At 54.6% G+C, this 53527-nt stretch overlaps 2 protein-coding genes and 1 pseudogene across 7 annotated transcripts; 1 reads left to right on the forward strand and 2 right to left on the reverse strand.

The window, feature by feature from the left end:
• Window positions 1–1065: 1065 nt before the first annotated feature.
• On the forward strand, window positions 1066–11807 carry LOC309345075 (ankyrin repeat domain-containing protein SOWAHC-like). 4 transcript variants are annotated; one of them, XR_014157992.1, is made up of 9 exons: window positions 1066–1486; window positions 2799–2972; window positions 4264–4332; window positions 4564–4665; window positions 5480–5497; window positions 8636–8722; window positions 9447–9821; window positions 9942–10031; window positions 11120–11170. XR_014157992.1 is itself a non-coding variant. In XM_081868120.1 (9 exons), the coding sequence occupies exons 2-9, from the start codon at window positions 2925–2927 to the stop codon at window positions 11320–11322; spliced, it is 690 nt and encodes a 229-aa protein (XP_081724246.1). In that variant the 5' UTR covers window positions 1078–1486; window positions 2799–2924; the 3' UTR covers window positions 11323–11807. The 4 variants fall into 4 exon arrangements, 2 of the variants coding, with proteins under 2 accessions (XP_081724246.1, XP_081724245.1); XR_014157993.1 differs by having other exon boundaries at window positions 11108–11158; XM_081868120.1 differs by having other exon boundaries at window positions 1078–1486; window positions 9749–9821; window positions 11120–11807.
• An 11259-nt stretch (window positions 11808–23066) lies between these two features.
• On the reverse strand, window positions 23067–28211 carry LOC309344526 (E3 ubiquitin-protein ligase RNF182 pseudogene; annotated as a pseudogene). Of its 2 annotated transcripts, none has more exons than XR_014161681.1 (2): window positions 28092–28211; window positions 23067–25584 (listed from the first exon to the last, which is right to left on the reverse strand). The product of XR_014161681.1 is annotated as an E3 ubiquitin-protein ligase RNF182 pseudogene (transcript). The 2 variants fall into 2 exon arrangements; XR_014161682.1 differs by lacking the exon at window positions 28092–28211 and adding an exon at window positions 27266–27592.
• Window positions 28212–33748: 5537 nt separating this feature from the next.
• PCIF1 (phosphorylated CTD interacting factor 1) lies at window positions 33749–45484 on the reverse strand. Its single transcript, XM_081865322.1, has 16 exons — window positions 45350–45484; window positions 42664–42802; window positions 41297–41421; window positions 40930–41136; window positions 39882–40009; window positions 39594–39748; window positions 39343–39490; window positions 38838–38921; window positions 38342–38441; window positions 38069–38231; window positions 37537–37709; window positions 37332–37418; window positions 36909–37093; window positions 36593–36686; window positions 36228–36403; window positions 33749–34829 (listed from the first exon to the last, which is right to left on the reverse strand). The coding sequence occupies exons 2-16, from the start codon at window positions 42785–42787 to the stop codon at window positions 34589–34591; spliced, it is 2190 nt and encodes a 729-aa protein (XP_081721448.1). The 5' UTR covers window positions 42788–42802; window positions 45350–45484; the 3' UTR covers window positions 33749–34588.
• Between the last annotated feature and the right edge of the window lie 8043 nt (window positions 45485–53527).

Here is a 53527-nt window from a genome sequence, read left to right on the forward strand (position 1 = left end):
CCAGAAGCAGTTTAGTCATACTGGCCACATGACCTGGAAAGCTGTCTGTGGACAAACGCCGGCTCCCTTGGCGTGACAGTGAGATGAGCACTGCAACCCCATAGTTGCCTTTGACTGGACTTAACTGCCTGGGGGTCCTTTACCTTTACCTTAAGTAGCTCATGTAGCCCAGCCTGCTGTTGTCACAATGGCCAACCAGATGCAAGCAGGATCCGATCACAAGCCCCTCCCCTCGCATGGTTTCCAGCAGCTGGCCTTCAGAAGCATGGCTGCCTGTGATTGTGGAGGCAGAGCAGAGCCATCTTGCTCTCATCCTCTTTTAAAGCTCTCTGCCTCCTGCAGCAGGGAGTTCCTCAGTTTATGGACTGCAGGAAGGGCTTCTTTTCATCCGCCCCAAATCTTCCACCCTTCAGCTTCACTGGACACTCAGGAGTTCTAGTGTTAGGAGAGAGGCAAGAAAACTTCTCGATCCTGCCTTGCATAATTTTACAAACTTCTGAGCCTGCAGATCTTGGTGGACTACAGCTCCCATCCATAGCTGCCAGCCTTCCCTTTTTTGCGGAAATCCCCTTATTCCAGCGCTGCTTCCCGCTGCTATCCCGGATTGTTAGATATCCCTTAGACTGTCCCCGGGACAGGTGAGGCTGCTGATCCCTTATTTTCAAATCTGAAAGTTGACAGCTATGCTCCCATCATTCCTGGCTCATGCCCCCCCACCTCCCCCCTAGACTAAACGGCACTTAATAGGCCAGCACTTTAAACTGGGCATTTGGGCAGTTTCCTTTTCTCTTGACTTGTGGCATTCCTCCCCTCGCCCAGTGATGCCCGCCTCTGTGTAACCCCAGGGCGTGTAGGACTCTGCTTTCATGTCCTCGTCCACCCAAGGCACATGCAACCGGGTAGGGGGGGAGCTTTCCTCCCCCCCCCCCGCGTGCGCTTTAGAAGCCCTTCAGGCGCGTTGGCTTTCCTGCGCCGTCCTTCTACTGGGATCTCCTCGGGGCAGCGACACCGGCACTTTCGTAGCCGGACGGTGCCCGGGAATGCGCTGGGTTCAAGCGGACACTTTCTCCTCGTCCCGCCCTTCGCGGGTGGGGTGTGCTGGGGTGTCCCCTCTAGCCCCGTCCCAACCTCTCCAGGCCGGGGAGCCTTTGCGCCCGTCCGAGCGGACGGAAAGGAGACCGGGAACGGAAAGGCCTCTCGCGCGCGCTCTCGTCTCGCCCTGGAGGCCGTCGGGGGTGGATTCGGGATTTCGCAACCGGCGGCACCGGGAGGAGGAGGAGGAGGAGGCTCCCGGGAGTTTGGAAGCGCCGCCTGCTGGGTCCTGGGGCGGATGCGCCGCTCCGGAGTGACGCTCCTCCGGGAAGCGCCCCGACGGGCGGGGAAAAGGGCCGGGAAGTCGCCGCCGCCGCCGCCGCCGCCACTGCCACCCCGCCATCCTCTTGGTGCCCCTCGACGGAGGGACCTTCTCGGGAGCCGTCTTAAGCGGGTGCGTTACTCTTCTTAATATCCGGAGAGAAGGCAAATGGATCCGGCAGGGAGCCAAGCGGCGCGCCCCAGGCTCGACGGCGCAGCTGCGGACCCGCTCCTCCTCCGGCGGCGAACAGCTGCCTGCTGAGCCTGCCGACGGGAGAGCAGCGCGGCGAGGGGGGCTTGGCACGCGGAGATGGACGGGGCGAGCGCCCTGCCTGGCTGGCTGGCTGGCTGCGTCTTGTGCGCTCCGGAGCTGCGCCTCTTGCTGCGCTCAGCCCCAGAGCGGCATTAGGGGCGGTGAACGGGGTCCGGGAGCTGCCGGCCTGGGCTGGAGCACGTGGGGTGGTGGGGAAGGGGCTCGCTCCCTCACCTCCCCCCCCCCCCAGTGCAGGGAAAGGAAACTGGCTGGCTGGTGCCAAGTCCAGAGGGCAGCCCCCACCTCTCCAGAGGGGCTTCTACCCCAGCCCTGCCTGGAAATGACTGAAACTCCTGCGTGCAAAGCATTGGATCTACCCCTGAACTATGACTCATTCCCCCAAAAGCAAGCAAAGATTCTAGTCCTCATTATTCTGAGTAAAGGGGCGAAGCAACGGGAACATAAAACGCTGCCTTGTAGCAAGTCAGTCCTTTGTCTAATGACTGGCGGTGGGGGGTGGCAGTGGGGGGTCTCCCCCCGCCCTCCCTGGAGATGCCGCCATTGGGGGTTGAGTCCCAGGCTGCCTGCAAGCAGAGATGGATGCTTTGCAACTGAGCTGTGATGGCCAATGGCCCCTGCCCTCCTCATCCGCTGCTGACAAAAACAGGATGCTGCACTGAAGGAGGCGACTTCCTTCTCCCCCCCCCCCCTTCTGATTATCCCATCCATGGTGCTTAATCCATGGCACCTGATTCACACGTGCACTGGTGAGCCCTCTCAGCCTTATTTCTATATATATTTTTAGCCTGTAAAGTCTGTACAATACTCAGTTGGAAAAGAAAAGCTCAAAGCAGTTCACAAGAAAATGTTCAAATTATCAATTAGGAAAAAAACAAAAAACAATAATTTGAAACTTTTAGAAAGTTAAAGCAGCCATAGACTAAAAACAGATGAATACCTGCATCAATGGTCTAAGGACCTTAAGTTCCCAGATGCCACATTCTGGCACAGTTTGTTTGTTTTGTTTTGTATAACACCCTGATTAGACAGAAATCCCCATAATCCACAAATGAAACATTGAAATAAATGTTTGTCAATACAGGGAAGAGAGCTGGGGGTCTTAACTGCTTCGCAAATTTGTGCCAGGGGACAGCTAGGAGGGTCTTGCTAGAAAAGCTGTTTTGTTTTGCAGGAGAAGCGTCTTACTGTGGCGACTGCTCCAAAGTGGGAGGGGGCACAGAAGACCAGCCCCCAGCGGGACATCTGTCCAGCCGTCCAGTCGCTGTGGGACTCCTGAGAGTCTCCGTGCCGGCGAGACATGTCAGCCCCTCAGATCCTGGTCACGGTCTGCGATGATGGGGCAGCGGTAGGTTTCCTGGGGCCTCTGGTGCTGCTAGGGCTCAGGAACTGAAAGCGGGTAGCTGGGGGGGGGGAGCTGCGGTGGGCTTGCCTCATAACTGTGGGGTGAGTTATGGCTTGCTCTGCCAAGACACTAAATCAGAGGTTGCATGTTGCCAAAGGCCCCAAACTATAGAATGGTAGAGTTGGAAGGGACCCCCCAGGGTCATCTAGTCAAGGAAAGCCTAATCCAAGGAAAAGCCTAATCCCATCACTGGACTTGCCAAGGGGCCCGACATGCAAAGGAAGTTCTCTTGCACTTTGGGTGGTGGGACTTCAGAGGTGTTTGCCTAGGCTAATCTTATACCTGGGTCTTGCCCTTATGCTAATCTTGTACCAAGGACTTGTCTGGACATGTTTGCCAAGGTTAAACTGGTGTAACCCCTGTCTACCCCTCCCCTTTTGTGACATGTCAGGGATGTAGCAATGATGTAGCATGAACTGCATTCTGGGATATGGTGGGAAAGTTGTAAAAGTCCTTGTCACCCCATCCTCTTTGAACCTGTTGTGCAATAAACTCTGGTCTGCAGCTCTTTGCTCCGGTTGGTGGCTGGACTCCTTCCTTTATTCCGCAGGGACCCCCGGGCTCTGCCCGACCAGCTGGGGGATTGAGCAGCCTCACACCTAGATTTTTCCGTAACAAACTCCAAGGAAGGAGATTCCGCCACCTTCCAAGGGAGTGTTCCACTGTCAAACAGCTCTTGCCATCTTCCTAATGCTTAACCTGAATCTCCTTTCATGCCATTTGAATTGGTCGGTTCGAGTCCTGCCCTCTGGAGCAGGAGAAAACAAACCGGCTCCATCTTCCATGGGACAAATTCTCATGGAAACTCCAGGAGGGGAGAGGGCTGCTCTTTGGCAGGTGACCCTTTGGGTTGGCCACTGTAGGAGAACGGAAGGGCCAAGGTCCCGCTGAGCGGGTGCTGGGCTGCCCCCCTGCCCGGGGTCCCAGCCTGGAGAGAGGGAAAGCACCTGGCAGGCAGGCAGGATGGTGCTCAGGACCACGGCTGAGCACCCCCTGGCCTTCAGCCTGCCTCTTTCCAGCTCAGCCCCTCTCATAAGCTCCTTAGCCACTGGCGGCAATCACTTTCTCGTGTTAATAGGATCATGGCGGATCAGGGAGTCTGCCTCCATGCAGGGAGCGGGCGCAGGGCACCCACGTCTGGGGCAGCACCTCTGGGCAGGGGAGCTCTCTTTGGGGTGGGGAGGTGGCAACTCAGCATCTGTGCCCCATTCCCTCCTCTCTTTCCCCATTGCAGCCCCAGTCGGACCGAGACGCTGCAGGCGATGGGGGTGGCAGTGGCCCGGGGGTCTCCAGCTCAGTGGCGGTGAGTGATGGGGGCTGGTGACTGATGGGGCCAGAAAGGGGTCAGGTGCTTCTGGGGAGAAGACAGGGGACTCTGCGTGGGGCTGGTGGAGATCCTGCAAGAAGGGGGGACTATTGGGTTAAGACAGCGGCTCACAACACAAATCCAGAAAGGCAACACAGTCAAAACATACAGAAAACTTCAGAAATGAGCCTCAGTGGGGAGCCTGAGAGAGGGTCCTTCTCCTTGCAGCTGGAGCCCCTGGAGAAGGAGTGGCTGCAGGCAGCAGCCGGGGGCCACGTGGCCGCTCTCAGCCACCTGCTCCAGCAGGACCCCACCCTCGCCTCCAAGAAGGTAAGATCGCCCGGCGGCTGGACCCCTCAGAGTCAGTGCCCGACTTGGCCAGCCCAGGCTGGTTCCAAGGGAGGGAGAGCCCAGCGAGAGAGCAAGACTTGAGGCCGGCTGGCTCTCCCTGCCTGGACGTCCGGCTTCAGAGAGTCCAGAGGCCTGCAAGGAAGGGGTGGGTCTGGCCCAGGCATCCAGCGTCCCCTCCCTCTGCCAAGGAGGGCCTGCTGCTAGATTGAGGGGGGGGGAATGGGGGTGCCAGAGGTGGATTTAGGGCAGCGCGACCAGTTCCCCTGCTCAGTGGCGGAGCTTCATGCTCTGGCACCAGGGGGCTGAGAGCAGGCAGGGGCAGGGCTGGTGCGCATCCTGGGTGCGTGGTGTGCGTCCTGGGGGCACGGCGCACCGCCCATAAGGGTGTGGCATGCATCTTGGGGGTGTGGTTTCCCCCCATAGGGGCATGGCACCCAGCGTGGGCAGGGAAGCAGCCGCAACGGCACCCCGCCAGGATCGTGCTGCCGGGGGCGGTGCACTCCCTCCGCACGCCTCTTCCTCTGCGAGTGCCCCTGCTCTGGGTGCTGCGCCTGGGGGGCGTTGCAGGGCATTGCAACTCTGCCGTAACGAATTGAGCAGAAGGGAAGAGGCAGGGGTCAGGGGTCAAGGAGTTTGGGCCTTGCACAGGGCACTGCTGAAATTGGAAAGACCCCAGTCTGCCTCTAGGGTCGCCCTTCATCTGAAGGGACTCCCTCGCGCTTGCCACCCTCCCCATGCTGACTTGAGCCCCTCTTTTCTCTCCCTCCCGTGACGCTCCGGCTGCTGCTTCCAGGATTTCACCTCGGTGAGTGTGAACGCTGTCCTTGATCTTGCACTCTGGGGCTCAGACCCACAAGGGGCGCCTGGCTGGCTGTCTTGCCCAATGCAAGGCAGTTCTTTTAAAATGAGATTCAGACAAACACAAGTGAGTGAGAAGATTAAAGATTTTGTTCTAAACAGCAAGCATTACATACATTACCAAGCAAGCACTTCGATCTGCCACTGGGAAGCCCTCAAGAAGTGGCGAAGGGACTCCCCCAGGTAGCCTCAGTTTTCACGGCCCTGCGATCGATCAGTCCGTGCCGGAGCTTCTAATAACTCTACCCAAACCTTCCGATTTATAGATAGCTAGCCTGTTAGCCCGCATGAATTGCCCGACTGCCTACATGCTACCAGCTATGTACAGATTATTCATTAGCCACCTCTCTCAATGCCTTACTTTCTTCAAACCATGTCTAACATCAAGAGGAGGTAGCCAGCAATATCACTTCCTTCCCTTCTTACAGATTAGGGCGCTAAGAGGCTGTTCTTCAGCCATCAAAGAGCAGAACAAGAGATAGAGAGGGGAAGCAAACAGAGGCAGGAAGGGTACCACGTTAGAGCGCTATCTCTTCCAAATGCAATTATCTTCTGGGTAGATTGCCCTGTGAGAAGAGGATGCTGCACCAGGTGGGCCACTGGCCTGATCCTGCAGCCTCTTCTCATGTTCTTCTTTGGGAGCCCAAGACTTCTCGGGGGGCTGAGCCCACGCAAACGGCACTTCAGAGAGAAGCAGCCGCAGTCCTGGATCAAACAAACCCCCGTGTTGCAAAGAGAACGTCAGCAATGTTATGGTTTGAAGGAATTCTATTAAATATTGTTTATTGCATATGTACATGGTAATCGTGTTGCCTAGACACTGCTGCCGGTCCTGGATCCGTCAGTCAGCCCTCCCTCACCTGGAGAGTGCAGAATCGGGTCAGCTGCCCCCCAGCCACCTGGTCAGGAAGGGGCTGAGGCCGTGGGCCTTCTGCTCTGCAAAGGGTTCAGCACCAGATTAACTGCTAGAAAGACCCATGGGGGGTGAGCCTGGGGGGGCGCTTTGTGCTTTAATTCTAAGCCGTGTGGCTCCTGGCAGGGTCATGTTGGACCCCCATATCTTCCTCCTCTTGGGGTCTTTGTGGGAGGGGGGGCCCAAGTCCCCTTGCAATGTTTCTGCCCCCCGCCCTCCTGGTGCCACCTCCCAGCCATCTGGGGGGGGGATCCCTACTGCAGCCCCGGGTGCGTGAGTGCCGGCTGTGGGTGTGACACTCTGCACATGTTCAGAGGGCTTCAGGATGCACCGCGTGGCTCTAATGCTCCCTTCTCTCTGTTCCCCTCCCCCATTGCCAAATCTGCCGCCTGGCCCTTCTCTTCCCGCTCTGCTCAGGGGGTAAGTCTAGACCCAAGTGGGTCAGGTCGCCTTGGCGTAGCTCTGGGGGGGGGGTCCCCTCTGCCTCAGCATGTCTGTCCTCCTGATGGGCACTGTCTCTGAGACCCAGAGCCAATGCCCCCCACCTGCCTGGCACACTGCCCCTCTTTCTGTTTGGGGTGCTCTCTGCTTGTGCCCCACCCCACCCCACAGCCTCCCACCGTCTGTTTTTTTGGGGGGGGGAGGTTCTCCCTGACAAGTGGTCTCTCTCCTGGGTGGGGATTTTAATGACTCTTCTTCTTTCCCACGGTTGCTGCTGCTGCTGCTGCCTGACACAGTTTGTAAGTATTTGGTCCCAACTACTGTTTTCCTCCCCTTACCCCTAAATGCCCCCTTCTCCTCCTTTTCTTCCCCAGAATCCTTCATCTCACATTGCAGAGTTAAACTATAGAACTCCCTCCCACTAGATTAAGTGTAGGCCGCCCCCCGATATGGCACAAAGTGACATGCATGCATCATTTTACTTGCACGCCACCTTTCCATAGTTAGAACTGTGCTCAAGACGGCTTACAGGGGTGGGGTGGGGGGAATACAAACATGGCAGAAGTAGTCATGAACAAAAAATAAAATATCAAAAAGTGCACAACCAAATTAAACAATCTTCACATAAATCGTAACATCTAAAATAAAGATACAAAACAGCAACTGTCCCCCAGCAGAAAAATCCCAAGCCCAGCCCAGCCCAGCTTTTGCAGTTGGAGTCAGTCCAGGCCCCTGAACAGGCCTGCAAGGCAGGGAGCTGCTCTTCCGGGTCTCCCAGCCAAAATCCACAGAGGACCAGAGGGTTTTCAATGGCTCCTAGCGAGGAGGGCTCTGCAGGAGAGAGCCCTGCTTGTGGGGTTCCCCGGACGGGCCCCTGTGTTGCGTTCCGAAGGCAAAGGAAGGATTGAACCCTGATTAATAAAATACACACCAGGCTTGGCCAGCAAGACTCTGGGCGGAAGTGTCAATAGCCACTCCTTCATCCAAAGGAGCTCTTACACAGCATTTGTAAGAACCAATCAGATTTCCTCTGAGCATTTCAAAAAATCCCCACGTGGGACAAAGTCAGATCAGAGAAATTCTTTTAACTACAAAGAACTAATCTGAGCATGCATACATAAAGCAGGAATCAAGGAGGAATGCATTTAGCAAACTCCGGACGGCATAAATAGGCAGTAAACAGAAAAGGAAGGAGAGGCAAGGGAAGATAGTATTTACCATCTCCTTGTGAACTCTCTTCCTAGCCCTTAAGATCTACCTAAAGATTAGCAAAAGCTACATCAAAGTTACCTCTTTATCTTATGTACTGAGGATGCCTGGTGAAGCAACTGGTCTGTGTTTCAGAATGCTTATATGTGCCTGTCAGGCAGAGAAAATGGGCAGCAGAGAAAATGGGCAGAGATGCTGAGGCTTGTGAGATTTGATCAGAAATTATTGTCAATGACTCAAGCCCAGTCAAGCAATGCTTTCCTCGCTGACACAATGGCTTGCTCCATTTTTCATAATTCCTCATAGCAATCCCACGTGAGCCCCACACCCCTGGTTGGCTCCTGTGAGAAGAGGGTCCCTGGGCCTGATCCGGAGGCTCTTCTGATGTGTGTGAAGCAAGCCTCCGCCTTTCCTGCTCCTGGGAGGTTCAGGGGTGGGCAGAAGGGGGTCTCCCTCTTTCTTGCTGGGTGGGGGGATGAAGAGAGGAAGGCTCCCCCCCCCCGTGACCCCCCTGCTCTCTCCCCCCAGACAGCCCTCCACTGGGCAGCAAAGCACGGCAAGGAGGAGCTGGTGACCCTCCTCCTGGGGGCCGGGGCCGACGTCAACATGCGAGCGGTGAGTCCCTTGCAGGGCTGGGAGAAGGGGGCTGCGCAGCAAGGGGGGCTTGCCACACCCCCCCCCCCCCCGAATCCTGGCGAGAGAGGAGGTGTTGGGGGTGCCCCTAAACGGCCACTTTTTTCTCCTCCCCTGCTGACCCCTCTGCATGAAGCATGTGAGTAGACCCTGTGAGTAGACAAGGGCTGGTGTCTACTCAAGTGTGTTTTTTTGGGGGGGGGGGTCCTGCACCACCCAGGGCAGGAATTGCAGCTTCAGCGTGGAGCTGCTTCCCTTAAGACAGAGTTGTTCCGCCTAGCATTTGGCTTGGAGCCAATTTGATTCCCTCCCTCTCTTTCTTTTTTCCTTTCCTTCTCTTCCTGCGATGAGGCTACATTTCAATATTTTAATGTTCCATTATTTTAATGTTGTATTTTATTTTTGTTTTTAAGTTTGTAATCATTCTTCTTGTTTTTATTATTGCTTGTAAGCCACTCTGAGCCCGGCCTTGGCTGGGGAGGGCGGGGTATAAATAAAAATTATTACTATTATTATTATTAACAGGGGGGCCCAAGTGGGAGCAGGGTGGGGGGCACAACAGTTGCACAAACCCAGCCAGATGGGCAGGGTATAATATTATTATTTTTATTATTAATTTTAATTATTTTATTTATTATTTTATTTATCTATCCATCCTTCCTTCTCCTCCACCCTCCTGCCCCTTTTTCTCCTGGAACACACACAGGGGGTGAGTATTCAGATGTGCTGGACCTGTGGGTGCATCGCTTTGGGGGTGGGCAAGGCCCCCAAGAGCAGAGCCTGCTGGAGGGTTGCTGGAGACCCCAGGGGTGGGAGGATTTGGGTGGCAGGTGGGGCGCCCCCCACTCCCCATAAAGTAGCGGGTCTCCATGCTGTGTGCAGGCATCTTGGTGCCAGAGGGCGAGGGGGCACTGGGCAAAGCGCGTTTTGGGGTGGGTGGGGGGTGTCTGGTGGTTTCAGAGTCCGGTGCTTCAGAGCCTGTTCTTCCTCCTTCTGCCCCCCAACCAGGGCTACACCCCCCTGCACATTGCAGCTCTACACGGCCACCGGCGGCTGATGGAGTTGCTCATCTGGACCCACGGTGAGGAAGACATGCGCCCCCCCCATCCTCCACACCCCTCCCTCCCTGCCAAAGGGGTCAGCCCTCCTTGGGGCTGCTTCTTCCTCCCCGATGGCACCTCAGCTCCCTGTCGCCCCACAGGTGCCAACCAGGACGTCCGGGACTACAGCGGCCGCCTGGCCAAGCACTACCTCTGCATGGAGACCCCGGAGGGAGCCCCCACCCCACCCCGTAAGAACAGCACCCCCCCTTCTGACCCTTGCATGTGCCTCCACAGGGAGGGCAGGTTCAGGACGGGCCAAAGGAAGTCCTTCGCCATGGAGCGCCTGGTTAGACTGCGGAACTCCCTGCCACAGGAAGCAGGGGTGGCCAGTGACCTGGGTGGCTTTGAAAGAGGGTGGGGCATATTCACAGAGAAGCAGACAGTGATGCTCCTGCTTGCCAGCTGCCGGGAACTCTAGGAGGGGAGAGTGTGGCTCTTGGGTTCGGATCCTGCTGGTTGCCTTCCCGCTGGGGCATCTGACAGTCAGGCTCTGCAAATGTTCTTAATAATAATAATAATAATAATTTTTTATTTATACCCCGCCCTTCCTGGTTCAAAAGCCAGGCTCAGGGCGGCTAACAACAAATTTAAAACACTTAATTATAAAAGCAGCATAAAATACAGTATAAAAACATGAATAACAATGAAAATCAAAAATCAGTTAGATAATCCCCAGGGCTAGCTGGCTGAATTGGTCCTACTTGGGCCAGCGAGGAGGCCAGGGGAGATTTGGCTGTGGGGTCTCAGAGCATGTGATCTTCATAAAAGGGGAGGGGGAGGGAAGAGAAGGGAAATAAAAGATCAGGCTGAATTCCAATTAAAGGCCAGGCGGAATAGCTTTGTCTTACAGGCCCAAAGGAAGGAGGTTAAATCCTGCCGGGCCCTGGTCTCTTGGGACAGAGCATTCCACCAGGTCGGAGCCATCACTGAGAAGGCCCTGGTGGAGGATAGTCTGACTTCCTTAGGGCCTGGGACCACTAAACTATGGTTATTCATGGACCTTAAGGTCCTCCGTGGGGCAGACCAGGAGAGGCGGTCCCATAGATATGTGGGGAGGGGTCCCTTTCTGCTCCTTGCTTGCATGTGAAAAAGGGGAAAGGGGGAGGGACCCTAAAGGGGACTGGCTTGCAGCCCCCTTCCCAGAGCTTCTAGGTTGTCTGGCTTGTGGGGAGAGGGAAGGGACGTGGGGTTGGACTAGACGACCCTTGGCGGTCCCTTCCAACTCTGCCATCTGTGTAAGCGTGCCCCCCCCGGGGGTCTGCTGGTGTCTCCCCAGAGCTGAGCCCGATCCGGGGGGAGCGCAGCAGGAACCGGAAGCTGGCCTGCCTCCTCCTGCCCAGGACCACCCACCCAGCGCGGAGGAGATGGGGCTCAGCCAACGACCTGGCGGAAGAGGAGGAGGAAGAGGAGACCCAGGAGACCCCCCAGCAGCTGGCGCCCCCAGGCAGCTACCGGGCCGTGCGCAAGTTCTCTCGCTAGAGAGACGGAGGCCCCTGGACTCGACCAGCCTCTCTCTCAGGGAGAGGCAGTGGTGGCGCAGTGGTTAGAGCATTGGAGCAGGACCTGGGAGAGACCGGGGTTCCAGTCATTCCACAGTGACCTTGGGGGCCAGTCGCTGCCTCTCAGCCCAGCCTACCTCACAGGGCTGTTGTGAGGGGGAAATGGGGGGGGGGAATGATGCCGGGCACCTTGAGCGCCGTGCAGAAAATGTTGGGCTATGAATGGAGCAAATGTTTTGAATAACGTTTTATATACATTACAGCCGACAGGTGAAGAATCAGAAGCACTCGTTCTGTCTCTCTCTATCTCTTTCTCTCTCTCTTTCTTCTTCTTCCTTTGTATTTGTTTTTATTTAATCGGGTTTTTTTACCTTTTGTATTCTAAAAAGATATTTTATAGTTGGTATTCATCTTTGTATATCTCCTTTCAAGCTTTAATAAAATATATTGGGGGGAAAGAGAAAAGGGTGGAGTATGAATGCAACAGATAAATAAACGAAAGCAGCCCGCCCCCCCTTCCTGAGCTAGGGAAGCCTTAGACTTTGCCCCCCCCCCCCGCCCAGCTCCCTTCCTTCCATGGCTGGCTGTGTCTTGTTCCAGGCCTCTCCAACAGATGAGGGACTCCAGGCCTCAGCGCAACATATCCTGGATTTGGTTTCCTTGGAATGAACATCAGCGGAGTCTGGTGTCTTTGGGATATACTTAGAGATGGTTTTACTTACACATATATACAGCCTGAGCGTAGGATGGAGGGGTCACAGCATCAACATCCTTCTAGGAGATCTTGCTTTTCAATTATTATTATTATTATTATTATTATTATTATTATTATTATTATTATTTACTATTTGTACCCCGCCCATCTGGCTGGGTCTCCCCAGCCACTCTGGGCGGCCTCCACAAAGCCAAAAATACACTAAGATGTCACACATTAAAAACTTCCCTGAACTTCCCTGCCTTAAGGTGTCTTCTGAATGTCAGGTAGTTGTTTATTGCTTTGACATCTGCTGGAAGGGCGTTCCACAGGGCAGGCGCTACCACCAAGAAGGCCCTCTGCCTGGTTCCCTGTAACTTGGCTTCTCGCAGGGAGGGAACCGCCAGAAGGTCCTCGGTGCTGGACCTCAGTGTCCGGGCAGAACGATGGGGGAGGAGACGCTCCTTCAGATATACAGGACCAAGGCCCTTTAGGGCTTTAAAGGTCAGCACCAACACTTTGAATTGTGCTCGGAAACATACTGGGAGCCAATGTAGGTAGTTCAAGACTGGTGTTATGTGGTCTCTACAGCCGCTCCCAGTCACCAGTCTGGCTGCCACATTCTGGATTAGTTGTGGTTTCCAGGTCACCTTCAAAGGTAGCCCCACGTAGAGCGCATTGCAGTAGTCTGAGCAGGAGATAACCAGAGCATGCACCACTCTGGCAAGACAGTCTGTGGGCAGGAAGGGTCTCATCCTGCATAGTCTCAGCTTTGGCTCCAGCACAGAGCAACCAGGTCTCTGGGTCTCCAGCTCAGCTCTTGCACAACTCTCAGGGTCTTGTTCTCCTACCTGGCAGCTAGGTGGGCGGGGGGCTGGAGGAATGTCCCACCTATTATCCTGGAAGTTCCCATCCCTTAGTTGTGGCTCCTGCAACCTGGCTCATTCTTTTGCGATTCGGATGAGGACACCTAAGTAATAATAATAATAATAATAATAATAATAATAATTTATTATTTATACCCCGCCCATCTGGCTGGGCCTCCACAGCCACTCTGGGCGGCTTCCATAAAAACCAAAAATACAGTAAAATATCACATGTTAAAAACTTCCCTGAACAGGGCTGCCTTAAGATGTCTTCTGAATGTCAGGTAGTTGTTTATTGCTTTGACATCTGCTGGAAGGGCGTTCCACAGGGCGGGGGCCACTACCGAGAAGGCCCTCTGCCTGGTTCCCTGTAGCTTTGCTTCTCGCAATGAGGGAACCGCCAAAAGGCCCTCGGAGCTGGACCTCAGTGTCTGGGCAGAATGATGGGGGTGGAGACGCTCCTTCAGGTATACTGGACCGAGGCCGTTTAGGGCTTTAAAGGTCAGCACCAACACTTTGAATTGTGTTCGGAAACATACTGGGAGCCAATGTAGGTCTTTCAAGACTGGTGTTATGTGGTCTCGGCGGCCGCTCCCAGTCACCAGTCTAGCTGCCGCATTCTGGATTAGTTGTAGTTTCCGAGTCACCTTCAAAGGTAGCCCCACGTAGAGCGCATTGCAGTAGTCCAAGCGGGAGATAACTAGAGCATGCACCACTCTGGCGAGACAGTCCGCAAGCAGATAGGGTCTCAGCCTACGTACCAGATGGAGCTGGTAAACAGCTGCCCTGGACACAGATTTGACCTGTGCTTCCATGGACAGCTGTGAGTCCAAAATGACTCCCAGGCTGCGCACCTGGTCCTTCAGGGGCACAGTTACCCCATTCAGGACCAGGGAATCCTCCACACCTGCCCGCCTCCTGTCCCCCAAAAACAGTACTTCTGTCTTGTCAGGATTCAACCTCAATCCGTTAGCCGCCATCCATCCTCCAACCGCCTCCAGGCACTCACACAGGACCTTCACTGCCTTCACTGGTTCTGATTTAAAAGAGAGGTAGAGCTGGGTATCATCCGCATACTGATGAACACCCAGCCCAAACCTCCTGATGATCTCTCCCAGCGGCTGCATGTAAATGTTGAAAAGCATGGGGGAGAGGACAGAACCCTGAGGCACCCCACAAGTGAGAGCCCAGGGGTCTGAACACTCATCCCCCACCACCACTTTCTGAACACGGCCCAGGAGGAAGGAGCGGAACCACTGTAGGACAGTGCCCCCAGCTCCCAGCCCCTCTAGACGGTCCAGAAGGATGTTATGGTCGATGGTATCAAACGCCGCTGAGAGATCCAGGAGAACTAGGAAACAGCTCTCACCTTTGTCCCTAGCCCGCCGGAGATCATCAACCAGTGCGACCAAGGCAGTTTCAGTCCCATGATGAGGCCTGAATCCCGACTGGAAGGGATCCAAATGGTCCGCTTCTTCCAGGCGTGCCTGGAGTTGTTCGGCAACCGCTCGCTCAATCACCTTGCCCAAGAATGGAAGATTTGAGACTGGGCGATAGTTGGCCATCGTGGCCGCATCTAAAAATGGTTTTTTAAGAAGCGGTTTAATAACCGCCTCTTTCAGCGGGTCTGGGAAGGCTCCCTCACGGAGGGAAGCGTTCACCACCCCACGAAGCCCATCGCCCAGTCCTTCCCGGCTAGCTTTTATAAGCCAGGATGGGCAAGGATCCAGGAGACAGGTGGTTGGTTTCACTCGTCCAAGCAGCCTGTCCACATCCTCGGAGGTAACAGATTGGAATTGATCCCACTCAACTTGACTAGACAGAACTCTAGCACTCTCCCGCCCCGGTCCTGCTCCCACGGTGGAGTCTACTTCTTCCCGAATCTGAGCCAGCCAGGGACATTGTCTTACCAAAATAAAATTGTCTGACGAGTTTGACGATAGAATCCCCCATTAGTTTCTAACCCTCACTGCGTCCAGGACCCCAAGGACTGGAAGGAACTCGGGGCATCATGCAGACGGACCTGCCCAAAACTCCTTCGAAGCTACATCTCATTGGCCTGGAAGTGAATCGCCCCCATGACCACCGTGCGACCCAGTTAGGGCCCCAATGCAGCTGTTCCACCAACAAGGGAGTAGCACTCTGCACATGCTCTTTAGCCAAGACTTAGAAGGGGAATCACAGTCCAAACGAGGTTCTCTGTCCACCTCTCCAGGCCTGGAGCACTCAGAGATTTCCTAGAACCTAAATTTTTGTACATCTTAAATAGTCTTGAGGGGGTGAGGGACCATCCATGCTGCATCTTTAACATATTTTCCTTGATGTTATAAGACGCCATACATTTCATATTTGTTCTCCAAAGATTTTCCCATTTGGTCTTCATTATTGGGCAGCCAATATCCTGTGCCCATCTAATCATTTCCTAGTGCTTCTTTGTGGGGAAGGAGAGCAGCCCCCACCCCAGTCCTGCTCTGCTGTAACCAGGCATAAGCTCAGGGAGGGGGCTGCGATGGGGGTCCCCAAACCCCTCCAGGACATGTGCCAAAGGCAGCTGCTCCGGTGAGTGAGAATCCATCTTCTGGCGCAAGGCTGGGCTCCTCCAACTGCAGCATCCTGACGCTGCCCCTTTAAAATAAGCTGTGCCCGCTGTCTGCTAATGCCCCTAATCAGCTGCCCTTCACCCCTCTGCCCCTATAAATCCCCCAAGCACAGCCTCTCCCACCCCAGAGCCAGTCTTGCACAGCATGGCCTCAACACCCTCCCAAGAGACGCCTGCGGGCAATGGGGATGCGGAGGGCTTTTGGTGTCCCCTAGGGGCCCCGCCTGCCCCCCTGCCCCACCTGCTGCCCCACCTGCCCTGCGCCTACCCTGCTCTCCCTTGCTACAGCCTGTTGCAGCCACCGCCCCTGGGGCTCTTTGCCCAGCCGGTAAGTGACTCCAGGGTGGGGCTCAGGGAGGGCAGCACCAGGAGTGGCGTGGAGGGGGGGGCGTTCTGTGTTGCATTGGGGTGAGCGAGGGGCTGGGCCCAGGTGAGCCCCTGGGGGCTAGAAAGATGGGTGGGACTGGCTGGGCCAAACACCTTTCTCCCTCTCCCTCTCTCAGTCGCATGGGAGAAGGTGCAACTGCTGGTGCTGAAATGTTTCCAGGATCACTCAGATTCCAGCAGCCCTCAAGCTACACTTGCTGGAATCATAATCACTTGCCTTTCTCCTCCTCCTTTAACAGCGCCAGCAACCAAACAGCAGGGAGTTCCGCAGATTAACTGCCCACCAGACTTCTTTTGTTCTTTCTGAATGTGTCAGTCTGGCGTTTTTTGTTTCCATGTGCCTGTTCTGTTAAATCTCATGGCTGCTTCCATGTGTCCATTCTGGACTCCTTTCTTTTTATATATATACATTTTTATTGATTTTTTAACATATCGGTTTCAACAGCCATACAACATATCTTCTCATCTTAAACAATGTTTTAGACTTCCATCAACACCTCTGATGCTTTTCCATACTTTATCACTTATTCAGCATTTCTTAATTTCTATATTACATTTAATTGTCCTTAGCTAATAATTCTTTTCATAGTCCTTCCTTTTGGCCCTTCTGAAATAGATGCAAGGCTCATGAAGGTTTTCAGGCATCGATGGCCTCAGAATAGAACGCCTAAGTTTGGGGAGGGGCTGCAGCTCAGCCGGTGGAGCATCTGCCTTGCAGGCAAAGGGTCCTGAGTGCGAATCCCAACAGCATCTCCTAGCCGGGCTGGGAGGCACCTCTGCCTGAAAAACTAAACAGCTGCTGCCAGCCAGTGCTGACAATATTGGGAAAGCTGGACCAATGTCTCCGTGTAAAGCAACATGGGCGTAGCCGGGGGGCAGGGAGGGACAGCTGCCCCCCCAATCAATAAAAACGCATAGCTAACTGTGGTTCTGCACCCCCTAACAAAAATCCTGGCTACACCCATGGAAGGCAGCATCCCATGTCTCTGTGTTCCTACCTGGAAAATCTCTGTGTTCAGTTTCTCCATCAGTTCTGAGGTGGGAGCTCATTGGAGCTGCTTGCCTGTGGCTGGAGGATGCCAAGCATGTGAGGAGAAGGAACTTGTGGGGAGAATATTGGGCAGGGGAGAAAGTAGCAGGCAGGCAGAGCAGGCGGGGGGGGGTGAGCAATGGGGCCAGCCGTTGGGGGGCAGGTTGTCAAACAAAGGCCAGGCAGCCACTGGCACCAGATCCCAGGTGGGTTGGGGGCAAGGGTGGGGTCAGACTGGCTTGCAGGAGACGACCTCACGAGTTCCCTTCATGGAAGCATAGAATGGTAGAGTTGGAAGGGACCCCGAGGGTCATCTAGTCCAACCCCCTGAAATGCAGGAATCACAACTGAAGCATCCATGACGGATGGCCATCCGATCTCTGCTTAGAAACCTCCAAAGAAAGAGTCCACCACATGGGTAGGCAAACTAAGGCCCGGGGGCTGGGTCCGACCTAATCTCCTTCTCAATCCGGCCCCTGGACGGTCCGGGAATCAGCATGTTTTTACATGAGTAGAATGTGTGCTTTTATTTAAAATGCATCTCTGGGTTATTTTTGGTGTATAAGAATTCCTTCATCCCCCCCCCCCAAAAAAAATATAGTCTGTCCCCCTGAGCCCTGGTCTACCACCTTCCAAGGGAGAACGCTCCTCTGTCAAATGGCTCTTTCATGTCATTTGAATCTGTTGTTCCTGGTCATCCTTTTGCCAGCAGAAAACATCAAGCTTTCTCTGTCTTGCATGGAACAGCAGCACTTCAGATATTTGGAGATGTCTCTGTGTCTCCAGCTTCCAGCCGGCTTCTTCCTAGCAGCCGGGCGGGGGGGGGGGGGGGAGGCCCAATGGCCATTTGCCCGATGGCACAGAGCAGCTTCTTTGCTTGTACTGATTGCAATGCGCAACTGGTCAGCAGGTCCACTACCTAGTTGAGGAAGCTTGCTCTCATACCCTTTAACACACACACACACACACACACACACACACACACACAGGGTCCCGAGAGCTGGAAGGGAGTCAGGGCATCATCCAGACTGACCCTCCCACACTTGTACCATCACCCCCTCCAGAGACCAAGAGGTCTGTCCCACACCTCCTCCCCACCCCAGCCTCCTCCAGAGATCTTCCTCATGAGCTCTTAGGGATGGGGAGGGAGGCCTTCTGCATGCAGCACAGATGTCCCATTTCTGAGTCCTGCCTCTGCCTGGGATTCATGTTCTCTGTCCTAATTCTCTTTGCGCCAAGTTCCCCCCCATTTGAGGCATAGCTGTCAACGTTTCCCTTTTTTTAAGGGAAATTCCCTTATTCCGAATAGAATTCCTTGCAAGAAAAGGGAAAAGTTGACAGCTATGATTTGAGGGGCTTTAGGAGGAGGCAAGCCACCCTTGCGGCAACAAGAAACGCAGGCTGGCAAACGTACACAGCCTGGCACAGTGGGCAGGCTGGCATCGAAGCAGCTCAAGCCCGCTCCTCCCAGCCCTGGGCTGCATGACAGACGCTCCTCTCTCTGGTCTGGAGATGTTTAAAAATATCTGCAGAGCGGGAGTCTTTGTGGTGACTTGTCAACCAGACAGGGAAGGGGCCTTCTCCGGGAGGCAGGAGAAATGCTGGGATGGGACTAAAAATAGCAGCAGAAAACAAGAGGAGGCAGCAGAGCTGAAGAAGCAGAGCCCCTCAGGGGCACGGTGCCCACCTCTCGACCTCAGCAAAGGTGGCAGCGCCATCCACAAAGCTCTGCCCGCCCCACTCAAGCAGGAGGGGGCCAGAGTGTGACTAACCGGAACTAACTGTGTCCTGGTAGAGCCAGGGTTGGTGCAGTGGTCAAAGCTGATGAAAGGACCCTGAGGTCCTTGAGGGCAGCTGCAGCCCCAGTGGCAAGGCTGGACCCAAGAGCACCCCACATCCTTTAGGGGGAGAGGGATGCCCTCCGGGACAGATGGACCACCACTCAGGAGGGCATAGAAAGCTTCCATTCATTTCCATCATGCCTTTTCTCTAAAATGTCCCAAATGCAGCAACCTTTCTCTGCCTGCCTTTGCTTTCAGGGTGGACCAGGTTTCCATTGCATGGGCCACATTTCAAGCAGGCTTCAATTTCTGCTCTCTGACGCTTCTGTCGTTGACTCAGCCTGCATCCAGGCATGCTTCTTTCCTCCAGCAGGGACAAGTGTCCCGTTTTAAGCGGGGCATCCCAGATCACAGAAGCCAATTCTGGCTTCGCCTTGGATCCCGGAATGTCCTGTTTAAGATGGGCACCCTGGCGCGAGTCAGCAGGGTTGTGCTGGTGAGCGCCAGAGAGCCTTCCGGGATCGCTTTGGGAATCATCAGAGTGGGACCAAAGCGCCTCCGGGAGGCTGCAGTGGCGGCGGCAGGAGGCAGCGGTGATGGGGGCAGAGGAGGCAGCAGGTGAAGGGGGCAGGGGGCAGGAAGGCAAGGGAGGGGCTGAGTGAGCAGTGGTCTTGGAGCTGAGCAGGCAAGTGACAGGGGTGGCAGGATGGTACGGGTGTGCCTCAATTTGCCCTCCCAAAATGTGGTGGAGTATGCAGGGAGCCAGAGCAGACCGGAGGAGCCAACATTTCCCTGTTAACAGAGAAATCTGAGGGCTCCCTTGGACAAAAAACCAGGACACCAGCCAGGAATACCAGAGCAAAACAGCAGCCAGTCAGCTTGGTCTTGATTGAAGACTGTCGTGACAGGACTCCCACCTGCCACCAGGTGGAACAAGATGGAAGCCCCAGACAAACGAGAACCCAAACTTTTATTAGCTGCTAATCCCCATGTTGTGGGACGCGGGTGGCGCTGTGGGTTAAACCACAGAGCCTAGGGCTTGCCGATCAGAATGTTGGCAGTTTGATTCCCCGCCACGGGGTGAGCTCCCGTTGCTCGGTCCCTGCTCCTGCCCACCTAGCAGTTCAAAAGCACATCAAAGTGCAAGTAGATAAATAGATATCACTCCGGCGGGAAGGTAAACACCATTTCCGTGTGCTGCTCTGGTCTGCCAGAAGCGGCTTAGTCATGCTGGCCACCTGACCCGGAAGCTGTACGCCGGCTCCCTCGACCAGTAAAGCGAGATGAGCGCTGCAACCCCAGAGTCAGCCATGACTGGACCTAATGGTCAAGGATCCCTTTACCTTTTTAATCCCCATGTTACACCCCCCCCCCGACTACATCACTCATACATCATGGTTACATCATGAAAGGGGAGGTCTGGTGGCAGTAATCTGAGCATCCTGGACCCTGCCCCATGGTTCCCCTTGCCCTCCACCAAACACCCATCAAGTGAAACAAAAGAGATATTTACATTTCCCTGTTTCCCAGCCAAGTTCATCCCACCCTTTTGTCTTCATCTGGGTTTGGTATTTCTGGAAGGGCTACCTCTCTGGCACTCAGGTATCAGGATGCCAGGAATTATCACTCAGGCAGAGGGGCTGCTGAGCAGCTGAGCTCACATGTCTATAGGAATTTCTGAAGTTTTCCCAGTGAGCCAGTACTCAGATACATTGATCAGTGAATTCTTACATTTGGTATCGTGCAGCAAAGGCCCTTGGAATAGATAGGAAGAAACTGTGATGAAGTGTTTTGTGGGGACAAATCACAAAAGTGACAAAAGCGATTGTGCTGGTTTTGGTAGTGGGCTGCATGTGCATGATATCTGCTGGAGGGGCAACCCCCCCCAACCTATACATAAATTCCTGCAACACCCGGAGTTGTTTGGGGGTCCTGCTGCTGACAGCTGCTCTTTCCTTTGTGTGCTCCAGGTCTCGGCCCCCTGTGAGCTGCCTGGCGGACCCCCCCTGCTGTGGCCGGCGCCCTTGCTCTACCCGCCCCTCCTGCGGCCAGGCACCCCCGAGGACCCGTCGCGGGGCAAGGCGTCCGCCTCCCGGGAGAGCACGGCGGCCCTCAAGGCCTGGCTGGGCCAGCACCCCAAGAACCCCTACCCCAGCAAGGGAGAGAAGGTGCTTCTGGCCATAGTCAGCCGGATGAGCCTGACGCAGGTCTCCACCTGGTTCGCCAACGCCCGCCGGCGGCTTAAGAAGGAGAACCGGGCTTGCTGGGGGCCCCGGGCCCCGAAGGCCGAGGGAGAGGCGGAGGAGGAAGAGGAGGACAGCGAGGGAGAGGCCGGCGCAGAAAGAGCAGCCCCCAGCACCCCTCCGCCGAGGACAAAGCTCCCCCAGAGTGGCTCTCTGGCAGAAACAGCGATCCCTTGGCTGAAGGCTGGACGGTGGCAAGGCTTGCCTGCGTCTCCTCCACCCGCCACTGCTGAGGCGCCGGAGCTGCCCCCCAAGCCCAAGATCTGGCGTGTGGCTGAACTGGCCACCAGCACCCAGCCCAGCAGGGGGGCTCTTTGAGGAGCTGTGGGGCATCCAAATGGGGTGAGAGGAGACCCCTTTGTCCAGCTAGGGAAGGAGGAGCCCTGGCAGCCCTGGAAAGACTTGTCTGGCTGGTGGGGAAGCGGAAGAGAAGAGCTGCTGCTGCTGTTGTTCTTCGCCTGTCCTTCAGCCTAAGGTCCCAGAGGGGCTTACAATAATTAAAACATCGTGTGAATACAGTCGAAAGTAGCTGGGATAGTCAACTCTCCTTTGTTTTTCCAGCAGCGTTTGGGTGGCCACCTGCCAGGGATTTTTTTTAGCTCTGAGTCCTGCATTGCACGGGGTTGGACTAGATGACCCCTGGGATTCCTTCCAAGTTGAAATAAAAATAATTAAGGTCTTATATATAAATAATAAATGTTCATAAATGTACCAACCAAGCACGTACATAGATATGGGGACCACATGTCTGGAGCAGCACAGGAAGACCGACCTGAAACCATTTTGACTCCCAAACTGACCAAAACTGTTTTCTCTGCAAGGAGGGAGAGGGTGGGGGAACCTTCCCATTGTCTCAGGAATTGGGAAATCACCATCTCAAAGGAATGGCCAGACTACCAGGAAAGGGAATCAGATAAGGCATTATCAGATAACCTGGCAGACAGGAAAAACAACATTCAAATTTCTGTTGTAGACCACATTTTCTGTGATGTAGGTATGATGTATCTGGAGGGGTGGTCTTGAGCTCCATGGCAGGCAATTTGAAATGTCTATATAAGGGCAAGTACACCTTGGTTCGGGGTCCTCCTCCTTTCCTGTGTGAGAGGGGAACACCCTGTTGCAACAGATCAATAAAGATCAGGCTTACGAGCTGCTTTGCTTCTCAATATTCTCTGGTTGGCCTCTTTTATTTTCCTCTACCAATAGGGAACCCACTTAAGGACTCTATATGGGCTCTTGTGTCCCCCATAAGGGAAAAAGGGCATATTTTGTTTACAACAAAGTCTGAAATCCTAGAATTATAGAAATAGAGGGGACCCCAAGGGTCAACTAGTCCAACCCCTGCAATGCAGGAATGACAGCTCAAGGAACCTTGAGAGATGACTGGCCAAACTCTACTTATAAATCTGCAAGGAAGGAGAACCCACCGCCTTCCCAGAGAGTCCATTCCACTGCTGAACAACTTGTACTGTCAGAAAGTTATTCCTCATGTTTAGTTGGAATCTCTTTTGTTGCAATTTGGATTCCATTAGTTTGGGACCAAGCCTGCTCCATCTTCCATGGGACAGACCTTGAGATATGTGAAGGTGGCTCTCAGATCTCCTCTCAGTCTCCTCTTCTCCAGGCTAAACACGCCCAGCTCCTTCAACAGCTCCTCATCAGGCTCAGTTTCCGGCAAGGGGGGGGGGGTTTAGATTCTGGAAGGGGTGCAGATTTAGAGGACCGAGTTGCATACTTTTTCGTCCTGAGGTGTTTTGACCGTTTGTGTCGGTGCTAAAAAGTGCCCGACAGAGCAGCTTGTGGGGTTAAACCAAGAGGGAGGACGTGAAAATTTGCAAACATCCCTGGGGAAAAAGAAAACCAGCTCTGTGTGACCTCTGCTGGATGAAAAGGTCGTGGCAGCTCCAGGTTCCTCTAAGCCACAGGTAGGCAAACTAAGGCCTGGGGGCTGGATCCGGCCCAATCGTCTTCTAAATCCAGCCCATGGACAGTCCAGGAATCAGCGTGTTTTTACATGAGTAGAATGTGTGTTTTTATTTAAAATGCATTTCTGGGTTATTTGTGGGGCACAGGAATTTGTTCATTTAATTTTTTTAAATTAAATGGCATTACAATACTGGCAAGTTTCATTTTATTTCATTTATTTCTGAACCAGTGGAGAACACAGACAACAGGAGGTGCTGTTCTGCCAGTTTTCACCAGGCACCGGGACTTGCAAACCGAAATAAGCAGCTTTTCCTTTAACCCTTTGGTGAGTGTCACGAAATGAGCAGACCAGGACTTGGCACTGAGCACTCAGGGGGAGGGGGATGTAAGGCCAGGGGTCTGACTCCCCTAGTGGGACACCCTTTCCCCCTTTGCCCCTTCAGGCTTGCCCCTTCAGCCCGCAGGTTGCTAAGCATGCTCTGCAGAACTTGCAGGGAGTCTCTCTGGCTTTTGAAATGAGCTCCTCCCCTGTTTGCAAGAGGACACCAGTCCCCCGGGACCCACTGGGTGTGGGACGCTCTCCCCTCTGGGGAAATTGCCCATGTGCAAGGGGCTGGACTAGTGGACCTTTTAGGTGCCTTCCAACCATACAAGTCTAGGATTATTCTACGTCAAGGGGCTGGCAGGTTGCCACAGTAGGACATGTGATGAGCCAACGTGGTGCGGTGGTTCGAGTGCCGGACGAGAATCCGGGAGAGACCAGAGTTCAAGCCCCCACTTCGGCCGTGAAGCCCACAGGGTGACCTTGGGGGCCAGTCGCACTTCCTCTCAGCCTGGCCTACCTCACAGGGTTGTTGTGGGGATTAAGTGACAATGGGGGTGGGGTGGGAACCATATATGCCCCCTTGACCCCCTTGGAGGAAAAACGTGGCCCCTAAAGGCAAGAAATAAAATAAAATAAATATATAAGATGCAGGGGCCAGCAGAAGACTGTTGGCTGTTCCCACATCACCCCCAGGCCCAGTTGCTCATTGGGGTCCCCCTGCCATTCCCAGTTCCACCAGAGACACGTGGCAGAGGGGGTTCCCCCCCCCCCCAGGGTCCCCATCAACGAGGCAGCTTCTCAACAGGGCAGAATCTGTTTTCCAAAAGAGCAGCAGAGACAAAGGCACTGCCCTCCAGCTCAGCATCCTCAAAGCTTGCTCAGGAAGCTGAAAGGGCGAGGCAGGGAGGCAATGGGCTTCTTCCGACTGCTGTTGACAGGAACACTGTCCTGGCACATGGAGGTTCTACTTAGCCGTGTGGCCAACAGCGCCTGAAAGGCCCCTCCCTCCTCTTCCTCCTCCACAGAACTGCCTGCTCCTTCCTGAAGGGGGCCGGTGAGCAATAAATTCGAACAACCTGCCAACTATAAATCATCCGGCTGCCTCAATGTGGTTGTACTTGAGAACTCCTAATTTTGTCAGAATGAATCGGATTTGAAGATCTTATGATTTGTGGACCGAGATCTCTGACAAACAAACATCTATGTGTGAAATTACGGCATTCTTGCCTTTGCAAATATCTTTGGAGACAAATAAATTTCTCGGACAGCCAGGTTGCTACATAGTTCTCATGAACGCTTGGCCAATCCTGCGCCATCCTAAGAGACCATCGTCCATGTCTGAAGAAGCACATCATCGCCTTTCCAGCTCTGAAACACGGAAGGGCTCTCTTCCGAGGCTGGCACTGCCCTTGGTTCGGTTGGCGACCGTTGCAGGGAGAGGAGGGCAATGCTGCTGAAATCTGCTTCCAGGAAGGACGGTTGGAATGGCACGAGATTCGGGGAGGACAAGGAGGGCGAATTGTCTCTTGGGTGCTGGCGGGAGGCTCCGGGGGGCTGGCACCGGCCTCTGCCCTCCGGATCCCCCCCACTGCCCGACTCAAGAAGGCAAGTCGAAGATCTCGTGGCAGAAGCACTGGCAGAGGCTGTAGAAGACGCAGAGGATGAGGGTGGAGGGCACAAGGCTCACCAGGACGATGCCCAGGTTGAGACGCTCCACCAGCAGGAGGTAGATGCCAAAGGGCAGAGAGCTGAAGTAGACCAGGCAGAGGACGCCCACCAGGAAGCGCGGGAAGGCGCGCCACGTGGCGCAGGGCTGGCACTTGCCCAGGGGGCCGTAGCAGGGCAGCGAGGTCAGGCTGGGCGGGCGGTAGAGGCGCATGACGTCCAGGACCCCCACCCCCTCGGGGGCCGCCATGTCCTCGGGCACCTCCAGGAGGGTGATGACCAGGCAGTCCGAGGAGGAGCTGTGCCCGCCCTCTGCAAAGGGCTCCAGGACGCTGGGGCACAGCAGCACCTCCGGGGAGGGGGCCGCCCCCCCGGCCCTGGCGCCCCCTCCTTGCTTCCGGGCCCTCTCGCGGCAGCTGAGCAAAGCCAGGACCTGCCCGTCGTCCTGCAGGCACCCCACGTCCCTGTCCGGAGGCAGGGGCATCTCCTGGCGGCAGAAGGGGCAGCTGAGGGTCCCGGGCGGCTCGCCCACCTCCACCATCTTGCGCAGGCAGCGGGCACAGACGCGGTGGCGGCAGCTCAGCAGTTTGGGGCGGCGGCCGCGCCCGTCAAATCGCTCGTAGCAGATCTTGCACTCCATCTCGTGGGCTGCGAAGACCAGCGGCTGGGGGGGCCCCGCTTTGGCCTTGCCAGGGGACATGGCGGCCTTGGAGGAGGGGAGCCTGGCTGCATGGGGGGCAGAGAGAGCACAACACAAGAAGATTAGAAGAGCCCCGGTGGGCCAGGCCAATGCCCTGCCTCGTCCAGCAACCTGCTCTCACCCTAAGAATCCAGATGAGATTCCCTGCCTTCTCCCCTGGTGAGACGCAGGTAGACTGTCTCTGGGCTTGGAGGTTCCATAAAAGCATAAGATGAGCTGGCTGGCTGCTGTGCATGCAGAAGGGCAGAGGCTCAGCCCCTGGTGGCCCTGGCATCCCCAGGCAGGCGTGGGGGTGCCCTCTGCCTGGAACGCTGCTGCCAGCCTGTGTCTACAATACTATACTAGACTGCACAGGATAAAGCAGCTGCTGCCTGAATCCCTGTAAGACTTGGCAGGTCTCAGATGGTTACCATTCACCCTTAGGTCTAGGAATTCTAAAGCATTATTATATCAAAACATTGCTTTTTTAAAAAATGGAGGAAATGGCAGCATAAGATATTCTTTAAAAAAACAAAAACACCTTGCCCTGTGCCGGTGTGGCATAATAGTTACAGTGTCAGACTAAGTTCAGGGTTCGAATCTCCCTTTCGGAAATGAAGCTCACTGGGTGACCTTGGGGGCCTGTCGCTGCCTCTGCCTAACCTACCCCAGAAGGTGGTTGGCGGGATTAGACTGGGGGGGGGGCTGTGCGTCACCTTGACCTCCTTGGAGTAAAAGGTGGGATGTCAATACACTAAAATAAAAAAAGAAGAAGAAACTCTGGGAACGGATGCATATTCTGAAGTGTAAATATATTCTTCATTTCCCCGGTTTGTCTCTACTGCTGGGCCTTCCCATCGCTGGTTTGGCTGGGTCACGTCCAGGCTCCTGCCTGGGCACCAGGGCGCTGTCTCAGGAAGCCATAAGAAGAGCCTGCAGGATCAGGCCAAAGCGGGGCCCCATCTATTCCCCAACCCTCTTCTCACTGGGGCCAACTAGATAGATTCCAATGCAAGAGCTCCATTCTCCCCTCCTGTGGCTTCCAGCAACTGGTATTCCGGCCTCCACTGGGGAGGCAAGGCGGAGCCATCCTGGCGAGGCGCCATCGAGAGCCCTCTCGACTTCCTCCTCCTCCTCCTCCCTGAATCCGCCTAACCCCCTTGGAAACGCTGCTGAGCCCCATGGCCTCCTCCGGCTGGGCGTCCAGCAATGGCCTGAGCGCCCCCCCCCCGTCCCCCCGTCTTGGCTGGGCTGCTGAGCGAGACGCATCTGGCCTCTGGGCACACGCGCGCAATTGCGCGCAGGCTGGCTGAGAAGCCGAGCGCCTCACCTGCTGCCTCTGCTGCCAAGAACGGGGGCGGGGGGGGGCACCTGTGGCCCTCCAGACGTGCCTGGGCTCCAGCTCCCATCCTCAGCCCCGGCCAGCGCGCTCAGGGAGGGCCGAGCGCTGTTCAGAACAGAGGACCCCCCCCCCCGCAAAAACCCCCACCATCCATGCAACCTTGTGAGAAGCTTGCTGCCCTTGCTCCCGGGTTGGGGAGGGGGCATTCTCTCCTGCCTTGCCCAGCTGCTGGCTTCGGGGACCCACCTCGCCCAGATCCCGCCCCCCCCCCGCACCGTCGGTACCGCTGCTGGGAGAGCCTGGCCGGGCCCCAGGCAGCACCGGGTGGAGTCCTTCCTCGCCCCGCTCCTCCCCCGGAGCTCAAGGGAACCCATCCCTCTCCATACCTGGTGCGCGGAGGGGAGGGCGGGGTCGTCCCGCCGGGGGGGGGGGTCCCGCCGGCCTCCCAGAGAGGCGCTGCCCGCTCCGGCTCCGGCTCCTGCTGCAGCCCCGGGCAGACGCTCGCGCGGGCCGCCGGCAGCCGCCGCCTGGTCGTTGCCATGGCAACAGAGCCGGGATGCAGGAGGAGGAGGAGGAGGAGATGGAGAGGATGTTGATGGCTGGTCAGGTTCAGGCGCCCTCCCCGCTTCCCCCACCCCGGATGTACGGCCTGATTCCACCCCCAGCTCCGCGGATATGCGGGGATCAAGGCCCCCCCCACTCAGCAGCACAGCTGGGGGTCCCGCCGACCCAGCGCACCCCATCCTTTCCCCCAGAGGCCCCCAAGTTGCTTGGGGAGGGGAGAGGCAACGCAGAAGATGCGGCCGCGGCCTTGCGCATCCTTCGCAGGGCGCTGCCCCGCTTCGCAGTGGTGACAATGGTGCCATGGTGGCGCTGCCCGCTGTCCTGGGGGCCTTGGGCCACTCACTGCCTCTCTGCCTGCCTGCCTGCCTGCCCTACCTGGTTGGCTGGTGCAGAAAATATTGCAGGTCGGGGGAGCGAGCCACGGGCGCCCTCCTGTGCGCCTCAGATGAAAGGTGGGAGACCCACTGAAAGGGGTTGGTTGGTGGAGGAGGACGCCTGAAGACGCCAGAGAAAATACCCCCCCCCCCCAAAAAAAAACCCCAGCACCTTCTCTCATTATTATTCAAGATTGCACCCCCCCCTCTAATCTCAGTCTTGGCCTTGCCAATTAAAGAGAGCGTCTAAGGTTGCAAGCCACATGCTACTTACCTGGGATTAGGCCCCATTGAATTCAACAGGACTTGCTTCCTATCAGACATCTTTCGGATTGCTCCGTCAACCTATTGAAGCCAATAGTCATGGCAACTTACATCCATTGGTTTCGAGGTACAGCGGTACCTCTGGTTACATACTTAATTCGTTCCGGAGGTCCGTTCTTAACCTGAAACTGTTCTTAACCTGAAGCACCGCTTTAGCTAATGTGGTCTCCTGCTGCCGCTGCACAATTTCTGTTCTCATCCTGAAGCAAAGTTCTTAACCCGAGGTACTATTTCTGGGTTAGCGGAGTCTGTATCCTGAAGCATATGTAACCCGAGGTACCACTGTACAATAGGTGCCACAATCTATTTGTCTGTACCTACAAGCACACACAGAGTAAATCAAAATAGAGATATGTGGGCGATTTGGTCTTGAGAGTTAGTGGGAAGTAACAGTCAGGAAGACCAGAGTTAAAGTCCTCACTTGGGTGACTGTGGCCCCTTCCCCACCAGTCTCACAGCAGAGCTGGCCCACTGATTAGGCAGGGTGAAGCACCGGTCTCATGCGGCAGAAGTGCAAGAGGCGGCACCCCAGCTCTTGCCGAATGCAAGGGGGCATTCCACCAGTGGCGGAAGGGGGGGGCAAGGGGCAGCACATTTGTTTCACCTCCAGTAGCCAACAGGACGAGCCACCCCTCCTCGCAGGGTTGTCATGAGGAAAGGAAACTGGAGTGAGGAAGCATGCAAGGAACCTTGGAAGGGAAGCAGAAAATACCGTATTTTTCGCTCCATAAGACGCACTTGACCGTAAGACGCACCTAGTTTTTAGAAAACAAGAAAAAAAATATTCTGAACGAAACAGCAGTGGATGTATGATTTTTGTGGTTCAAGCTGTGGCCACTGACATGTGATTTGACTGCGAGTTTGGGGTAACCCAATGCAAAAATCCTGAGGATCCATGTGGATCCGTGCTTTGTAACCACATTTTTGCGCCATTGGGGCCCACAAAACAGTGGATGTGTGATTTTTGTGGTGTAGGCTGTAGCCATGGCCATGCTATGTGATCTGATGGTGAATTTGGGGTGACCCAATGCTGAAATCCTGATCCATGAGCATTTACCTCCTCCCTCTCAGGCAGCCTCCTTTATCGCTAGTGTCCCTTATCTCCCTTCTGATCACTCGCCGATCAGCTGCTTCCTTTCAACACCCCCTTCCCGCTTTCTAAAAAAAAAAAAAAGCACGATCTGCTTTTCACCCCTGGGCAATTTGGCTCCAGGGACCACGCATTTGCTCCATAAGATGCACAGACATTTCCCCTTACTTTTTAGGAGGAAAAAAGTGTGTCTTATGGAGCGAAAAATACGGCAAATGGAAAATTAAAAAAACCAAACCAACAAGCCAGGAACTTCTTCACTACAGACTTGTGGGAGCAAATCTGTCCAGAAGTGCCCGAGAGATATAAAATTAAGGAAGGGTGGGTTCAGGGAGTTTTGCTCAAATGAAATTGGGAAGATGGCAACTCAGGCTAGACAAGAGGGAGTCCTTCACATACCCAAGGAATTCGCCAGAGAGATGTAGCAAAGATGACAAGGTGCTTCTGGGCCTCCAGAGAAGGATGGCACAACTGTCAGCCAACCACCATTAGCTTTCTCAGTGAAAATGGGCCAGAGGCAGGTCTTGAAGTCACTTGCCAACTGACCAGGGAGCAAGGGAGCAACCCTGTGAAGGCAAACACTGGCTACCTCTCTCTCCATCCTCCATGTGCAGCAGCAAACCCATTGATGTTTCATGGAGGGATGCGAGGACCCTTCGCAAAACAAAATAATTCTGCACTTGCGTCATTTCCCGCTTGCGTCATTTCTTATTTTCCATAATTTATTCCAGTTTCTGGCATTTGGTATACTTTGGTTAGTCATGGAGGAAGGAAGCTGCACTGCTCACTCCACCACCCCCAGAATTATTCAGGCACATCTCTGGCTTCTGAAGCTCCCGCAGGTTTCACCACCCATCTGACATGTTTCTGCAGGCATACGAAGGACTAGTAACCTGCTTTAAAAATAAAATGGAAGCAGAGATGCACATGAACTTACATTTCTGCAGCCTGTGGAATTAGGCCACACACATGCACAATCATGGTTGCATTCCGTTTACACCCTAGAATTCTTAAATATAGGTGATATAAGAAAACAAAATTATTTTTTCCTATGTGGCCTGCAACCTCCACACCAAACAAAACTGGATGGCGACCCTTGCTTTTTATTTACTTGATTTATACTGAATTACACTTCAGGCACACTCCGAGCTCCTCCCCATAGTGAAACCGACTCCCTCAGAAGCCGGTGGATTCTCCTTCCTTGGAGGTTTCTCAGCAGAGCTCGGGGGGGGGCACTTGATGGCAATTCTTCAGCTGTGACGCCTGCACTGCAAGGGGTTGGGCTAGATGACCCTTGGGTGGCCTCAATCAATCCTAGGGGAAGGGGCAAGGGTGGCACAGGGAATGCAGAAGCTGGGCTCAGGCCCATCAGACACGGCCTTTGGCCAGTCTCTCCCCCTCCAGGTTCTCATGAAGTCAGAATAAGCCCAGTGATGTCTTTGGAGAAAGGATGCGATAAGCAATTCAGTGAGATTCCACACGAAGGCACAGCTGGGCAGACCAAGGTTGCGCTAGAAGTGGTCTGGACTGCTCTGTTTGAAATCATACCAGCGCAAGTAGATAAATAGGTACCGCTGTGGCAGGAAGCTAAACGGCGTTTCCGGTTTCCATCACGGTGTCCCGTTGCGCCAGAAGCGGTATAGTCCTGCTGGCCACATGACCCGGAAATCTGTCTGTGAACAAACGCTGGCTCCCTCAGCCTGAAAGTGAGATGAGCGCCACAAGCCCGTAGTCCCCTTGGACTGGACTTAACTGTTCTGCCTTGGTCAGGCCCCCGTCCTCAGAGTTTCGTGCCCACTTAGGATCACAGAATGGTTAAGAGCTGGAAGGGACCCACTTCAGGGCACCACAATTTAACAAGGATATCGAGAAGCTGGAATGTGCGCAGAGGGCAAGCAAGATAGTAAAGGGGTCTGGAAAGTATGCTTGATAAGGAACAGTTGAGGGAGGTGGGCAAGTTTAGCCTGGAAGACACTGAGAGGCATGAGGTTCAGCTTCAAGTATCTTAGGGCTGCCACACAGAGGAAGCACCACCAGCATAAACTCAACAGGAAATTACTTCCTGCATCTTCAGAAGACCTCGCGGCTCCTTTTCACAACCTCCCCACCATCCCACATATGGAGCAAGCTTCTTCTCTTCTGCTCCAGAGGGGAGGACACGAACCACTGTCTTCAACTTACAAGAAAGGAGATTCCGACTCAACATCAGGAAGAACTTTCCGACAGTAAGAGCTGCTGGACAGTGGAATGGACTCCCTTGGGAGGTGGACTCTCCTTCCTTGGAGGTTTCAAAGCTGGAGTTGGATGGCATGTGTATTTGTGGCATGACAAAGGGGAAGTACATAAAGGATTTTATAACCATATAGTTAGATCACTTTTTAAAAGTTTGGAAAAGCTATAAAGATCTATCGGAACAGAAGACCCCGTGGTGGTGGTGACCAATGGAAGCAACATCAATAAGGAAAGTAAACAGGAAAGAAAAATGGCCTGCATATAGAGATATTTTAATAGAAACAAAAGGGAAATTAAAATTGGAAGAGCTTGAGGATATTCAAGAATATATAAATGATTGTCTGCAGTGGTATCAATTAAATTAGATATTTAAAGAAGATAGTAAGAAAGGGTTTAGCTATACTTTATCCAGATTTCAAAGAGAAATTATGGATAACACAAAAACACTGAAGAAGATGTATAGTCTACTGTTAGAGTGGGAAACCAAAGATGAAGAGGTTAACTGTGTAATGATTAAATGGGCTCAAGATTTAGAACATAACTTACAAATGGAAGATTGGGGGAAAGTATGGAAATTGAATTTAAAATTCACTGCTTGTATAGCTCTTAAAGAGAATTACATGAAAATGATGTATAGATGGTATATTACTCCTGTAAAAATGGCAAAAATGTATAGAACAAGCTCCAATAAGTGTTGGAAGTGCAAAGAGAAGGGAGGCGTGTTTTATCACATGTGGTGGACTTGTAATCAAAAGCTATTGGGAAATGATTTACAACGAAATGAAAAAAATGTTTAAGATAACTTTTGTTAAAAGACCAGAAGCTTTCTTGCTAGGCATTACAGGTCAAGACTTGCCAAAAGAGTGGAAGAAACCATTCACGAATGCTACAACAATGGCTAGGATATTACTAGCCCAAAAATGGAAAGACGACAAGATACCAATGAAAGAAGAATGGCAAGTAAAACTGATGGATTATGCTGAAATGGCAAAGCTTACTGGAAAACAATAGACAAACACAATAGAGATTTTACAAAAGACTGGGAACCATTTATGATGTACCTACAGAAACACTGTAAAGAAGTAGACTCACTAGCTAGACTCACAAGCATAAAAGTTAAGAGGCAATAATTGGGAAAATAATAAAGCGTAAGATGTAATTTGGGAAATACGGTATAAAAATGATGTGAATGCAATAATATTTAGCTAAAGGATTACAAATTAAGGTAGAACAAAATAAGCAGAAGAAACAAATATTTAGAGAACCAGAAAAGTTGAGGGAAGTCAGGGGTTTTGGGGAGACTGGGATTTGCATATAGTTTTTTTGTAATAATGATGATTGTGTTGAATATAAAAATGTAAAGTTTAATAAAAACTATTAAAAAAAATAAAAATAAAGCAGAAGTTGGCTGGCCATCTGTCTTGATGCTTTAGTTGAGATTCCTGCATTGCCCTCAGAGACCCAACTCCACGGTTCTATGATACTATGACTACACAAGAGTGACGGGGTGGGAGGGGTGGCTTTAACCCCCCCCCCCCGCCGCCCTGAAGCACTTCTGGGGCAGCCAGGATGCTATTTCCAGCACTTGGGGTGGGGGGAGAGACAGGTTCTTTCATATCCGGGGAGCAGCTGGCTGAAAAGAAGAATTTGCCGCCTTGCAAAGCACGCCAAGAGTCAGGGCAAGCCTTCAGAGGGAAGCACCCGACTGCTCAAGACGGCCACAAAGCCCAGAGCTTGACATTTGCTCTCAAAATCATTGCAGGCCTGGATTATGTTTGCAGTCAACAAGTCTTCCGTCTAGCAATCACCAAGCAGGGCTTGAGTGGCTGCCCACTAACAGGTTTCAATGGTTCAAGCAAAAAACAAAACAAAACCTTCCCAAACTTCTTGCTGCTGGATGCAGAAGCTGAGCAGAGGAGGAAACATTAACAACATTTGCATGTGAAAGAGATCCTGGTCTCTGGACCGAAAGAGAGGTTGTGTATTGAGCTAGTGTCAGTTACTCGGACATCCGCACAACTTGTCTTTTCTGCAGCACCAAAGCAAGTCCTGCACATCAGCTGAGCAGGAGGAGAAGGAAGAACAAGAGGCACACACCCCTTTTACGCGCGCGCGCGCGCGCGCACACACACACACACACACACACAGCTTGTCCTCTCATCTAGCAGGCACAAAAGACACCTTTCCCTCTTCCAAGCTTCCCGGGGTTTCAACTCTACAGGATCAGCACCTTGTGAGCTACCTTTCCCAAACTCAACCTAACATAGGAAAAGCAGCCAAGGCCTGGGGGGCACCATAATGCTGGTTTTAATGTTCCTAAGAACTGGGAAACAAAATCAAAAATAGACTTTTCCTTTGCTCTTTTGATAAAAGTAATAAAATGGTTAGCACTGTTAAATTAAAATCCTTTAAAAAACACAAAACCCCTCTGCTGGTCTCCAAGGAAGCCCGGAGCCTCGGATAAAAACTGTGACGACTACAAAAATGGCAGCCAAGACCTCTGTACACACACAAAGGGGGGCGGCCTTGCCCCACAGGTTACAGTAAACAGCTTCGGTGAAAACACGCAACTGGTACAGCTGGGGAGGAAGAGAGGGGAGGAGGCGGCATGGCCTTTTGGAGCGCGGAGTCGCCACACGGACATGTATTTACAGTATAGACACACGGCTGGAGCAGCGCAAAGGACACCCCAGGGCACGGGGCCGCCAGCTTCCCTCTGTCCGTGCTCCTTTCCCCTCGCAGAAGACAGCCCACGTCCGGCTGCAGAACTGGGCCACCCCTTGGCCTCCAACACGGCAGGCCAGGCAGCCAGACCCTCACCGCGCTGTCTGTCCCACCTGCCCCATGGGATCCGTGGGGGAGCTACGACGTGGGCGGCAGGCACCTCCTCACCCAGCACACCTCAAGGAGGCCAGGAGCCGGTCCTGCCGCTGCGTGGAGCATACGGGGGCGGGGGAACGCCCCCCAGGGAGGGAGGAGGAAGGGCCTGCGGGGCTGGAGAGGAAGGCAGACGTTGCGGAGGAGCTGATCCCCGCCTCCAGCACTGTGGGGCCAGCCCCCTCCCCCTCCCGTGGGAGCAGAGTCCTCTCCCACCGCCACTGCCCATCAGCCCAGCCAGGAGTGCTCTAGTTCGGGGTGGTCTCCCGGCTGGTGCTCTGGTCCTGAACTGTCTCTCGCTCCTTCTCTGAAGCTGAAGAGGAAGATGAGGAGGAGGAGGCAGAAGAAGCCAGGGTCCGCCCCGAGTGCTTATAGGCTGTGACGAGCTCCTGCAGTCTCTCTGCGTTGGGCTCCCACTTGGCGAAGCCGGAGTTGTTTTGCAGGAAGAGGACAGCGGTGTTGTGCACAGCTTTGTAGTACATCTCCTCCCTGGAACAGAAGACAGGCGGTCAAAGCTGCCCCTCGGAGGAGACGAGGGCCCACCCTGGGTCCTAATGCACAGAACAGGGACACAGAGCTGGACTCCAGCTCCCATCAGCCCCAGCCAACAGCCAGGGATGGTGGGAGATGCAGCTTGGCCTCACAGATTCGCTACTCCCTGTTTTGCATGGAGAACATCCAGTTCAGTCCCTGAAACCTGCTGTCAAAGGGATCTCAGGTGACAAGGCTGGAGGAGAGATGGCCAGACCAGACAGGGGGCTCCTCCTTCTGTCGGTGGCCAACTGGCGGGGGCAGCCACCACCTTCACCTCAGGGAAGAGAAGAGGTGCTGGGTGAAGCACCCCTGAAAAGAGCCCACATTTTCTATAATAGCCTGCAGCTTGGAAGGGGGCTCAAAATCCCCTGCTCTCCGCTTTCTGTGGTTTAACCAGTTCCTGATCCACAAGCTGACTTTGCCTGGTGTTCCATGACTTCTAAGCCCTGTTTAGGGAAGTTTCTAATGTATGGTGTTTTATTGTGCTTTTAACTCTGTTGAGAGCCGCCCAGAGTGGCTGGGGAAACCCAGCAAGATGGGCAGGGTATAAGTAACAATAACAACTATTAGCAAAGAGGCACTTTGTCAAAAGCTTCCTCAAAGTGCAAGTACACGATGCCAACTGGATCGCCTCTGTTTACAGGCCTGTTGACAGTTTTGAACGATTCCAATAGGTTAGTGAGAGCAGACTTGCTCTTGGAGAAGCCATGCTCATTCTTCTTCAGCAAGGCTTGTTCTTCTGTATGCTTGGCAATTCTACCTTTAACGTTTTCCACCAGATTCTCCAGAACAGATGTAAAGCTAACTAGCCCCTAATTTACCAGATCCCCCCTCTTTGCAACCCCTTTAAAAAAGGTGTGGCATTGGTAACTCATTAGTCGTCGGCCACAGAGGCCAATCTTAGGGGACAAGTTACATAGTTGTTAGAAGAGCAGCGATTTCACACTTTGGTTAAGAACTCTCTGCCACCATCCATATCCTGACTCACGACTCCCTTGCTGTGAAGGTTAGGCTCAGGTGCAGGAGTCGGGCCTGCAGATTTGGCAGGGAAGACAGGAGCAAAGAACGCTTCTCTGCAACCTACTTCTGCCCCCTTCAGTGGCCTTTCTTCCAAAGGTCTAAACTGCCTCCTTGACCAGCCTCCTGCTACTAAGGTATCTAAAGGTTTGTTTTGTTGCTGGTCTTCTACGTTTTTAGCAATGCGCTCCTGGAATTCTTTTCCGATCCTCTACTGCCAGCTTGCATTTCTTCTGCTAAAGAGACTGCATTCCTTTTTGTTCTCTGATCACTCACCGCATCTGGGTGACGGGGGCAGGGGAGAAAGAAGGGGCAGGTTTGGGGTTCTCAACTTACTTTTTGCAGACATGCTGGGAGCCGCTGCGATACTCGTGGTCGAAGGCGGGCAGGATGAGCTGGTGGCGCTTGAACCGGCTCTGCTCCATGCGTGTGAGGGCCGGCGTGGGAGGATCCCGCCACTCTGGGATGAAGACGATGAAGGACAGGGGCTCACTGGAGGCCTCCAGCAGCTTCTAAGGCAGTGGAGAGGAACAAGCACCCTCAGCCTCGTGGGCAAGGGGCAAGTGGCGCTCCAGATGTGTGGGGCAGGGCAGGGGGAGAAAGGAAGACCCCACCCGACAGTGAAGCAAGAAGGATGGACCAGGGAGGCGATGTGACCTTGTAGCAAAGCAACACCCCCAAGGGGGGAGCGGGGAGCATACCTCAAAGTGGGACACCATGGCATCCATCAGCTCCTCACAGAATGGAGGGTTTGCCTCAAACGAGCCACTGATGGGGAAGAAATCCAGGCAGGGACTGAAGGAGAAAGATGCAGCAGGGCCCGTGAGGGAAGGGGAGGCAGAAAGAACTTGGGGGAAGGTATACCCAACCCCCCCCAACCCCCAACCAAAGCCACGGGTGACCTCAGTCTAACACAGCAGGCAGGGGGCCCTGTCTGTCCTTCCTCGTCCTCCTCTTCTCCCCCTTAGGGCACCCCAAGCCTCTTTGGGCTCCCGCCAGCCTCCTTCTGGCACTCACCCCCTCGAGCCGAAGTAGCCGTCTGTGTCCAGAAAGGCCGAGCAATACTGCTTGAAGTAGCAGTTCAAGGGGGAGGCAAAGCACTCAAAGCTCACGCCAAAGAGCTTGTGCAGGGCTTCGAAGATGTGCACCGGGAGCGCCCCCTGCAGGCCGGTCCCCTCGTAGAGCCCGGTGCCAAACATCATCTGGGGGGAGAGCAAAGGAGAGTGTTCATTACTGGATCGCCCTTAAAGTGAAACCCCGAGCCACCTGCCCCGAGCCCCTAAGCCCCGCAAGAGCCCAGGGCCCGGTGGTCTCACCAGGGTCACAGGCATCTGCCCAAGGAAGCTCCTCAGCCGACTGAGGGGACACCTGGCCCACCAGCCTGGAGAGACAGCCCCCCACCTGCCCCCATCAGCCCAAGCTCAGCAGGGCAGGGCATACCTGGTATCTGCGGAGGAGGCACCACACTCTCGGCAGAAAGCGCTCAAAGGCCGAGTCGTCGATGCAGCTGTACCGATAAAGCAGCCACTGAGGAAGAGCAAGGGGGGGAGAAGGTGATGCCGGGATGCAAGGGGTGTGGGTGGCCTGACCCTGGCCCTGCCCGCCCCCCCCCCCATCTCACTCTCCTCTCCCTGCTGCCACCTACCAGCTTGCTGAAGTAGCTGCGGCTGACTTTCACCATCTCTCCCTTGTAGCGGACGCACACCACGTTGTTCTCTACGTGGATCTCCACGTTTGGCAGCGGGGGGGAAGGGGCGGCCAGCCTCACCGGGTAGCAGTAGACGAGCCGGTCCTGCACCTCTGGAGTCTCTGCCTCCGCTGCAGGTTGAGGGGAGGAGTTAGGGCCACCCAGGCCACGCGGACGAGGGGCAGCTCCCACCCCAGTCCAAGTGCCCCTGACCCAGTTCCCCCCAACACAAAAAGCGGCCGGGAGTCTGCAGCCTCAGCCAGGGTAAGCGGCTGATTGATTTAGGGCAGATTTGCTGTTCTTGTTTATCCCAAGGGGGCACACATGGCTCTCCCTCTCCTTACTTAATCCTCACAATAGCAACAGCCCTGCAAGGGAGGACAGGCTAAGGGAGGGCGACTGGCCCAAGGTGACCCGGTGAGTTTCAGGGCCAAGTACGGGATTTGAATCCAATGCTCTTGACGACGACACCACCCGGGCTTGCGCCTACCAGAGATGTTGTGCTCCTTGAGGATGGCCAGGTGCTTCTCACGAATGCGCTTGACGTACTCCAGAGAGATGTGGTAGATCTTACTGCAAATGCCCTCCACAGAGTCCTTGGCTGCTGCCGACACGTGGGGCCCACACTGCTTGCGCAGGTGCTCCAGGCGGTCCTGGGGGGGGGGAGGGAGGGGGGCTGTTACACATGCTAGAGTGCCCCCAGGTGCAGACGGGGGGACACGCATACCCAGAGGGGGCTCTGCCCCTGCAAAAGGCGACTGACCATGTAGTCCTCCTTTGAGGCGGAGTGGTCCCGTCGCAGCCAGCTGAAGGTGTCCTCCACGTTCCACTTCACCACCTTCCTGCTGTCTGGGGAGGCGCTCCTGCAGCACACAGAGGGCAACATGACTGAACCCCGTGGCCAACAGAGCACCTAACTCTTCTCCCCGCCTTTAAAACTGAACAAGGACTCAGCCACAGCTTTAAATGCATCCTGCTCTCTCCCTCTCAGTGCTCCGCCTTTTGCCTACTTCCCTTTTCCTTGCGACCTTCCTCCACCGCACAGTTTCTGGGGAGTGGCCTGACTCTCCTTCCTTTTAATCACGCTGCTTGCTTTCCTTCACACACACACACACACACACACACACACACACACAGAGCATGGCCCATTTTGCACTGATTTTTGCCAACCCGCCAGACCCTGGCCCCCTCCCCCTCTTGCCCTCTTCAGCTTCATACTCTCCTACTGACAACAAGGACAAAAATGCCAAGGTTCCCACCTGGACTCAATGAGCCTCTTTGCAGCCTCAGCGTATTTGAAGAGCAGCCGCTTGGCTTCCTCCCGGAACTTGATGCGGGACAATCTGCAGGACACGTAAGAAGGTGGAATACAGAATGGTAAAGTTGGAAGGGACCCCAAGGGTCATCTAGCCCAACCCCCTGCAATGCAGGAACAACAGCTAAAGAATCCCAGGCAGGGGGCCACCCAACCTCTGCGTGAAGACCTCCGAGGAAGGAGAGTCCACCGGAGTCCAACCACAGAGAGCCACTGCTGCGAAGGCAGGGGTAGGGAACCCCTGAGCACAAATGCCCTAAGTAGAGCTGACTGGATCAGGCCAAGGGCCCGCCTGGCCCAGCAGCCTAGAGGCAGGAGCTGAGCAAAACAGCAACTCTCCCCTCCTTCGATTTTCAGCAACTGGCCTTTGCGTAACAAAGACTTTGGAGGAGACTCCCAGGGACCCTCCTTCTCCCTCCCACCTTAGGAGCACCACCTGCCAGCAGTACCTGATGGGAATGTCATTCATGATTTCTCTGAACATGGAAGGAGACACGACCGGTTCACAGTTGCTCGGCAGCAAAGGATCCGTCCCTCTGTCCACCACTTTCCGCTCCAGCATCCAGCGGTTGAAGGATTCCCGCGGAGGTTCGATCCCTGGGGAGGGGAGGGAGGCAGGCTGTGGGCTCTGGGAAGAAGCGCCCAGCACGGGGCAGAAGTCTAGGGGAAAGGGGGCGGGAAGCTTGCAGGCAGAACTCACCCTCTCGCTGCTGGCAGAGCTCCCGGTAATGCTGGCGCAGCTTCAGCATCAGCTGGGACCGGAGGAGCTCCACTTCCGGGTGGGGGCTCAGCACCTCCGAGGGCGCCCTCTGCTTGATCACGGCGTTGGTCTGGATGTCCAAGTCCCAGTACACTCTGCGGGGGGAGAACAGCAGGCTGTGAACTGCCTGGTGGCTGTGGGTGGGGCTCAGCAGCACCCAAGTCCCTTGCCCAGAGCCCAGCTCCACGCCAGTCCCCTCCGGGGGCAGAGCAGGCGGACGCGACTCACTCGGTGGGTCGCAAAAGAGCCGCCTGCTTGTCTTCAGGAGAGACACCAAACATCTTCAGCAGAGCCGCCCCAGGGGCGTTGGAGGAGTTGGGTGTTGGCTGAGTAGGGGCGTTTGCCGGGACATCCACCTGAAAGTGAGAAACACCAGGTCACCTTGGGAGAGGAGGGCACAGTGCCAAGGCCAGGCTGGCCAGGGCAACACCCATCTCTCCTCTTACTGCAGGGGACGGAACTGAATCAAAATTGCTGCCAGAGATCTCTTGGCTCCTCCCACAAGGAATAAGACAAGGGCAGGACAATAAGGGAGCAGAAAGGCAATTTGGATAGCAATAAATATTATGAAGAGGAGGTGCTCACGCCAGGGATGGCCAGTTGCCCCTGACGACTTCAACCCACAGGGAGACGTGTCTGCAGACAGCTGCTTCCTGCCAAGAAGTTGAACAGCCAGCCCGCCAGCCCCAGTTTCCGGGGAACATGCCACACCCATTTGACCTGGTTCCCTCTGCTCTGAAAGTTTCTGCAAGAAAGTTTCCCCAGAAGTTTCTGCAAGAAACAGAAGCAGCCCTGCCTGCCACCTAGGGGAGAAACGCCGTCCAAGCTTCAGTTTGACTGGTGTGGAAATTCTGCCAAACTCATTATCAGGAAGGCAGAAGTGCGACCTGCCCACCAAACTGGCAAGAACCGGTTTAGCAGGAGCCTAAGGCAGAGTGTTAGAAGCATGAAAAGCAGCTCCAGATAAGATGCAAGGAGGGCTCTGCATGTACAGCAAAAAGGCTTGGGCTGAGTAAGTGATTCCATGGACATGGAAGGTTGCATGGGGGGAGGTCCTGGGGTGTCAGGAGGGGGCTGCCAGGAGTATCAACAGCCAGGATGATGCCCTTTTCCTTTATAGGCTGTGTGTTAATGGGGGCCCTTGTGGACTCTGCCCGGTGATGCATTTCTGAAGAGAAGTCTGACCAAGTGGGAATCTGCTTTAAGCCTCTGTATTGACTCCCCAAAGGCAATCTCCTCCCACACCTGGGGAGCCTTCGGTGCCCACCAGGCCTACCTTGGGCTTCTTCACACTGTTGCCGCTGGGCTGAACCTCCTCAGAGAGTCTCCGCTTTCGCATCTTGTTTTCAGAAGTGGCGGCAGCGGCGGCGGCAGCAGCAGTAGCAGCAGCAGCAGCAGCAGCGGCAGCAGTAGCTGCAGCAGCCACATCGCCAACTGCCCCTTCTGCAGGCATCGGGGTGGCGTTCAGGCCCAGAGGGTCAGACTAGAAAGCCCAGAAAGAGAAGAGTTAGGCCACCAGGAGCCCTCCACGCCCCCCCCCCATGCAGGCAGCTCTCCTTTCTCGAAACCCTCCAGGCGGCCAGGCCTCCCGCTGGCTGCGGACTCCCCTCTCCGCCTGCTTGCTCGCTCAACAGCCAACTCACAATGACGTCGTGCTGCCCCAAAAGCGGCATCTCCCAGAGCGACTGGTTGGTGAAGCGGTTGAAGTAGTATGGCCGGCTCTCACGCTTGCTCCAGCACTTCTCCCAGCCGGCCTGCACCAGCTCATCTGAGGGAGAGCAGAAGACGAGCTGTTATCACGATTGTTATATATTCATTTGTACCCCGGACTCAAGGCTGCTTACAGATAAAAAACAAGAATCGCCAAAAACCAAAAAAGCAACATGCAAAAAAAAAATTAAACGTTAATAGAACTACATATGTGCATGAAATCTGTTTAAAACGTACAAATAATTGCAATAAAAACAGCATGGCGCCAGGCCTTTCATCAAAAAGCCTTTTGGAACAAGGAGGTCTTCACCTCCCAGCAGAAGGGCAGCAAAGAGGAGGCTGGTCTAGCTTCTCCAGAGAGGGAATCCCAGAATCTTGGATCAGTTGCCACGGAGAAGGCCCCCTTCCGTGTCCCCACCCAGGGGGAACTGAGAGAAGTGGCCTCTCCTGAAGATCCTGGGTCCCAGGCAGGTTCATATGGGAGAATAAAGTCTTTCAGCTGGCCTGGACCAAAGCCATGCAGGGCTTGATAGGTCATAATGAGCACTTTGAATTGTGCCTGGAACAGGCCCATGGTTCTGTCTAGCAAGGGAGTCGTCTGCTCTCTATAACCAGCCCTGGCCAGCAATCTGGTTGCAGCTCTTTGAGCCAGTTGGACGCTTCTGAGCCCTTTTCAAAGGCAGCCCCACATGGAGCGCGTTATAGCAATCCAAAAGGGACGCCACAAAGGCGTGTCTCAGGCACCTCAAGGAACAAGGGCAGCTGGCAGCCTGGCTTCAACAGTGCACATGCACTCCTGGCTGCAGCACAAACCTGAGGGCTCAATCCTGGAGCATGCCCAAGCGGGAAACTTGTGTCCTCGGAGGGAGTGCTACCCCATCCAGCACAGGCTGCATCCCCAGAGCTATGGGTCAGAAAGGCTTGGCTGGGGGAGAGGGGGTGGGCGCCCACATGCAGTTTCCTTCCTGCTTTCTGCCCCCCTCCCCAACCCTGTGCCACACGGGGCTCTCCTAACAGCCAACAAGAACCTGGCAAATCAGAGGCCACTGTAAACAGATGGAAACATGGGCAGGATTTTGATTTCACTTGTAGTGTAACAATTATCATGGAAAATATGGATTAATATGAGAGAGTTAGGAGAAGATGCAGCGTTATATGATCCAAATGGGACTCCAGGGAAGGGGTGGGTGGAAGTCCCCAGATCTGAAGGAATCTCTTTATATGGATATGCAATTGGTGTTTCTTACAATGTTTTATTGTAAACAGCGAATGAGAATTAACTCAAAAACACAACAAGTACCTGGCAAATCCTGGACCTGCCGGACAGGCTTGGGGGAGCTGGGCTGGTTCTGGTGGGAGGTGCTGGGCGAGTGGCTCATCAGAGCAGCTTCTTCCCCAGAGCTGCCGTGGTTCTCATGGGCCATTTCTCACCATTTGCACTGGAGGAGACAGAAGGAAACGCTGTCACAAAATGCCCTGTTCGCACAGCCACTAGTCCAGACTGGAAGAGCTCTTGCATGCGCAGCCCTCTTGGGCCAGCCTGGCAAAACAGGCAGGCACACCTGAGTTTGGGGGGTCCAAAGGCAAACCTCACATGCGCCCCAAAGACAGGGAACGCCACAAAACCCACAAGAGCATTTATTTGCCCAGACCCTGCAGGCTGAGCTAGCTAAACTCTGGTCACTCCAGCTCCCATCAGCCCCAGCCAAGATGGCTGTTGGCCAGGGATGATGGGAAGCACATCTGGAGGGCAGCAGGGTCATTCATGACCAATAGGGCAACTAGAACAAAAGGGAGGGGACACCCTAGTTATAGCTTCTGGGCCGCAACCCCCCCCCCCCCGCCTGTGGGCTGGCTATTTGTGCGCAAGCCAGGATGAGCAACCAAGAGGGTGGCTGGAGGACGCAGAGCCCCACGCAATGAAGTGGTGGAGATCAAGAGAGGTGCCAGCCAGCCCTCCCCATGCCATCTCCCTTGGCGATGCACTTCCTGCCCATTCGCTCTCTGCTGACGAATTCTGCTGGAGCAGGAGGTGCAGAGCCCTGCGTGCCACGCCAACCCTGACTCCTTTCCCTATTGTTAAGGCATCACCAAGATACCATCTTCTCCCCGGAATCCCTTCTACTGAGTCCTGGGCTGGGGCCAACCCAATCTGGAGGCACACGGGAAAAGTTCTCTTGGAGCCTTGAGAGCTTTTGATCGTTTTAAGCCACGCTCCAGGAACACCAGCCGGACTGTGGGCACACTGCAAGGCATGAGTGTGCACTGCAGGGCACGAGGGCAGGCGGGTGGGCTGTCTGCATCTGCCTTGCCTGTATGACACTAGGCGCAGTCTGAGAGGGAGCAGGAGTCCCTCAAGGGACAGCCTGCTTTTGCTGTCCAAACAGTATCCAAAAGAAAATGACTTAGCATGGCTACCAGCTGGGCTTCCCTTTGAACTTGCCTGCTCTTGAAGCACGGTTGTAGCAGAACAGAGTAGGAGTTCCACTACAGATCTCCAGGCAACCTCAATAGCTCTGCTTGGTTGCGCAAGACACCTGCTCGGGCAGCTAGGTGATGATTCAACTTAAGACACAGGCAAGCCCGTGCTGGGCGGGGAGCAGGCAGCTTCATCAGGCTACCTGCACCATTGGTGACCTTATCCTCTCGTTTGCCCCCTCCCATCAACTCATTCAAAGTTTAACAGTCAGAACAGAGCACTGTGCATGAGGGGCTGAATCGGGGTGGCGAACCTGCTGCAGACTCCAACCCCCAGCAGCGTCAGGCAGTAAGGCCAACGGTCAGGAGCGACAGCAGCTGTGGCCAGAGGACACCCTTGGGCTACCCAAGCACGTAATAAGGTTTCATCTGATCACATATCTAACGCCAACCATATTCCATCAGCCAGGACTCTTTGTGCCCAAGTCTGTTATACCCCTGGCCCCAGGGCAGAGGGATTTATGCCAACGGACACCCAGAACCCCCTGCTCCTTTGGGCCCTAAAGGGATTAGCATAACTGTATTTAAGAACTTGCCCGGCAGGCAGAGGTGAAAAGGAACTGTATGTGGGCAAAGGAGTGTGGCAATGGAAGAGGGGCAAGGCTGGCACTCAGCCCTCCTTTGTGCCCAGCAAAGGAACCACGTGGGCTGCTAATGGATGAAAGCCTCCCTCTGCCCCCTGCACAGAAACACAGCAGAGAAATGCAGATCTCGATCCCTCCTCTGCTACATCCCAGCAAGCCAGAATTTCTTTATTTAGAAAGCCCGTAACTTTTGTGGGCTTATTCACATGGCTGAACTGCCACCAGGGCACAGCTACCTAATATTGTATGTGGCCCATAGTATGGTAAGAGTCTGAAATGTTTTGCAAATCCAGGCCGTGCCCCCAAGGAGCTTACAGCTTAGAAGCGGCAACAGCAGAGAAACATTCCTGCTTCCTGCTCTGTGGAGAAGCCATTTGGAGTGTGGAAATGGGCACTGGGAGCAGCAGCTTGGAGCCCGACCAGTCCAAGGAATTATTTGGGATACAGAAGGATTCCTCCCGGAAACTGAGAAGACTGCTGTTTGGAAAGGGTGCTGGGGCCTTGAACTCAGAGCTCCCAGCACCCTTCCCAAACCGGAGCACCCAGGACTCCTTGGGAGAAGCAGCAAAGGCACCTTGACCTGTGTGTCGGACAAATCTGTACACCAGGGGGAAATCTGTCAGAGGCTTTAGTTGGGGGCAGCAAATGCCTTTGAACACCGTCTACAGGGAGATCCCCAAAGTGGGGGGAGTGCTGCTTGTGGTGCTCAGCCGCCCCTTGGGGGGCATCTAAGCCTCCCTTCCTTGCGACTAGAGCGGAGGGCACGGATCTGCCGGCAAGAAGGAAAAACAGAACACCGGAGGAGCTTCTGGAGGCCCCGCTTTAATGGGGGGGGGGGCAGCCGCCTGGGAGACCCCAGGAAGGTCCATGGGCCGCAGAGCAGCAGCAGCAGGAGGAGGAGGAGGAGGAGGAGGGGATACCCACAGGGGGCGGCCTCCGCCAGGAACCAGAAGCTGCGGGGGCGGCGAGGATCCTGGGCTGGCGGCTAGTCGCGGCTGGTGCGGGGCGCCGGGGCCAGGTCTCCGTGGGGCTCCGTGGGGCTCCTGGGGCCGGCGGTGGGGCGCTGCGGGGCTGCAAGGCAAGAGGCGGCGGTGAGCCAGCGAGCGAGCGAGGGAGGGAGCGAGGGGCCGGGCGGGCGGGGAGAAGCCATTGGCTGGGCGGCCCACGGAGGGCGGATCGGGGGCCGGGCCGCCCAGCCAGCGCCGCAGCCCGGCCCGAGAGAGGCAGGCCAGCAGGACGGAGCGAGCCGGGCGAGAGGAGCCGCAGCCCCGCCGCTCTTCCAGCCTCCGCCAGGGGGCGCTGCCGCTCCTCGCCCGGATCAAAAGGGAGGGGGAGCCGCGCACAGACACCCAGGCGCGCTCCCGCCCCTCTCGGCCGCGCGCGCGTCTCCTTCCAAGATGGCGGCGGCGTCGCCCTGGGCGGCCCCTCCTCCCTCGCCCGCCGCGCCCCCGCCCCCCGCGCGCGCGCCCCCGCCCCCGCCGCCCCGCGCGCCGCCTCCCGGGCCCGCGCCGCGCCGCCCTCACCTGGGGCCGGGGCGCCGGGCTGCTGGGGGCCTCTCCGCTCTGCGCCGCCCGCCCGCCGCCGCCTCACCCGGGCAGCCGCAGCCGCCATCTTGTCTTCGGGACCCGCGGCCAGCCGCGCGCAGGCGCCGGACACACCCCGACGGGAGCACTGCGCAGGCGCCGCTCGGGGGGCGCGGCGGGGCGGCGCAGGCGCACTGCCAGGCTGGCGGGGGGGGGGGAGACAGAGAGAGACGCGTCGCCGCGCGCAGGCACAGACCGGAGACGCGCTCTGGGTCGCCCGGGGGGCCGAGTTCGAATCCCGTCCCGGGTGGCGCAGCTCAGAAAATAATTTGATTCTAGAATGAGGTTGGAAATCCCTCCCCCCCGTGGAGCTGCGGTGCTGACGGGGCCACAGCGCTGCCGGTTGCAAGTCTGGGTCAAGTTCAAGGTGTTGCAACTAGTAGTAGTAGTAATAATAATAATAATAATTTATTATTTATACCCCGCCCATCTGGCTGGGCTTCCAACAGAACACTAAAATACAATAACCTATTAAACATTAAAAGCTTCCCTAAACAGGGCTGCCTTCAGACGTCTTTCAAAGATAGGATAGCTGCTTATTTCCTTCACATCTGGTGGGAGGGCGTTCCACAGGGCGGGGGCCACTACCGAGAAGGCCCTCTGCCTGGTTCCCTGTAGCTTTGCTTCTCGCAATGAGGGAACCGCCAGAAGGCCCTCGGAGGTGGACCTCAGTGTCTGGGTTGAACGATGGGGGAGGAGACGCTCCTTCAGGTCTACTGGGCCTTTGAGGCCGTTTAGGGCTTTCAAGGTCAGCACCAACACTTTGAATTGTGCTCGGAAATGTACTGGGAGCCAATGTAGGTCTTTCAAGACCGGTGTTATATGGTCTCGGCGGCCGCCCCCAGTCACCAGTCTAGCTGCCGCATTCTGGATTAGTTGTAGTTTCCGGGTCACCTTCAAAGGTGGCCCCACATAGAGCGCATTGCAGTAGTCCAAGCGGGAGATAACCAGAGCATGCACCACTCTGGCGAGACAGTCCGCAGGCAGGGAGGGTACCAGATGGAGCTGGTAAACAACTGCCCTGGACATAGAATTGACCTGCGCCTCTATGGACAGCTGTGAGTCCAAAATGACTCCCAGGCTGCGCACCTGGTCCAGTAGCTGAAGGTCAGAGCGGTTTACGTGTGAGGGGGCCTGACCCACCCACGGTCCCTTGAGCACCTCCTTAATTCCCCTTACACCTTGGCAAGAACTCAACCTTTCATTAATAATAATAATAATAATAATTTATTTACACCCCTAAACAGCAGCAGCAACTCCACTTTGGAACTCCCTGCCTCATGACACCAGACACTCAACTGCACTCCCTTTGACGCCTGCAAAAAGCATTTTTGTTTAGACATGCCTGCCCAAATATTTACAAAGCTAATGCAAGTTTTAATCTGTTTTAGTCCAGTGTTATTTTAACTTTTAGTAAGCTGTGATGGGATAGTGAGCTGCTTGTGCGTAAAAGCTTGATCCCTCTGGGGTTTGGCTGGTCATCCAAACCGATGCACTAACGGAGCCCCCAAAGCATGACTCCGTCAGTCGCTGGTAGAATCTGACAGTGGGCGTCTACGGAATTTACGCCAACATAAAAGCTCTTTGACAGACATGCGCTTTCGAGACTCTCTGCGTGACAGTTTCCGGCGAAGGGTGGGCGTTCCCAACGGGGGTCCCGTTACCTCTCCACTACTCTCACTGGAAGCATCCCAGAGCCTCCCCTCCGCTGTGACTCCTGCACTCCCCCTGCTGGTTCCATCTTCTACTGCAGATTCTCTCCTATTCTCCTGTAGCCTGTCCACCACCTGTCTCTCCGATGGCAGTTCCCTGACATCCACCTCCCCCCCAGGGCCCCCTTCACCCCCTCCCGCCTCCTCTCCCACTGGCGGTGAGGGCGGAAAGCCCCTGAAGGAACTCTCCTCGTCGTCCGAGGATTCTAACACTTCCGGCCACGGCGTACCGTCTCTCTCCCCGTCTTCCTCTTCTTCGTCGGAGTCGGCTTCTTCACCCACCCCTGACTCTGGGAACCCTTCAAACTCTCCTTCCTCATCGGTGGTCCCAAAGTGTTCCCTTCTAAATCGAGCCACGGGTTGCGGTTTTCTTGGGAAACGCTGATGAAATGTTTCTATTAAAACCTCGTCATTGACTACCTCTGCTGGTACCCAAGTGTTTTCCGACTCTGCTTCCCCCTCCCATTCTACCAGATATTCCACCTGATTTCCCTTCCACCTGGAATCAATGATTCCTGCCACGTTCATGTCGCGCTCTCTCTCTTCTATCACGGGCGTTTGGGTGGCCTCTCTCTCACGCTCCCCCCACTCGCGTCCCTCTCGGTACGGCGACAGTAATGACCTGTGAAATACTGGGTGTAATTTCATGTGACTGGGCAGCCTGAGTTTGAATGCCACTGGGTTGACCTGCTGTATGACCTCAAAGGGTCCCAATCTTTTGGGCCTCAATTTCTTACTCCCGCCCTTGAACGGTAGCCCTTGGGTGGACAACCACACCCAGTCCCCCACCCTTATAGTTTCACCTTCCCTCCTATTTCTGTCTGCTTGCTTCTTATATTCTTCCTTGGCTTTCTCTAAGTTAAGTTGAAGCTGGCGGTGGATCGCCTCCATCTCTTCAAAAAAATATTCCGCCGCCGGCACGCTCCACCTCTCCCCTCCCTCTCCTGGGAATGCCCGGGGGTGACACCCATAATTTGCCAGGAAGGGACTCATCCCTGTGGACACGTTCTCCGCGTTGTTGTAGGCAAATTCTGCTAGAGGTAACTTATCCACCCAATCATTTTCTCTGTCCTTTACATAACACCTCAAGTATTGTTGTAAAACCCCATTTGCCCTTTCCGCTTGCCCATTGGTTTCTGGGTGCCGGGCAGTTGAGAAATTGAGTTCTACGTGCAGTAAGCTCATAAGTTTCCTCCAGAACCTGGAAGTAAATTGTTTCCCTCTGTCGCTGACCACCCTCAAGGGGGCGCCATGCAACTTGAAAATATGTTCTACAAACAACTTGGCGGTTTCCTCCGCTGTGACTGCATGTGAACAAGCTATAAAATGACACATCTTGGTTAATTGATCTACCACCACCATGACAGCTGTTTTGCCTTTGGATTTTGGCAGGTCCGTCATAAAATCTATGGATACTGCCTCCCATGGCCTTTCGGGCGTGGGTAAGGGTTGTAATAGCCCCGCTGGCGCCACCCTCTCTCCTTTCGCTCGCTGGCACCTGTCGCAACCCCTGACATATTCCCGTACGTCCTCCCTCACCTTGGGCCACCAAAACTCCCTGGTAACCAACCACATGGTTTTGTGCTGTCCAAAATGTCCCGCTGTGGGGCTGTCATGCAACTGCTTGAGTACTCTGCCCCTCAGTTCCCCGTCGGGTATGTACAGTGCCCCTTTGTAATACAACGCCCCGTTCTTTTCTTCGAACCCCCCTGTGTTCTCCTCTGTCCTCCGGAGCTCTCTGAGTTTCTCTTGGGCGTATTCATCGTTCTCCGTACCCTCTATCAGTTCCCTCTGCCCCACCAATGCCGCCCCACACACCCAGCGGTCTTCAGGGATTACATGCCTTGCCTCAGGCGCTCCCTCCCCCTCTAAGTACTCAGGTTTCCTGGAAAGAGCGTCCGCCCTCACGTTCTCGGAGCCGGGCACGTAACGAATCTCAAAGTGGAATTTGGAGAACTCCTGGGCCCATCTCACTTGTCTCTGGTTCAGCACTCGGGCTGTTCTCCAGTATTCCAGATTTTTGTGGTCAGTTCGGACTTGAACCTTGTGCTGCGCCCCAATCAGCAAGTGCCGCCATTTCCGGAATGCTTCATGAATGGCGAGCAGTTCTCGGTCGTACACTGTGTAGTTCCTCTCTGATTTGTTCAACTTCCGCGAGAAGAATGCACACGGTCTCCATTCAGACGTATCTTTTCCCGGCTGGAGAAGAACGGCCCCCACCGCTCGGTCTGACGCGTCAGTCTCCACTCTCATTGGTTGTTGTAGATCCACGTGCAAGAGTTGCTCTTCCGACGCAAACGCCTGCTTTAAGCGTTCGAACGCTTGTTGCGCTTCTCCCGTCCAAACAAATTTCTTTTTGCTACTAAGACAGTCCGTGATGGGCGCTGTTAAATGGGCAAAGTTTTTGATGAACTTCCTATAGAAGTTTCCGAAGCCCAGGAACCTTTGCACGTCCTTCTTGGTCCTTGGTGTTTTCCATTCCAGTACCGCTTGAACCTTGCTGGGATCCATGGCCAATCCCTTGTCAGACAACCGGTACCCCAGGAATTCCACCTCCTTGGTATGAAACTGACACTTCTCCAGTTTCACCCACAGCCGGTTTTCTCGCAGCTTGCTCAGTACCTCTCTTACATCTCGCACATGCTGCTCCTCATTGTCTGAGTACACCAGAACGTCATCTAAGAACGCTACGCAGTTCTTGTAGAGCAGTGGCCCCAGGACGTGATTCATGAATGATTGAAAACAGGCGGAGCCCCCTTGTAATCCGAAAGGCATAACGGTGTACTCAAAGGCCCCCAAGGGGGTGAACATAGTGGTCTTCCACTCATCCCCCTTTCTCACACGTATCAAGTTATATGCCCCCCTAAGGTCCAGCTTGGTAAAAATTTTCCCTTTTCTCACCCGTGTTAGAATGTCATCAATTCTGGGCATAGGGAAAGTCACTGGTTCTGACACTGCATTTAGGGCCCTGAAATCACATACAAGCCTGGGCTTGCCCGTGTTTTTTTTGTCCACAAAGAACACTGGGCTGCCCCCCACCGCTCGTGACTCTCTGATGAAACCTCGCTTGAGATTCTTGTCAATGAACTCCCTTAACTCCTGCATCTCACTGTCTGACATTGCATACAGCTTGCCCACTGGCAATTGTGCTCCTGGGAGTAAGGTAATTTGACAATCAAAGGGTCTGTGCGGGGGCAGTTTATCTGCTTCTTTTTCGCTGAATACGTCAAGCAAGTCAGCGTATTGTGGTGGCACCCTCCCTTTGTCCATCACTTCCATCCCTGCTAGAGTGCCCCTGGCGCCTGCCTGAGCCTCTCCCTCCTTGCAGTGTTCTAGGCAATGTGCTGATCCAAAGGAAACCACTCTCTGATGCCAGCCTACTAGCGGATCGTGTAGCGCCAGCCAGCTCATACCCAAGATAATAGGAGCTCCTCCCAAGGTGGCTACGTTAAACGCTATCAGTTCGGTGTGTCGTGCCACCCTCATTATCATTGGTACAGTCTGTTGGCTCACTTCTCCTCCCAACAGCTCCCTCCCATCAATCGTGGTAACCTGCAAAGGCTTACTCAATGGGATAGTCTGTATTTGGTGTGCAGCTGCAAACTCTTTGCTCATGAAATTACATGAGCTACCTGAATCCAATAGCGCCTTTATCTTCAGTGGGTGTCCGTTTGCCAGTTCCAGCAACACCTCTATCACAAGCGCTGGTCTTGGAGGTTCCGGCGTGGGCACATTCATTACTCCCTGGCCTGGCTGCTGTGCCCTGATGTTGGCAACCAGGCGTTGGCTTTTACTGGCTCCGTGATTTCTTCTTCCTCCTTCCCCCCAACAGTTCCCGCCATCCCTTGCCATTCCTTCCTTTGCGGACAGACTCTGGCAAAGTGACCTGGCTGTTGGCAGAGATAGCATCTCTTGCCGCTCTTTCCCTCCTTCTTCCGCCCTTCACTGGTGTTTGAAACTGCGCGCGCGCGCGCTGTTCCAAGTTCCATCGGCTCTGCTGGCGGGAAAGGCTGCTCCGGAATCTCTGGAATGCGGAAGTCCTTCCAACGTTCCCCCTTTCCTTCCCGCTTTTCCATAGCTCTAGCTTCCTGGCGTGCGCCAATGGACAGCGCTGATTTAGTCAGCTGATCCATAGACTCCGCCCTAGGCGCCCGGGAAAGTTCATCTTTCACTGCCGGAGAGAGACCTTCTTCAAACAGCATTTGAATAGGTTCACTAGCAAGGTCCCACCCAAGTCTATGAATCAGCATGGTGAACTCAGTCCAGTACTCACGTACAGATCGGCTCCCCTGTTTACACGCCATTAACTGCCTGCGCACCACTCCCTGCTCGATCTCGCTGGAAAACATCAAGTCCATGGCGCGAAAAAACTTCATTGTGTCCTTTAAGATTTCATTATTGGCTGCCATCAGGGGCCGAACCCAGTCCCTCGCCCCTCCCTCTAGATGGCCAATCACGTACGCCACTCTAGAGTTCTCGTCGGGGAAGTCATCAAACAGTAGATTGAGAGCATATTGCATCTCTGTCCTAAAGGCTTGATAGTTCCGGGGATCCCCCCCAAATTTCTGCACCAGTCCAGGCACCCGTCTGGCAAGTGGGGTGGTTTTCCCCTTATCTGCATCTTGAGCCCTCCTCTCCTCGAGCCTCGCCGTTTGCAGTGCCAGCTGGACCTCCAACGCCCTGTACCTTTGTTCCAGGCTTGGATCTGCGCCAGCTCCCGCTCCTGCTCCTCCGGTTCCGGATGGTTCGCTCATGATGCCTTCTGCTTGCACAAGCTGCTTTCAAAGACTGTCAGATTGCTGTGATGGGATAGTGAGCTGCTTGTGCGTAAAAGCTTGATCCCTCTGGGGTTTGGCTGGTCATCCAAACCGATGCACTAACGGAGCCCCCAAAGCATGACTCCGTCAGTCGCTGGTAGAATCTGACAGTGGGCGTCTACGGAATTTACGCCAACATAAAAGCTCTTTGACAGACATGCGCTTTCGAGACTCTCTGCGTGACAGTTTCCGGCGAAGGGTGGGCGTTCCCAACGGGGGTCCCGTTACCTCTCCACTACTCTCACTGGAAGCATCCCAGAGCCTCCCCTCCGCTGTGACTCCTGCACTCCCCCTGCTGGTTCCATCTTCTACTGCAGATTCTCTCCTATTCTCCTGTAGCCTGTCCACCACCTGTCTCTCCGATGGCAGTTCCCTGACATAAGCCTTACATTAATGTTGTTGGTTTTTCAGGGATCAGTTTATGTTTTTTTATTATTATTATAAACTGCATTGAGGGGGGCTTTTACAATCAAGAGGTGCATAAATTTTATGAAATAATAAATAGATGAATACAGCTGAGCTTTTCCCTAGTGTTACCGGAATTTATGGAAAGGTGGGGTGGAGGTTTTTTTGCTTTTTTCAGGGATCATTTTATGGGTCCCCCCCAATAAACTGCTTTGAGGAGACTTTTTTTACAATCAAAGAGGTGTATACATTTTATGAAATAATAAATAGATAAAGATGGCTGCACTTTTTCCTGCATCCAAACGGCAGTTTCATTTCATTGGGGGCCCCTGTTGATTTTAAAAATGAACACCTTATTTTTATATGCTGCCATGTCCTTCAGTGTTCAGATGGGGCCATAAACATTTGCTGTGCAGAAGGAAATGGAGGGCAATAGGGCATTTTTATGGAACCCTTTGAAGAAGCTGCTCCTGATACCCAGGAGGGGGAACTCTTTTTCCTCCTCCTCCCTCGGAGGCAGGGCAGTCCCTTAGAAAAAAACGGATTTGGAACTTGCTAACCGGAGCAAAAGTCTGGGTGGCTTTT

The sequence above is a fragment of the Podarcis erhardii genome (genome assembly GCF_964252035.2).
Source record: "Podarcis erhardii genome assembly, chromosome: 6".
Classification (NCBI taxonomy): domain Eukaryota; kingdom Metazoa; phylum Chordata; class Lepidosauria; order Squamata; family Lacertidae; genus Podarcis; species Podarcis erhardii.

Excerpts from the sequence above, each read along its gene's own strand:
- PCIF1 (XM_081865322.1), bottom strand. The coding sequence starts at position 42,787 with ATGGCCCATGAGAACCACGGCAGCTCTGGGGAAGAAGCTGCTCTGATG. Across the intron at positions 40,010-40,929 it reads ACAGTGTGAAGAAGCCCAAG|GTGGATGTCCCGGCAAACGC; the intron begins GTAGGCCTGGTG and ends TCTCACTTTCAG. Across the intron at positions 38,442-38,837 it reads AAGAGGCTCATTGAGTCCAG|GAGCGCCTCCCCAGACAGCA; the intron begins GTGGGAACCTTG and ends TGTGTGCTGCAG.
- LOC309345075 (XM_081868119.1), top strand. The coding sequence starts at position 2,925 with ATGTCAGCCCCTCAGATCCTGGTCACGGTCTGCGATGATGGGGCAGCG. Across the intron at positions 4,333-4,563 it reads GGGTCTCCAGCTCAGTGGCG|CTGGAGCCCCTGGAGAAGGA; the intron begins GTGAGTGATGGG and ends TTCTCCTTGCAG. Across the intron at positions 8,723-9,748 it reads CCGACGTCAACATGCGAGCG|GGCTACACCCCCCTGCACAT; the intron begins GTGAGTCCCTTG and ends CCCCCCAACCAG.